This window comes from Struthio camelus, chromosome 11 (genome assembly GCF_040807025.1).
Source record: "Struthio camelus isolate bStrCam1 chromosome 11, bStrCam1.hap1, whole genome shotgun sequence".
Lineage (NCBI taxonomy): Eukaryota > Metazoa > Chordata > Aves > Struthioniformes > Struthionidae > Struthio > Struthio camelus.
In genome coordinates this window covers 13,447,749-13,508,696 of record NC_090952.1, presented here as the reverse complement: position 1 = coordinate 13,508,696, position 60,948 = coordinate 13,447,749, and the positions used below count along the sequence as shown (strand labels likewise).

General features: G+C 51.1%; 1 protein-coding gene across 1 annotated transcript; it reads right to left on the bottom strand.

Moving 5' to 3' along the window:
- Positions 1-450: 450 nt before the first annotated feature.
- CD99L2 (CD99 molecule like 2) lies at positions 451-43,674 on the bottom strand. Its single transcript, XM_068957577.1, has 11 exons — positions 43,557-43,674; positions 20,648-20,713; positions 17,657-17,695; positions 13,627-13,716; positions 12,791-12,871; positions 11,901-11,990; positions 9,067-9,129; positions 8,319-8,354; positions 8,089-8,208; positions 4,782-4,847; positions 451-4,343 (listed from the first exon to the last, which is right to left on the bottom strand). The coding sequence occupies exons 1-11, from the start codon at positions 43,618-43,620 to the stop codon at positions 4,279-4,281; spliced, it is 780 nt and encodes a 259-aa protein (XP_068813678.1). The 5' UTR covers positions 43,621-43,674; the 3' UTR covers positions 451-4,278.
- Positions 43,675-60,948: the final 17,274 nt, after the last annotated feature.

The following is a 60,948-nucleotide window of genomic DNA, read 5'->3' as shown; positions in this document are numbered from 1 at the left end:
GAGTCAGAACTAGGTAGTTTGAAATATAAAACACTTTGAGAGTGAGACTAAGCTCGGCAGGAGCTAAGGACAAAACCTGAGTTTGCATTGCGTGGGAAGTTCGTCCACTGGACATGAAAATACAAAGAAAACCTGCAGAAAACCTATGGCAGTGAAATGGACCAAAAACTAGCCATACTGAGTGTAGATGGGGACATAGTGTAATACATAGATTGTAGTTGTCGAGCGACTTGATTGTGTTTGTACTTCACTTTTACCATTAAATGAAAGTTTCCACAATGCTAGCTTTTTTTTTTTCTCACGAAGTCCACAGCTTGTTTTTTTTAATATGGTTTTTAGTGTATCTTAGAGGTTTTTAATGTATAAAGAGGACCTGCTCCACCCTTTCGTAATTTACTTCCAATGTGCAATACCCCCGCGCCCGCCAAAACAAACGAACCCAAAAATGTCTTACTAGTCAAGTCTGTTTTATTCGTTGTAGTCAAATTCTGATTTTTACCCCCATGATGCTTACATGCACATTAGCAAAACGAATCTATCTTTTCACAGCATAATATGAAACCTTTATTTGGCATAGGTCACTTCTGCATTAGTAAACAATATGTCTTGCTTTTAAATTAAGACTTCACTGTAAAGACGTGATTCTCTTAACTTCGCAGTACCATTGTTTCTGAGCTTCATTTGGTTTTGAACATCGTTTGTTCCTGAAGCTCATTTCTTATAGAAGCAAATTTTAAGGGCCAAGCCTGTCTACTCATTTTAATTTTTCAGACTTTGAAACGGTCTCACGGACTAACTCCATCTTTATGACAAAAATGAGTAGTTCGCACTGACAATATAGCAATTGTAAGGGTTCCTTAATGGGGTTGCATGAAAATGACTGAACTTGTAGGGCTCCAAAAAAATCTGAAATTAATGTCACAATATTCTGAAATGAAGACTCTAATGTCACAGTCTTCTAAAATGAAGAAACTACTACAGTATTGCTAAAGGAAAATGTGGGTAATTCATCTAATAACAGGAAAACAGCTGGTTAAGTGCTTATCAATTCTCTGTTTTCTATATGATAGAGAAAACTTGTTTCTGAATTTTTTTCATTAAAAATAGCTTTAGTTAATCTGAAGAAGTGAGGTGTGTTATGAGTAAGAGCCACAGAACAGGTGGTACATAAACTCTCAGGACAGCTGTATCTGCACTTTAGGACTAATGAAAAAAACCCTAGTTTTCCAGTGTTTTATTGCCTTCTTTATAAGGGATGAGAAAGTTCACACCATGTATACAGGATATAAGTGCAAGATTTTTTAAAATTCTGTATCCTAATTTAAAGATAATAATAATTAAATGAAGGTAATTAGAGAGGTGAATGCTGTATCGGTTGTTTCAGAACTTGTTTCGCCACTAGGAAAATACAAATAAACCCTCCAAGTTGCTATAATGGCTGAAATACAGGTGGTGTGAAGTATAAACTCCCCATTTTTCAGGGACTGAGCAGACGGTTCAGACAGAGGAGACGAACTGCAATAAAAAAGCAATTGAGCCTTAACTGACATTTAGCACATGAAGCCCAAGGTTTTTGCCCAGGTGTTTTGAAGAGAAGACTGCGTTTAATTTCTTTACTGCAGTATTTGTCAAAATTTTCCTGTTAGGAATCTTGGAGAAAGGGATCTTGAATTCTGTTACTGTAAACTTTGAAAAAGTGCTCCCTTTCACTAGGCGTTTCCGTTTTTTCTTACGCTACACCTAGAAATTACATTAAGGCATAAATATTCACCAAAGCCATAGAAAAGGCCTTGGGGAAAGGAGCAACTTCAATGCAGGCTACTTCTGAGTTCTAAAAACTGCTGTGTTTCTCAGTGAAACTTTTTTCCTCTTTCTCTCTTTTTCGAAAAACAGCAGTATTGTGAATTACATGCATGTTTCTCATATGTATAGTGTAACACTTTCCCTAAGGAGGGGTAAGTGCTGTAGACTTGAGCAATCCTGAACACTCCACTGCATTGTCCACTAGACAAACAGGGAGTGCACTGTGCAGTAACAGAAATGCAACAGCACTGATGATCTTCATCTACAAAAAAACATTCTCTCACCAGCAAAAAGATAAATGGATTTATGTTCACTCGATCTACCCGGGGAATATGACTGCTATCAGTGCCATGTTGTAACATTTTGTCTACAATTATTTTCTAAAAATGCTTCCATGCCACAGCTCTCAAACATGTTTGGCTAAGAGAGATGAACAGGCTACAGAGTTTGGAGATGTAGTTACCCAGACCTGGCTGCCTGGCTTCATTGGCATCTGAGCTCTTGTACACGATGATCAGAGTTCTACAAGCCCCATCTCTTCCTCCATAAAAATCCTACCCTAGGAGTAAGCAAACATCTATTCTGTATCCCTGTCTATTTCTCCTGCTTCCAGTCTCAGAGTAACCAGTAGTTAAATGTTTAGTTTTCTAATCCAAATCCATTCATAAAACAAAGTAGCAGTAATTAATAGCAGTATTGTTGTAGACCAAGTGCTCCAAATGTATGAGAGGCGCCATACAGCCTTAGAACTTGTCACCCTTATAAAATGCTGTAGTTGTTCTGTTAGAGCTAGTAGTAAGGCTTTAAAAATGCAAGTGTGAAAAACAACATAAAGAATTGTGCAGCTATTGCAAAATACTTACAGACAGTTTCCTTTCAAATTGAGCTGTTAGTCAGAAATGCTCCTAGGCTTATTCACCTATTGGCAAGGCCTTGTGTAAGCCATGTCTACATGAAAGCTGTGAATTTGTACATCAAACAGAAAACACTTTTTTTTATCCACATTCACACAATATGGGTTTTTGCAAAACATTACAAAATGCACACATTTCAGGTTTATATATAAACATAGAGTACCTTTTACACTAGGTAAGTGAATTTCCCTTTATAAAGCATTTTTTTAAGGATTTGCTGATTTGGGGAAATGTATTGGTAAGTGGCAGTGTCCACCTTCTAGCATCAATAAAAAAGAGATGGGGAGAGATTAAAAGTATAAACACAATTTTTTCAGCAAGGGTCAGGTCATTCTATTGGTACCGTTATGTTCAAAAAGAGCATAGGAACACCCCCACGGGAGCGGGGGGCTCTCCTGGCGACAGGGCAGTGTCCTGCTGACAACGCTCACAGACACATGCTTCCCAGGCTGCTGGAAGAACCCCGCAGAAGACAGAGATGGAAAATTCATCCTCTAAGGAAGTTCTGCCTTTTCTAAAGGTTCATTGGTGTCCCAAAGGACAAAGCTTTATATCCCTTTTCTGCCTAAGGTGACAATGAACGTTCTCAATAATTGTGTGAATGCTTGGAGAAGGAGGTGGGGGGAATAATGTATCTTGCTAAGCTTGACTTCTGTTGTGGCAGTGAGTGTTAAAGGTCTCAACTGATGTTCTTTATTTTCTTTTGGGTTAAATCTGTAATTTGTTCTGGTGTGAATGAGATCTGAATCTGTCCTTGGAACAGTTTTAATTTCATTTCATTGACAATATATAAATCTCACTGATGACAGACAAGCTGTATCACTTGGTAACTTTGACTCCCTTCTGACCTCTAGCACAGCCATGCATTCAAATATTTTTCAAGAATGAACACTTTGTACACTGCTACTACCTGTGTTCATGATTTGGGATGAAAGTCAGGCCTTTTTATTTGGTTAGAAGCCTAGTGCTGTGTGGTTGTGAGCATCCTCGACTCCCCGACTAAAGAGCAGGGTGTCACCTGTCTCAGCATGAGGCCCTACCTGAGGACCTACCCATAGGCACTTTATTTTCAGGTGTAGCTACTCTAAGGACCTCAATCTACCCTCAGTAAATGTGCAGTTTTCATCACTGCCATTGGAAGTTATGTGCCTGTAGCAGGTGGTTAAAGTCAGCTGGAAGTGATTTACAAAGGGTTTTGCGTGGTTTGCTTTGGATTGCTATTTACAGGCACTTCACTGTCCTCACACCTGTAAGCTCTTCTGCTCCTTGGAAAAGACCTTGTCCCTTAACTGATAGTTGAACGCTACTGAAGCACCTTCGGTTGTTTTGCATACAACTTGAAATCAAGCCTATAATATTACGTAAATGTAAACATAGAAGTCTTTACAAAAAAACACGTATTACCATTCTAACCCTAAAGCCTATAGCAGTAAGAAGCCAGTTCAAGCCTAAGTGCACATTAAATAGCTTTGGATTCAAATTAAATAAAAAGCTAAATTACAAGCATGTAAGATCTCCATGTCTGCTGCTGACTGGTTCTCTTCCAGCCCCAGGTCGTGCTTTAGAGCTTCGTGCTGTCTTGTTTGGGTGGTTCTGCTGGCTGTGTTTCCTGCACTGAATATTTAACTAGGGGAGGAAAAAAAGGATCGTGAATACAATAACATAAAATGGAGCTAAACTGCAAGTAGTGGTTGCCTAAAGCTGGGAGGTTATATGTGGCTTTAGAAAAGCCTTTACATCAGCCTTGACTATCTGGCACTGAAAGAAGGATGTTTTTCCTGTATAACACGCTTCTGATGGCCGAAAACATAACAGCTAAATACTAACTGCCACTGTTTGCAGAATTAGATCCTTGGTGTCTTAATGTAGAGCTTTTCTCTGTGTACAATAAAGGGGAGGGAACATTGTAGTGGAAGTTTCACAAAAAGCTGCAGCAAAACCTAAGCGGTGTCTCCATCAAAGAGACACTGCACCTCAGTAAAGCGTGAGTGAATTTAAGAAAGTCCTTCAGTAAAGCTGCTTTGGTGGCCAGAGGCCTAAGGGTTATAAAATGGTACTTCTCACCTTGAGGTTCTTCGCTCACAACCGCTTCCATGTTTTCTCCTTTCACATATTCTGCGTTAAGTCCCTCTGGGAAGTAACAATAAAGTGACATGGGAGAGCAGAAAGTAAAAATGATTTGCTTTGATGCCTGAAAAACTCTAGTAATGGCCCTATCTTCTATAAAAGCTACGATGCCGTTTTTTGCAAGCTCCTCTGTATTAGCAACAGTATAGAAACATCAGTAAGCCATATACAGTGCTTAGAAAGCATTGCTGGATTTTGAAGTGACCACAGAGGCTTGCTTAGAAGGCACAGCTTCTAGCAGCATCCCTTTTTTCTGATTCTCTTGCTTCATCTTTATCATGCGAGGCAGCGAGGCTAATTACTGTGTTAAGAAGGCTCAGCTAGTTGGAGCTGTGCAGAATAGGTGCGCCGTCTGGATGGGACTGCGACGCAGAGGGGCTGCTTCGAAGCATAGATCTATGGGATATTTCTCATTAAAAGCTAAATTATGCATAGCCGTAAGAAGCAGTTTAGAGCAGGGCTGTGCTGATGAAGCAGAATCCCAGTGGGGTGTCAAAGCCTGAGTAAGTCCGTTATTTAAATGCAAAGAAGTTTCCAATGTTTGCAACAAGTGCAATCAAGGCCAAGGGGGCAAGAATCAGCTCCTGCTTTTAGGTATGCAGCATGCCCGGCTGGAAGCGGAGGCAGCGAGGGCAGAGGGGGCGCTGCGCGGCCCAAGGGTGGGCAAACCCGCCGTGCCCACGGGCTCCTGACCCCGCTGCGGCTGCTGGCGCTCGCGCGGGCTCTCACCCCACGCTCGCGGGTGTCAGTAATCAGCACCAAGCGGAGCGGAGGAGGAGAGGGCATGCCATCGCGTCGCGGCTCTGCCACCAGGCACGGCCGCGCTCAGGGTTTGAGGGGGAAAGCCCCCGCGCCGGCGAGCCCGTGCCCAGGAGCCGCTGCGCGTGGGGAAGGGCTGGCGGGATGGCTCGTTCAGCCAGGGCAGCAGAGGTCACCACGAGATGCGAGGCGCCTTTACCTTGTCCCTCCGCAGCTTTGAAGGATAAGGGACAAGCGTCACTGGGGCACGGGCCCTCTGCAGCAGAGCGCACCTCGCCCGCAACGCCGGTGCCGACGCACCGCCCCGCCCTGCACCGCCCGCCGCCGAACCGGCCCCCGCGCGCGGCCTCCTGCGCGCGGCAGAGGCTCCCGCGGCCGCACCGCTCGGGCATGGGCGCCCAGCTCACACCAGCAGGAAACGCAACCCCGGTCCGGCCCTGCCGCCACCAGCGCCTTCGCGAGCCGGAGGATGGGAGCGGGAGGTGCGGGCGCCCGAGCGGGGACACTGAGGCCGAGGCTGCGGCAGAGAGGAGCAGACTGCAAAGGGGACAGACCTCAAAGTCCTCCAGCGACAACGAAAGGCTTGGAGAACGTCACTTCTTGGGCCAAACCCTGCGTTTGCCGAAGGATGGGAGGGATTGACCCGCTGCCCTGGTGGGGCAGCCCCGGCTGCAGCAGGACCCACCAGCCCTCACGGGCTCGGCACGCCGGCCCCGGGGGGGCCCCTGGCCCTCAAAACGCACAAGAGGTCTCTGGAACGGGCTAAAAAACACGACAGCAAAGACACGGCAGTCCTTGGGTGGCCAAACTGTCCCGGCCTGCGAGGTGCAGTGGGATCCCCCAGCTCGGGCTAGAGCATCGACCCATCAACCAAATTAAAGCTAGGGCGTGGGAGAAGTGGGTGCTAGGAAGGAGAGAGGGATGAAGAATATAAGGTAGCTTTGTCTGCAGCTTCTAGAAGAATCAGGGATTGCTCCAGTCAAAAGAGGATCAAAAATGGAAACGGGAGCCCACAAATTTGCCACTGCGGAAGGACGGCTTCGGGAAAACCAGCCCAGCCTGTTCCTCTGTGCGTCAAGCAAGTGGTCATTACACAGCACCGCTGCCTCCCCCAAGACGTGTTTTGCTGGGATAACACCAAATGCAATTTCTGATTTTCAATAAAAAGCCACTTTTGCAGTGGCTGACGGCTCTCCGATTTCTGTCATGCATTGCAATGCATCTAAGGCCTGACATTAGCCCAGCATGCCATGTCTGATGGCTTAAATTAATCCTCCTTTATAATTAACTTTAATTTCCTGCTGCCTTTCTGGGGCTTTGTGTCTCTCAGCTTCCCCCTCATCAAAGCCCTTACTCTTTTTTTTTTAATTATTTATTCTTGCCAAAATATCATTTAAGTGGGGGGATTTATACAAGGGTGTTTCATTCTATCACATTCATTTGACTTTTCCTGCTGATCTAATTTACCAAAATGCTCCTGTTTGTTTCAGGCGCAACTGGGAAAAATAACACCATTTCAGCAGAAGTTTCCAACCCCCGAACACCCTTCCCCCAGAGCAAAGGAGCCTCTCAAGAGATTACATTCGATTAATTTAAAAAGGCCTTTCCGCAGCGCCAGTGACTACCCCGTATAGGGCACCACTGCTGCAACGCCTCCCCTGCACCCCAGCTACGCCTCCGTGTCGTGGCAGGACAGGGCCCCGGCCTCGGCCCTTTGGGACAACCCGGGTCCCACCGACATGCCCAGGCCGTGCAGGAGCCGCTTCTCGGGCAGCTCCGGGCACCAAACCTTGCCCAAATCGGTTACCACGAACCCCTTCTCTCCCACTATATTTATCGTCCGTGTGTCTCTCTGCAGCGGTTACACTGAGCACGCAGCCTGCATAAAGGCTCCTTCCCAGGCAGCACCACCCTGGAGCTGCACTTAACGGCAGTGAGGGGCACCTGCCCGCAGCTGCAGCCGCTTCCCGGCTCCCCGCCGGCTCGGCTGGAGGACGCTGCTCCGGAGGTGTGTGCTGCGCTCCCCTCTGCTACCTGGTGAGTTTTTATCTCTTACTGAGATGTCTGGTTTTTCCATCCTTACCCTGTTCTGTGTTGGTTTTCAGCCACGACTTCTGTGCTTTAGCTTTTGTGCTACCGTGCAGGAACGGGGGGCGTTTGGCCTCTGGGAAGGCAGCAGGATCCCAGGGCCCTTATCGCTGATTAGCGAAGTAGCGTGTGGGGGGACTCGTGTGCTTAAAGCCTGAGGGGGAACCTTAACAAACCATAGTTACTCTTGCGGGTGAAGAAAGGGCTCTCCTTTGTCAGTACCGGATCAGGTTTCCCTGCTCTCGCCTTCCTCCCGGCAAGGGGCACGGCTGGACGGCGGCGGCCGGCCGAGGGGGTGATGGCTCAGCCCTCCCGGGGCTTTGCCGTGCGGCCGGGCCCCCGGGGAGGCTTCCTCCCCACAGCGGGGGTGGCAGGGACGGGGGTGGGGGCCGCTTACGTTGGATGCTGAAGCAGAACTTCTTCTGCTGGTAGGAGATGTAGCTGGAGACAGCACCGATGAGCGCCATGGCTAGGGCGCTGGCGATGCCGGCGATCGTCCCCGTCTCCGCCATGCTTCCTGCAAGGAAAAGAAAGAAACGTGGCTGTGCGTCCGCCCACCCGCCCCACGGGCGCGGGCGGGAGCCCCACGCCGGCCGGCAGAGCGAGCCCAGGCCTGCGGCCGCCTACCTGCGTCGTAGTCGCCCTCCGCGCCGCCGCCGGCCCCTGCAAGACAAACGCGCGTCAGGGCTGCGGCGAGGCCGGTCGCGCCGCTCCCCACCCCGGGCCGCGCGGCCCTCCGCGCCCTGGCACGCCGCCGTGGTCGGGGCGGCCCCGGCCTTTACTTCGTCCAAGGTGTAATTTAAAGCCACCTGCCCTGGAGAGACTGAGTTGGGAGGGGAAAAGTAGTTGCTGCTGAAAGCTGTGGTTCTCAACCAGTCACTGAAGTCCTGAATTCGTGCAAGGAGGGCAGCGTTATATTAACGTCTCCAGCGCGGTTCGTCCTCGCCACAGCGATTCATTAAGTGCTGGTTGGCCTTGCGGTGCTCATCTCTTTAACTTGACCGCTTTTAATAGTTGATGCTGTGGATCCTCACGAAAGCGTGGTCTTGTACCAGCGTTGCTCCCCGCCTCGCCTCTGGCCGCCGGCGGTCAGGTCACGCCAAGCAACCCAAGGCTGTTGATCCGTCCGTCAGGCGCGCGGGGGCAGCTGTCAGTCTCCGGGGCGGTAGGCGATGGCCGTGGCGCCAGGCGGGTCCCGCCGCCCTGCAGCCGGCCCGGCGCCGCTGCCACGCGCCGCAGCTGAACGTCCCGACCCGCTGGCACGAGCTGCGGCCGCCGGGCTCAGAAACCGTTGGTCCTCCCGGGCCCGCGGCAGCCGCCCCGCGGGTCGCTCGTGTCCCGCCTGCCCCCGAGCGGCACGCGAATCGGCACCTACCCTTCTTCTTGTCGGGGCTGTAGCCACCATCCACCACCCCGGCCAGGTCGTCGTCGGAAAATGCTGTTTTTATTTAAATTAAAAAAAAGAAAAGAAAAAGAGGCCAGGTTGGTACAGAGGTTTGTGGCCGGACGCGCCATGCATGAAGTCTCGTGTTGGCGCCTCTAAAACCTGCCGGCGGGGTGGCGAGGCGGCTGCCCGGGCGCACCCTGGCCCCCGTGCGCCGCCGAGCCCCGGGACCGCCTGCGGGACGAAACTGGCCGAATACGCAGGCGAGGAGGCCCGTGGCTCTTGCAGGCCCGCGGCCTGCCCTCGAGCGCGCCCGAGGCCGCCCGCCGCGCGCTCGGCCGAGCGAACCGGGGGCTGCGTCGCCCTGCCCGAGCCCAGCGGCCCCGCGCAAGGCAGGGGAGCGAGCATGGGGCACTGCCTTACTTGAGTGCGTTCGATGTTTTGTAGTAAGCTTCATTTTTTTTACCTTCCCCCCACCCCCATACCCTCTCTGTACTGGTAACCACAGAAGTATGAACAGGGGCGAGTGTGAAATGGGGAGGTGGAGGCATGTGCAAGTACAACCAGAGCAAGCTAGAAAACAACCAGCGTAACGGGAAGGAAAAGCTGGTGACTTGCTTGGGGTGAGAGGGGTCCTGAAAACTGTGTGCTGGTCACCCCCATGTCTTTGACCTCACGGGAGAGCAGGATCTCGCGGGGGTTCGGGACCGGCAGGGCGGCCGGTCGCCTCTAAGGACGCGCAGCCGGCACGGGGCAGCTCCCTGCACGCCGGCACCTCGGGAGGGACGCTTTCCCCCAGGAAGGCAGAGTCTGCTGCGCTCATCTGACTACTTCCTTCGACGCAGTCTGGCTGTTTTAAGGAGTCGTGGTAGGCTTTCGGGGCCAGGGGGACGGAGGCCGCCGCAGAGCTGCGCGGGGAGAGCTGAGGCTGAGGGCCGGGGGTCTCGCGCGCCCGCTTAAACCGCTAAGTCAGGCGGCTCCTCCGTCCTGCGTGGGGAACGGAGACCGGCTAATAACTGGCTCTGGCTCTCTTAACAATTACAAAAAGTTTACAAAATGTTTAACCCCAAATTATTTTCTTTTAACCTCATCGAAAAGGTAATAATTGACTTGAAGTCTAGCTCGAAAGAAACATTTTTTGAATCAAAGTACTGCTCTGTTTTTTAACGGACACGACCGACGTCTTCAGGAGCTCGGGAGCTGCGCCAGCCGCTCGGCCCCGTTTGCAGCGGAGGGGCGGGTGGAGCAGCGAGGGGGAAGGCGCGCACCGCGGGCACGGGGCGCTGGGATGGGGCCCCCTCGCCTGCCTCGCGCCAGCCGTCGCGGGGGAGCCTGGCGTGACATCTCCTGCCGAGAGGACGCTGCTTCTCTCTCGTGCTGGGATGGGAGAAGCATCCGTGGAAGACAGGAGTGAGCGCTCGCGCGTGACCCTGCGGTCCCAAGGCTGGAGCAAGTACCTCGGGCACGGTCACAGTGGGAGTGTTTTAATTCAGGCAAGGCAGGGTTAGAGAAACGAGGGTCTGGGAATTAACGGCAGAATTGGCGGAGCTATTAAACGCCTTAACTTCCGTCGGCGTTTCAGGGCGTAGCAACGTGCGCACCAAAAAGCGGAAACTGGACAGGAAAAGAGATGTAGGTAGGAGCCAGCAAAGACTCCTTATCTGTCCACTTTGGGAAGGGTAACCTTTGCCTTCTGAGCCCAAAACAACTTTCCTTACTTGCCAACTTAGCACAGAAAGCAGATTTATGGGTTTAGCAGTGAGAGAACAAAACAAAAAAACAACACACGCAACACCCCGGGACCTGTAGAGGTCCAAAAAATGCAAGGTGTGGTGACGCTGGGGAAACCGCCGTACGTTTACTGCAATGTTTGAGACGTTTGAGATTGGCGCCACCTTCCAACAATTCAACGCTTAAAACTTTCCTGCAGAAGTCCAAAACGTCAACAAGCCCAAAATATCAAAGTGCAGACAAGTCACTTAATTAGGACAATCTAATAAAATATCAGACTATTAATTACACGTGAGCAGGGTATACGGCCATCTCAACATCAATAAACTCGCTGTGCAAAGTCTGTTTGCTAGCTCCAGTACTCAAGGGAACGATCACTGTAGACAAATGATTCATTCACTCGAGTACTTTAAGGATGGAAAAAAACTTCCCAGCCCAGTCAGGTTCAGCCCGTAGCATACGTTATGCCAGGACTTAAGACTGCCCTAGATTTATGTCTTGGCAATGACTGCGAAGCCCAGTAGTGTACGCTCTCCGTTTAATAGCTACCAGGGAAGGGGGGACTTAGCAGAGTTGCCATGGTTTAATGGGACAGAAGAGACCCTGAGAAAGAAACCCGCAGCAGGCCGTTGGGCAAAGCCCTTGCCCCAGCGCGTTGCCTCCCTTCTCTGGCGGAGAGGCTTCTCCCGAGCCTGGCCCGGGAAGCGGGAATGCGCAGAAAGGTGGAAATTCTGAGAAATTTCCATGCAAAAGTGCAGAAATGCCCGGTGCGTGCAGGGAGGGGGCAGCGGCAGGGCTCCAAGGCTGATCTGGGCCGTGGATCGGGGCAGGCCGGCCGTGGGGACAGCGGGGCAGGGGTGGGCGAGGAGCTGCCGGCGGCAAGCAGGAGCTCTCTTGGGCACGGCATCGCCTTCGTTTCTTCTCGCCCCGTCGTTTTGTAGTGGTTTGTTGCTTAGCTGTAAGGAGCTGGCGTTGGCGCGTACGTGCAGGGACTGGGGAGGATCCTCCACGCGCCCCGAGGGAGGGAAAGAGCAGCCGGCATCAAACTTTGGTCTCGAGCAGGGAAGAAAGGGGCGAGGGGCAGGCTGACATACCTTCGCCCGGCCTTACGTTCGGCCTGTCCCCGCCTTTCCCGTCGTTCTTGTCAATGGCATCGGCCAAGTCGAAATCCATAGGATCCTTTGCTGTAAAATAACGCGCTGGTTAGTAGTTCTGGCCACAGGTCAGGAAGCTTCCTAATTCTGGCCAACTTACTTAATCAAGGAAATGCTCAACTTTGCCAGGGAAAAGTGTCAGTGAAAGAGATGAAGGCACTGATATAAATATTTCCTGGTTTCGCTACACGGTACCACGGGAGATGTTCCAAATTCATTCGGTTTCGTGCTCTCACGCTGCTGTTGTGATAAATGTCATGTTCTTCCTGCAGAAATTGTCTCACGTAGCGGATCAAACGCCAGGCAATCATATAAATCAAGCAGGATAGAAAAGGTCAGAGCGAAACAGGCAATTCTAAGGGCCCGGCGAGTGGCAGCGCCGGGGAGGATGCCTTAAAGGGGAAGGAAGTGTTTTCTGTAGCGCTCGTGCCCTGATCGGAATAGGCTGTTACTTGATTGCTTAGTGGTATTTTTCGCTGTGAAACGCACAGTTGGTATGCTGAGTTCGACTCTAGCAGAGCGGCTTTTTACTGCTCTCACTAAAGGGGAGCTAAAAAAATGGGAACTGGTCCAACCCAAATTTCTCAGCTCCCTCTAGCTTCTACATAAGTTTATTCTAGTACGAGATTTATTTTTTTTAAAGTCTGGGAGCAGAGACAGAACTAGTGCCCTTTCCCAAAACCCTGCGCCGCTCGGCGATTCCCGCCTGTGGGCGAGTGGGTGCCGCTCCGGGAGAGCCCAGCTCCGCGGGACGGGTGCTGGGGCCGCGTGCCCAGCAGTGGAGGAGCGGTCCGGGAGGCAAAGCAGCTCCTGAAGGCTGGGGCGCTCACCTGGGTTATGTCGAGGGGGGCTCCTCGTAGTTTTTGGTTTCTTGGTTGTGGTGGTGCGGACGACATCCCACAAGCTGTTGTCTGAAGAGGGGGAAAAGAGAACAAAATGAGTCAAATGTGCACTTGGGACTCAAGGAGAGCAGAGGGGGAGACTCCCTCCCCCAGGACCGGGCCGTGCCGCGGGCACCACTGGTGTGCCGCCTCTGCTGCCTCCCCTCTGGCCCACGGCAGAAATCAGCACGTGAAACGGTGCTTGGATTTTAGACTGGGACAACCCAGAACTAGCTCTGACCGAAATCCAGTGCGATGCCTGCTGGGCTGCCCCTTCCCCCCAGCAGCGTGCGGGAGCAGAACCGTGCACCGCTGGAAAGATATTCAAGGATTTGATGCTCTGCACAACTAAATATCCCGCCTGCTAACGTGGAACGACTCCGTTCTGGTTGGGAAACTTTTACAAATGCTGCTTGGCAAAGCTCTGCGACATCACTCGAGCATGCCGGCCCGAGGTGCAGAGAGGAAGATGCAGAGCATTGCTTTAAGCTAAGTGCCGGACTTCTCGCTGCAACAGAAGTGGCAGCCTCGAGCATCTCTTCTGCCAGCTCTTGTTAAGAAAGCAGAACAGCTGGAGGTGGTAACCTTTTAAATTGCTAAAGCAAAACTTGCCAGAGCTCATCTGTCAGTGCTGAATCTCAACCTCCTAGTTGCCAGGACTGCTGTCCCAGTCATGAGGCAAAGCTTCTCGTGGTTACCTTTGGGAGCGTTTTCCCCTTTTTCAGACCCAAAAAAGGACAGCATGCATGCATCCCTCCCAAGGACACCAGGGCAGAGCACAGTACCTGGCTTCTTAGGGAAGGGCTTAGCAGTTGGCTTGGCTGGTTTGGTTGTCGTCTCCAAGGGGGTGTCAAAGTAATCGGCCAAATCAAAGTCTATTACAGAAGAGGAGAAAACATTAAAACCAGCATCGTCTGTGTGACCAGCACAAGACATCCCGCCTGCGCCTCCAGCTCGGCAGCTCTGCGAGGACGCCGTGCGAGTGGCCTGCCCAGAGCTGCGTGCTGAGCGTGGCAGCGCGTTATCAGTGCCCGAGCCCGCGGGGGTCTGCTCCCGCCCAGCTCCCCGGATGGGCTCTCTGCTCGGCGTCCTGCTGCCCGAGGGCAGGCAGCAGCGCCTGCGGGAAACTGTGGCTCCCACGACTCGCGTGCAGCACCCGATCTGACCTGATCGCTCTGGTAGCGGGCAGGAGCTGAAAAGGGCATCCAGACAACGCCTCACTGGAGCACAACTGTATTACAGAGCTTTCAGATGAGACTGACTGTGATTTCATTTTCCCCATGTGGGCTGCGGCTCCCCTCTCCCCTGCCCTGCTAATGGCAGCCCGTGTGGCCCTATATCGCTCGGGGCTGGGCGAAACGTCTCAGCTGCCTGGGGCGATGCCGCCAGTGCAGAGCAAGGAATAACCTCATTGTGCTGCTTCCCAGCAAGACACATGCTCCAGCACGGAGCCATCGTGCTCAGTAGTCAGAAATGCTTTTTTCCCCTTCCTTTGTCGGGCTGAAGAAGTCCCCAGCACCCGGAGTGGAGAGACTTCTGCCCCCTCGCCTGATGTGAGGATGGAAAGGGATTCAGTCGTGGTCAGTGCGCGAGGGACTGCAGCACCCGCACAGAGAGCGGGGGGGGGGGGGGGAAATGACACCTTTTGAGGGGAGGAACGATGGCATCGCAGCAGGTTGCCTGCTGGAGCATCTTCCAGAAGGCTGTTAGCGGCTGCTAACAAGAGTGTGCTGCAGAGAGGGAGCCCGTCGGTGGGCTGCTGCTCTCTGCCCCTGGCTGCCGTATGTGAGCAACCCTGGGCCGAAAGGAACAGGCAGGAGGAACCGGGAGACCCTGGCACTGACAGAGCTGGACATGGGTACCAGAGAGCTGCAGCTCTGCAGCAGGAGGCCCCTCAGTGCTGTCAGTCATCAGAAAAATATGCTCCAGGGAAGAAGAAACTAGCTCAAATGAAGTCTCAGCCTTGGCACATTTAAACTTCCTGGGGAGAGTTTATTGAATCAAATGACCTCTCGTTTGGGACATGATCCAAGCGACAAAGCCCTGCGTGTACTTCTGGCCCTTAACTGCAGTGCTGATGTTGGGAGCGTGGTAGGCCAAGGCTGCTCGGGAGCTGGCGAGGGACAGGCATTGCCGTGGAGGGAGCCACCCCGACCCGCCGTGGCCGAGCAGCTCTGCTCCTGCAGGGGCACATGCTTCAGTGTTGAAATTGGGTGGCAAAAAGCCAGATCCAAACACCAAGGGCATGTTCAGTTGCACAGCCAAATTTCATCGGCTTTGCAGCTCCACGCACAGCACACCGACTTGCAGGAGCGTGCCACGCGTCTTGCCTGCCGAATGAAGTGTTGGCCTCTGTGTTCAGCAGCTGGGCTCCAGCCTCTGACAGAGAGTAACGTTTGTCTTCAAGATGCCGTTAGGCTCTCCTTGCTCCCCAGCCCAAAATGCAGAAATACATTTGCAGGTCTGTGCTGATGGGAGGGAATTTCCACTCCCCCTAAAAGCAGCTAGTTGTGGGCCTAGGTAAGACTGATTTTATAGTGTCTTCTCCTTTGGAAAAATCCACCAGAATTGCAGCTGATGCACAGCAGGGTCTTGGCTCTTTTTCAGGCCAATTCCTGTGCCAGGCTCATGGGTAGACAATGGAGCAAGGTATCTAGGGTCACCCTACAGCAACAGACACTGAATTTTCTTCCTCTCACTTTCTGTGTGAGCAGATCTGTCAGCTCTCTGGTATGGATGTGCTGCAAACTCTTTTCCCTTTTGCACAGCAGCTGGAGGACACGCTGGGCTCTGCTAGTACCTTAACTCTCCGCGATTCACTGGCCTGGCGATGACATGGTTTGGGTCTGTGGGCCTTGAACTTCCTGGTTTGATGGTTTGACCAGAGAAACATATGATGTTGCTGATGAAGAGATGGACGGAGGTGGAACAAGGAAGGCTCCTTTTGTAGCTACCTGATTGCTCAGTTCAGCTGGCCTGACCCCGGCTTAGCCTCCGGGAGAAAGGGTTTCAGAAACACCCTGTGCAGTTCAAAGGATGGACCAGTCATGCCTCTGCTGGGAACAAGAGAAAGATGCTGTAGGAGTTGGCTCTGCTGGCTCCTGCTGTTCCTGGGAATCTCGCTGGTTACATGGGCTCCCCAGTACCTGCAAGTACCTGGTGCTCTGCACCACCTTGGTGTGATGGTGACCTCTGGATCATGCCCCATCTCAGCGCTCCAAGAGCAGATACCATTATGGGCAGCAGCTTCTAGCTCTGTCTTTCCTTCTCCCTAGGTTTCCTTGTTCCTGACCAAGGAATTAGACAGTCGGATTTGCTTTCCCTCTATTAAATTCATGCTGAGATCTTAATGTACTAGCAAGCTGATTCACTTCTGAGTTCTCTCCTGTTGCAGTTTATTTCAGGTTCTTGGTTTTTGCAGGGTTGAGCAACCCACAGCTCTTGTGACTGCTCTATATTTAAGTAGGTATGTTTGGCCAGAACTGAGCTAGAGGAGTTGCCAGCAATGAAACTTTCACGTCAGCATGAGTTTAAGCACGTTTCCTCAAAGTGTCTGGGCAGATCTGTGGATCTAGCTAGCTGGGACAGGCACAGATAGTCGGGGAAACATTTTTCCCTAGACAGGAAAATTTCACCAAACTGGTGCATTCATTTAAAGTCAGGGACATCTTGGAGAAAAAGAAAGAACAAAAATAGCTTCCGAGCTCTTTCCTGGAAAGAAAGCTAGTAGGTGCCACACTGTGAGACATAAAAGCCTTCGTAGAGCTGAGCTGTGATTTGTGTCTCTTCCATTAAGATACTGCAAAGTGTGCGAAATTCAGTTTTGACCATAAATGCTCTAATACCACTTGCCTTCAGAATGGACAGAAATATCAATATTGCATTTACTTAAGCCTTATGGAAGGCGTGTGCAAAGCACTTCACAAATGCACGTTGGTACCAGCTTTCTTATACTGAAGAGAATGGGGAAACAGAAGAAGAGAGTAGCTCAGGCTCAAGAAGGTAAAGCAGCTGGTCTGAATTTGCTTACGGCCAAACCAGAAGCATCTCGGCCTCAAGCCTGCACTCTCAAGTACTGCTATGCTTTCCTTCCCCTTGCACCATCTGCCTACTCACTTATTCACGTGAACACAAGTGCAGGTGGTCAGCAAGCTCCCAGGCCGTACTCTGTAACGTCTTGTCCTTGCCCCTGCAATACTGGAGCTCTACTTGCTTCAGCAAAGCAAGTTTCCCTGCAATGTGCTAGTTTTGTTGGAAAGAGTGAGAGGAGATGCGTTTGGAGAGGTGGTGTGGACAGATGAAGCTAATGCAGCTCAACCAGCTGAAGCAGTCCAGCTGCACAGCAGTTCGCTGCTTGCGAACCAGCTTCCAGCATACTGGAAATGCAAGGGAAAGGTGCTTTAAGCCTCATTCCTGCAGCTTGTCTAGGGCATTCACATGGGCAAGCAAAGGTTTCCACCCCAGAGCCTGAGCTTCTGCAAGTGCCCATGCGCATGCTGGTTCAACAGCACACTGATATCTGGGGCAGAGCGCAGGACAGATCTCACCCCCTTTATCAGCCGTGCGCTGCTCGGTGCTACGCTGAGCGCCTGGCTCTGGGGCGTTGCTTCAAATCCGCAAAGAGGAGCCCCTGCGAGCCCAGGCGGCTCCCTGTGCTGGCGTGGCGAGGGTGAAGCTCCAGTCCTCGCTGTCCCTGCTCGTGCAGTAGCTCCCCGCTTCGTGGACGCAGCCAGCAGGGCAGCTCGCGCTGCTCCGACCCGTACGGGAAACGAACCCAGCATTTTGCTAAATGATAGGCAGCTAAGCATGTCTCACCTGTCCCGCCTGCCGGCTTCCGGGGCGCCTTGGGAGTCGCTGCGGTAGAACAGAGGAGGGAAAAACATTAGTCAGGGGTATCACCCGGGAATCTTGCTTCTGTTCGAAAATAAGTGGCAAAGACTCCTGGCCAACATGTCTATAAGCCTTAAAACATAGAGGATCCCCCAGCTAAAGGCCACAGCCCTTCAGCAGGAGCCAAGCAGCATGTAAGCCTGATCTGATGCTCTGAACTCTCCTGGTTCTGTGTTTGCAAACTCCTTGGAGCCCAAAGCTGTAAAAGCCACAGGTGTGCGACCCTGAGCACACCGCAGCCTCGGTGCAAGGGCTGGTCTCCCTGTGCGCGCCAAGGCAAGCGTCTGTGGGGGCAGAGTTGTAGTTGGGGGCGAATGCTGCCTCTGTGTGGGCCAGCGTTGAGCAGAAGGCAGAGGCCCGTGAGAAGCCACTTCAAATTAAGACTCCAGACAAGAGCTGTACACAGCACAGGACGGGTGCTGTGCAGAAGGGTGGATAAAATAACATTGCGCAGTCAATGTTTTGTTGTTCCCTGCCTAGTCCCTTATCTAAGTGTACAATGATTTCCTGCGCTGCATGACGTAAAGGGTGTTCCCCCTCAGGGGCAGGAATTTCGGTGACATCCTAATGCTCAGATCCCAGCTCCTGTGGCTGTTCCTGTGCTAAAGCAAGCTATGATCTGCCATTGGGGGGCCTCTTTTTTTTTTTTTTCCTCTCCCCTCCCCTGCAAACCACTATCTATTAATAGCAGATGGCATTACCAAGTATATGAATAAATTATGAGCAAGAGTTCTGGCTACTCTACTCTCATTAATTTCCACCGGTGTCTCTGAATGCTGGAGTGCTTCATTTCCAGTGCATTGCTATGATTTGACTGGTCTCCAGATCCTTCATTTGGTTTCATTCTGGTATTGGTATAATCAGCTCTGGAGATGGGTATAGCGTTCAAGCGAAGCTGTGAGGAAAGCATTGCCTTTCCCCCTCCTGTGCTGCCAGGACTCCAGCCTGGAGAAGCTCCAGCTTCTCTATGCTTAGAAGTGGTGGTTATGCACTTCAGACCAATCTCCCTGTGTACTATAAGCAAAGGACTTGCAATATGCAATCCTAGGTCAGCATCCGATCGAGCAGCGACCAAGTCTTAACACCTCATGATCTGTCACCCTCCTACTATGAGGATGTCTTTAACCCGCCATGTCATGGAAGGCCTGAAGTGAAAAACTTGATGTTTTATTCCATGTAAATTCCAATGTAACGTAGCACAATTATCTCTCTGTTGTTAGACTGTAAAGCAAGAGGTTTCAAAACCCTCTTATAGCTTTCGCTGAAGTGAATCTCTTTGCAGAGCTCTCTGCAGGGCTGGGCACTGCTTTTAGGACGAGGGTGCGGGGAGGGCTTGCTTGTGTCACCCTGCAGAGGCACGGGAGACAGGACGGGACGGTCGCTGGGGGCTGTGAGTGGGACTGCTGGGGCAGTGCAGGCGGTGGGACGTTTTCCAGGCTCGGTGCCCCGGGTGCTCACTCCTGGACACAGCTTTGGCCAGAGGCTGGCTGTAACCCGGTGTTTTTAGAAAGGGTCTGTGAAGCCTACTAGTGACAAAGGAGCCTACTCTGCAACCTGCTGGGCCAAATCCTCCACCAGGGTAAAGCTGCAGAGCCCTGGCAATGTCAGGGCACTTAGGCACATCGCCTGTAGCTTTGGCCTGGTGTTTTGAAGCACTAAGAAATGCACCTACCATACCACTGATAAAATGAACATGACATGCAACCCGCTCCACTGCAGTGTCTCTCCATGGCCACAACCAGAAATTTAAGCTGGTTAAATGACTAGATGCAGATGAGCTTTGAACTCAGTTTATGAAAGGAGACGTCAGAGTTCAGAGGAGAAATGCTGCAAGTGCTCTGAAGGGAGGGAGAGGCAAGTGTCTCCTCCCATCAGCTGCTCTGATGCGCTTATCCGCAGTAAAAAACTGTTAGTTGGATTATCTCACTTTTGGTGCTCCACCAAATTTAATGCAACCAGGGTGGTGTAAAACTGATAGGACCCCTGCCCTTAGACAGGCCCCGGGGCCAAGCTCTAACAGGCACCTTTACTCCCTCTGTGACACAGCCTGGCCTTGATTTACATACAACTGCATCTTTCAAAGCCAAATATTAAACATCAGAGTGCCAGAAATAAGGTATCTCCCTTGGAAATGAGTTTCCTTTAACTGGCAGGTTACAGTTGAAAATAAGCAAACGAAAGCAACAGCCAAGCATGCTGTTTGATTTTCCCCCGGTTGCAGTGGGCCTGACGGCTCAGCGCCTCTCCGGAGGGGATTTGGGAGCGTGAGAGAAACTTAATCTGCAAAAGGAAGGTGCTTTCCCTCTTCAGACTTCTTTCTGTGCCCAGTGGATCGCTGGCACTGGGAACGGGAGGCTGCTGGGCGAGTCAGAGCACTTGTTAAGGCTGCCAGACTGGGCGGCTCTGAGGACGCTCCTGGGAGGCAGGCACGTCCGGGGCTCTGCAAACGCGGGAGTCCTGCACCCTGGCAGTGAGGACAAGGCAGGCACGACTCGGTGCATGAATCTCATAAATAACCCCCAACCCGGCCCTCACCAGCTGAAAGAGAAAAGTGGTATGCATTAACTTCCACGCAAAATTGGGAATATTTGTTACTAGATGTTACTTACGCGTGCAAGCAGTCAAGAGCCCGCAGAGATGTGTTCAGTGCTGTGGTCATGTCAAAATAACACTATAACTCTGCAATTTGCTAACCAAAATCAAAAAACAAAGGAGCCCAATGCAAGCAACTTCTACAGGAATATTGCTAATTCCAGCAGGTGCCAAGTATGGAAACTGAGTCCATCCTGGTAGAGACGATGAGGTATCTGTAACCCTCCGCCACCCTCTATTTGCATACAATCTCAAAGAATAATTGTATCTCTTAATTACTACTGGTTTTTCTCCTCTTTAAAAGTATAAATATATTTGACTTACGTCGTTTGGTGGTGAGACCATACAGAGCATCTTCCAGGTTAAAGTCATTTAGGTCATCCCCATGACCTGGAGATAAAGAATCAGCATTGGTTTTACTTGCTTCACGCAAAGTAAGTTGCCCTTAAATACAGCATGGCTAGACTTGTTTGCTCAATTTGCTTTAGTTTTTAGAGGGTTTTTGCTTTTTTCTAAACCTGACCCATCATCAGTGCTGACGAAGACATCAGCTTTCTCAGAACGCTAAGACTGTTAAATTGCAGAGCAGTCATCTCTGGATTTTCCATTTGTCTGCCCTAATGGATGTGGTATAAAAACACATGCTACACTTAAATTTGTCAAGCAGAGCTACCAATTCATTTCTCTAGCTGCCACTCATCTGTGGCTGTGCTCACGATTATATGTTTGCTAAACACCATGAAAATATTGGAACAGCACAGACAAATTCAGTGAAAAAACAAAAAAACCCCACGCACCTCTTCTCTGAAAGTGCATTCCAACATCAAAGATTTCATATTAAAATTCTGAGGCTGGCTGCCAAACAGACAACTTAATTTTTCAGAGACCGCCTGAACCACTGTCTTGGTAACGTACACTAGGAACATACCCAGAGCCAAGGAATACACCTGACAAACAGACGGCAAATTTATTGTTAAAGATGCCTTACAACAACTCCAATCACTTTATGATATCCCAGGGATGACTCTAAACTAGATGGTGCTCTGATGCGATAGGACCATCTAATCCTTCCTTTCTCTGACTTTTTTTGCATCATGTTAATTACTGTTGACTTACCCTAGTTCTGAATGTATTTGTCTTGATAAATTCATGCTTTTACATCTCAGAGCATGCTGAGTAATTAATATCCTTTGGGTTTGCTAAGTACTGCAGCACTGCAAGAGAACATTAAAATGGCTTTCCTCTTATTCCTACTGCTAAACGGATTTAGCTCTTGCCACCTGAGCTCCAGCTTGCTTCATGAATAAATTTAAAGCTTTACTGACAGGGACAATAACAATGCAAAGGCACTAGTCCATCAGAAAGCAGGTATCAGCATTGCAGTGAAAAACTTCTACAGAGAGTGGCCACTGAGTATTACAAGACATTCAGCTCCAGTTTCAGGTATTTGCACATCACACCTTGTTTCATTTACCGTCTATTTGAATGTAAAGTCAGCAAACATGAGCTGGTTTAAGGGCAGGGTGCCCGGTGCGGAAGTTACTGGGTGCTCCCCTCTCGGGCGGCGCAGCGCTCAGCGTGGAGCTGCGGCGGGGTGTAAGAGGGATACCAGCCCTCAGCCGAATTTCTCATTGAGATGGAGCATTCAGATGCTTCCCTGTGTGAGCCTGGAGGAAGCAGTGGTGCAAGGCGAGCGTCCCGTTGCAGGTGGAGCCAGTCACCATGCTGAATCCATGAAGCAAGATGTACTGACGAACCCCTCGTTTAGAGACCTACTGCAAAGAGTAATGCTCAGCATCCCGAACCTCCCGCGCATGTGACTCCGCTCCCTCCCCTGCCTTCGCCAAAATATTCCCCTCTGGGGCCTTATTACTGTGAAATATCTGCACTGCGCGACAGGACCGGCTCTGTGGCGCTGGCAGCGCACGAGAAGCAGCAGGATTACGAGGTGCACCGCCGGAGCAGGCTGCCGGCTCGCGGAGAGGCGCCCGGCGCTGGCACCCCTTCCCAGCGGGGCTGCTTCTCCCCCAGCCTTTCTTCAACTTGCGGCAATCAGTGGGGCTCTGTCATTCTTGTTTTTCTATTTCAAACTGCATTTGGAAAAAAAAAAGGCAGAAGGGGAAAACCACTGCCTGTCTCTGGCGTGATGAGGGTCAGAAGGGAGAAGTGCTACAACTCCTCCTCAGTGACAACGCGGTGTCGCCACATCTCATTGCAGTTCCTTCTCACCCTGCGGTTTGCAGTAAGTGCAAAATTAACCGACAGGAGGAATACGGTGGTAATACCAGCACTCACATTTGTATGCCAAGAGCCTTCCCTTCCCTCTCCTCTCCCTCTTTCTGTTCTCAGTGATTACATAACGGTAAGGGCGCTGATTTGCTGTACCCCAAGGTTATGCAATTAGCAGATCCGCGCTGTGTTTTACTCCCTGCATAGGGCAACGCCACTGCTGAAACGCGCTGTCAGAGGGAGACGGGGGCTCGTCCGCCGCGCGGTTAGACTGGACCGCAGTAGCAGATGTGTGCAGTTTGCTTTCGAAAGCACGGTCGCGATCGTCCCTGGCACCGCCGGGCTCTTCTGGTCCGCCAGAAGCAGACTTGGACTGGCTGCAACCAGGCCTGTCTCGTAGGGGCAGAAAAGCCTGCTCGGAGCGCCCGGGAGCGCCGTCGCGATTGCGGTTGGTGACTGCACCTAGAAATCCCCGTGCGTGCGCCGAGGCTTGCTGAGCTGGGAAGGCCGCGAGTGCCCGGCGGGGTCCCGCGTCCCCCGCAGGCCGGCCCTCGTGCCCGCGGGTCCCGCGGTGCTCGCCGCGCGGGGCAAGCGTGGGGAGCGTCTGCAGCGACTGCCGACACCATCCTTGATGCAAGCAGAGCTCTCCCTTGAAAAATGACAGGATTTCGCGCCACGGCCCCTACTCCCACGCTAGGCTGTGCCGAACGGAGCTGTTCGGGATGACAGGAGCCACAGGGCACGTGCGGCCGGCGCGCGAGCCGTCACGGGACGCGTGCGCGGTGCGAAAGCGAGCGCTCCCGCCTCCCGGCTTTGCCCGTTTCTGTGGAGAGCGGGGACGCAGGCAGGTGCTGTGATTAACCAGAGCGAGCCACTGAACGACGCTCGCACCTACTCACGCAGAATGGCAGCTCCCCTTGGCAGCTCTTCCCAGGGCATTAATATGCTAGTAGTAACATAACCTGCCGTTACGCTGCCGCTCCCCGAGTCCTGCGCAGGAAAGAAGAAATCCCACGCTCGCAAGCCCCAGGCCTGAGCCTCCTCGTGCAACTACTCCTGCCAACGGAGGATGCGGCCGGAGAGGGAAGAGACTGCCTCTTCCAAACCCCCCCCTCCAAACCCACAGCTGCCTAAGAGCAGGGCCGGAGCTGGGAAGGTTTCAACGCGCTCCGCCCCTGTACTCACGGGAGCCCACGTAAAACAGCGTGTCCTGCATTGCGCGGGCACTCCTGGGGGGGAAATCCAGCACTGACCAGAAGCGCTGTGGCTCCTAGTGCCAGATTTCTACCAGGCTAACAAGAGGGGAGGGACCTCCCGGGTGAACTTTGTTTTGCAGACAGGAGAAATTTGGATAAGTGTAAACGGAGGCTAGTGAACAACGCAGCAGTATCTCAGCCTTGTCTTGCACTGAGGCTGCTCAATGCCAAACGTGAAGTCAAGCTGCTGTTTGGATTGGGTCGCCCTTTGTCCCAGGCCAGGTTTCCATGCAGATGAGGAAAAGTGTTGATACGTTTAATTTCCCACTAAAACCTTACCTACAAATTACAGTATTTGGCACAACCCATTTCACCGGGCTTTCTTACTGCTACCCAAGGCAAATCGCGAGAGATCAATTTCCAGGGCAATTTAAACCAAGGAATTCCCCAGGTGTTGGCAAGGATTAATAATAGATTGCTAGTTAATTGAAGCTGACAACATCTTTATTTCATGCAAATAGTGTTATAGAGATATTACCCCTTTTATGGATCAATAACCAAGTACCGCTATCAAAGACGTACAACTTGCACGCTCACTCTGACAGAGGAGAACTGAACACTCCTCTCCTCACTCTTGTATTAAGTTATGAAGCAGTAACGAACTTGGCGCTTCACAGCCAGATGCTTAAAATCCAAACAACATACTCGGTGGGCACGTTTACCTTGTAAGCACACTTGTAGAGGAGGCAGCTCTGTTGGGCATTTGTAGCAGGGAACTGATATTGAGCAGCCCCTGATCTATTCCCCGCTCTGTCTCACGGCAAATCGCTGCTTCCAGGTGCCGCAGCCCCTCTAGCTCGCCAGCCGCCACAGAGTTGGTCTTCCCAGGCTGGTAACACCCATCCTCTGATAAGAAGCCGTATATACCACACAGTATCTTTATAGTAAGGCTCGTTTATACTCTTTGAGCAAAGCTAAGGCTCGTTTCTGCATATTATAGATCACAACACAGCCTGTTGCTAAGTTTTAGAAATGTCTGTCTTTAATGCATGCTAAACATCCAAGTTAGTGCAGGCGCTCACATTTCATTTCCCCCTCAGGATATACCCAAGCTGCCTACAACCCGTTATAGGACTACAAAACCACAGATATATGAAAGGCTCAGGAAAACATTCTTCATTGATTATTCAATATTGGCGAGCAGTACTAGACCTTTATGGGGGTTTATTACTAGACGATGGTTTGGGTTTCCTTTCTACCTTTGTCCTTGTATCAAGTACTTGGAAGGATTCTTGTCTCTGGATGTTTGGACTGAAACCCCAGTGCTAAGGGCCAGCTGAAAAGTGAAGTAAGTCATCATTGCTGGCCAAGCACTACCTGTTCCTGCGGAAGGGTTTCACACGGCTCCTTCAGGGCTCCTGAATATGTGCCCAGTTATCTTCTTGCTTCATTTATCCGCAGTACAGGCCTTGCAATAGGAAAGAGAAGAACAGGGACTTGCCCTCTGGCCTCATGGCCTTTCTTCTGAAGCCTATAGCGAGGTAGCTATTATGTCCAGAGGAGGCTTTGGGGTTTCTGTACTCCTCTGCTGCACTGAAGACAAACCCAATGAGGAGTTTCCTTTACGAGTGCTGACTTCTCATTTATTTATTTATTTAAAAACCAAAAAAGAGACAAACTCCAATTGTCTAGTGTTAGGTGGAGACTATTGAAACCCTGTTTATCCATATTGTAGCTCCTACAGATCTGCCCTTCTTCCATCGGAGCCCTTCCACCAGGTAAGTGATAGATGCTAATGCCTGGACGTCGGCCTGACTGGACTGGGCCGCTTTTGTACCGTTCCTACCAAACTGGGCACGGAGGGGGTCTGACCAATGACTCGCGTAACGAAACAAGTACATAGCAGACTCTGTAGCCTGTGCATCTGAAGTACATCCAATGCTGGGGAGCTGGCAGGTGGCAGCGGTGGAGTCTCTTAGCTCCGCTCTTGGCCAAGAAGGGTGACTAGCAACCGCGGAGATGTGTGGTCGGTTGGGCCACCAGCTGGAGCTGGCAATCCAGTCCGGAGAGAATCGTACACGGGATGACACTTACACTTTACTCCACATAACGGTTCTCCATGCAGGATGAACCAGTGAGCTATGTGAAGCACTCCTGTGCTCTGCGGTCACTGCGTCAAGGTTGTTTTCCACATGCTGTACATTTGGCTGGCTCTGGAGCATCCAGGAGACCATACAGTTTATGGTGGGGAAGAAAAACAGACGAACAGGAGGCATTTTCCATATTTTTCTTGAAGCGGCAATCAAAAGAAACGGAGCCAGGACACCTAGTGGTATGTAACATTAATCCCCCAAATTCCACCGCTCTGAGAGTTGAGGGGGGAAAGCTGCAGCCAAGCCTGCAGCTGCCCTGACGGAGGCTATAAAACAGAAAGGTGAGAATTATGGCAGAGAGCATTGTAGGCTTCGAGGCTTCTCTCTGAATTCCCTTGCTTTGCTAGATATATTTTTAATCAGAGCTAACTGCTCTTTGAAGGTAGAGGATTTTTTTGTGCCTTAATGTATTCTTTCCTCATTATTTTCTGTAGCAGGCAGCTCAAATGTGCAATTGTACTCGTCAGCTTTTTAGTCTTCACAATTATATATATATTCTAATTAAGCCCCACTGTTTGACAAAGCTCGAATTATAGTATCATAATTCACACCTAGTACATTGTTAGGCCGCATGCAATATTAGGAGAGGTATTCCATTTCTAGTGCAAGCCTACATATCTCTCTGTGCAAGTATATATGTGTCTTGCTTCCTTGGGAATGTAGAGCTTGTGAAGGTACTAGACTGACAGCCCAGGATATTAAGGGAGAATGCAAAGCAGATACTAGGGCAGGCGAGAGTAATTCAAGTTGCCTGAGTTTATGCACCTAACTCAGGTGTAATGCGCCAGTCAGTGGATGGGAGGGAAGGAGGAAAGCTTGTGCCAAGCAGTGGTGAAAGCACCAGTATCTCCCCAGTGACCCACCTCTTAATTTAGGTACTGAGTCAGAGAGTGCAAAAGCCCTTGCCCTCCAGCTGTGGCACCCAGCAGAGGAAGGTGAGGATGGAGGGTTTTGAGCTGTGGCTCTGGGCAGAGCAGAGTGGGCTTGCACTGTCTGGGTGAAAACACTGCTGATTCAGCCACTGTCCAGGATGCTCAAGCGTGGTGGAGCTGGCATGGAGGTCTGCATTGTGCTAGCGTCACTGCCGTGCTACCTGCTGGACTCCGCTGTTAGGACAAATTTTCCCACTGTCTCAGCAAAGACAAAACTCCAAGGATCGGTGGGGAGAGTGCCCTCCCCGAGGCTGTTTTTTACCCATGCTGTGCACAGCGCACCAGATGCTGCGATTAAGTATCTCACACTTGTGAGGATGATGCTGTAGGGACCGGCACGGGCAGCGCCTTGCACCTGGGCTCCAACCCTTTGAAATTCTTTGTGCTCCTGCCACCCACGTCTTATCTAATACCTAGGATACCTCTGCATGACAGGTCGCAGTCCCCACTCCGCAACGCCCCGTCCTTCTGCGGGACCTGCGATATTCAGCATCCTGCGCTTGGCTTTGGGGGGTTTCTCTGGGTGTGCACCCCGGTCCATGTGGATTTTGCTTTAAAATTAATGGGAAGAGATCTCTTCTAAAAACATACCTCCCAGGCTCCGTGTGTTTCCTGGGCCCATTTGTTTTTACTGAGTAAGGTGTCTGACTTCACGGGCAGCTCTCCTGCCTGCAGCCCGGCTCGGACGGACACCAGCGTCCACGCTCGCACCCACTTGGGCCTGTCAGTTTGAAGTCTGAATGTAAAGACAAGGGTAAAGAAAAGGAGCAGCAGGCTGGCACTGGGCTGAGAAAGCAGGTTCATCCCTCCGCGGGGCCAGCGGGTCCTCACGCAGGGCTTGTGCCCGGCAGGAGAGCAGCTCCGTGTTTCTCTGATGCTTGCAGCGCCTGCGCACGGCGACTTTATCCTGCCGGGGTGCCCAGTGCTCGCTGGCTCCCGAGCCCGGAGCACAGCACTACCCATGCGAGGGGCACAGCAGATCTCCCCAGAGCTGGGGTGTCACGTTCGGTCCGTGAGGGCAGCTCCAAGAGCAGCGCTGCCAGAAACGACAACCTCAGAGGAGCTGAACTTCTCTCCAAAGAGCTGCCAAGGCTCTCTCTTCAACACAGCTTTCCCCCTGAAATTTCCTGCCTTGGAAAGGAAACTGTTAACTTCCCCTGGATGTTCACCTGCTGGGTTGTGCCAGAATCCGGATCCCGCTTTCCGCAAGCTGCCAGGGAATACAGACTCCCGGGGATATAAATGATGGGAGGATGCTGCCCCTTCGCGCAAGACGGCCACGCGGGGAGAGCAGGGTCCCAACCTCCTCCCACGCAAGGAAAGGTCTGCCTGGAAGCAAAGCAGGGAAGAAACGTATGACAGCGCCACTACCGCCAGTGCTCCTCCCGCGCTGTAGTGCGACTGACGGGCTTGCACCGCTGGGCACATCAGCACAGGCTGGTGCACAACGCGACTGAGAGCAGCAGGATGCAGCTGCCAGAGCTCGTGCTGGGATAGCTGCCCTTACTGGGATAGCCCCATCTTCTTGCTGGGGACTATGCAATGCTGCTGTCCTCGTTCTCCATTTTCAGTAAAGCATTTTGATTTCCAGAAGTACTAATCAAAATCACTCTTGATTATGGCAAAAACAACCTCTGCTGTATTTTTTTAATGCAATTAACAAGGGTATATGGTAATTCCAAGCAATCTTGCTCTTGAGATTAAAGGAAAGCTTGCCAGGAAGCACATGAATAAAGCGTTAAGATGAGAATTTGCATAATGAAGACTTTCTCTTTGCAGAAGGACTAATGGTGGTTATGTTTGAAACCTATTAACAGAAATGCTTAAAAGCCTCTGCTAGAGTCAGCAAACTGACAGCTCGTTGCGGTGACCTGCCCAGTTTCCCTGTCGTCCGACTCCCCTCCCACGCGCCGGCTGCGGGCCCGGCGGTGCTCTGCGCCGCAGAGACCCCGGCACGCCGGCTGCCGCGGGCGCAGCTCCGGAAGCCCTCACCTCCAGGGACCCCCGAGTTCTGCCGGGCTCCCGGAGCCCTCTTTCTCCTTGGGCTGCCAGAGCCGCGGAGCGAGCCGCTAGAGGGAGACCGGACCACGGCGTTCGCCCACCCCGCACCGCGACGGGAGGGCATCGGCGCTGGACGGACGGCCCTCGGCCAGCAACGTTTCTGCTGCTCAGCGCAAGGCACCTGTGCCCGTTTGGTTTTCAAGCCACAGAAAAGTTCCATATTTTTGTACGCTGGAGCACCTGGACAGCAAGAGGTCTGTTGCCATTTGATTTCAAGGCTTACTGGGAATAATTTTAACTTTTTTTTTTCTTTTGACTGTTTTTAGTCCCTAGCTCCAGGGAAGCTCAGTACCTAGTTGAAATGGCATCAGCCCTAGAGCACCGACATGGGATGAAAACTTCTTTTATGCATCCAGCAGCTAAGAGGTGTTTTATGCAGAGAAAATTACATCAAAGACTGCCCAGCAGGGCCCCAGGCTCCTCTCGGTGCTATCCATACTTGTGCACCCAGAGTCAGGTCCTCGCAGCGAGCAGGGACCCATGATGTCTTGTCATCTCCTGACCGTGCCATGTCCATCTTAACGTCCGAGCCTCGCACCTAGGGATCATGACGGGGCACTGAGGGGGAAATCTACCTGGACATTCCCAACGTGTGGCAGCCTCCTCTGCAGGCTGCAGGAGAAGGAGGCACTCTGGGCTCGGTGCTTCCCAACCCACACAAGGAGATTTTACGCTCCAGCATGTCAGAGCAGCCCAGCAGCTGCTCTAGGTGCTGCCCAGCTGCTCCCAGGGGCCTGGAGGTGCATGCAGAGTGCCGCACACTGCCTCGGTGCTGTTCCTTCTGCCCCACACCTCCCTGAGAGGCTCTGAGAGGCTGCATCGGGTCAGATTATTGCCTACAGTGCAGTAATTTCTATTCGGGCTTATCCTCTCTGCTGCTAATCACAGCATTGCAAGGGAAACTGTGCTTCAGCCCCTCATGCGGCCTATCTCCTACGGCCCTCGGCAGGACAGAGCCTCAACCAGAAGAGCAAGATGGGAACCACCTCCTCTCCAAAAAAGCACGCTGGCACACGGGCAAGGAACCTCACTGTTGAGAAACCTGCAGAGCACATTCCTGCATAAGACCCCCGAGAGCTAACCTGTCCTCCCCATATTGACTGACACAGCTACTGACACAACTGTCAAGCCATGGCAGTGCTTGATGCACTCAGCAACCAGCAATGGTAGGCGGGTGCTGACACAAGGAAAACAAGACCAACAAACTGAGCTTCATTTGGCGGACTTCAGGCTCTCTCTCAGCAGACATCATTAGCACCACTAATGCTAATGCTCCCAGTGAACAGGCGGAAAGCAAGTCCTCCTTATGAATTTTCCCATAATGCAGTGAATGCTCCAGGGATGCCTGTGGATGAGGCCTTGCAGCAGAGACCAGCATCCCTCTGCCTTGCACAATGCTGAACGGTTGCCCTAACAAGAAGTTCCTTTTTCTCACCATGGGCAGAAAGTAAAACCTTTAGATTGCCCACAAAGAGCCAGAACAAGCAATGTTGCTACTGCAGACCCCCTTGATGTCACACTGCCTTATCAAGGGACCCTCAGGTTCATCCTCTCAGCCACCAAGCCAACCCTGATCATGACCCTGAAGAAGGATCGTGCATTACTGGTCTAGAGGCACTCTCTCTTTGCTGCACCACAGCACCAGGAGAGCAATACAAGCTGTTGGCAGGTCACTCTCCAAAGAGCAGACAAAAAGCACCACGGGGAGGAGTTTCTCATCCACTGCCATCTAGCACTGTCTTTCTCGCTCATTCACATAAAGATTTAAAATCCCAGAGGACAGGCACTCGCTCCTCCTCCTCCTCTGTTCAGACCTGCGCCCAGCAGCTGCATCCAGTAACGGGCTCGCAGGAAAGCTGGCACAACTTTGTGTGGGGGCCTGCACGGATAGCACAAGGAAACTTCAAAAGTTGAGCGTGAAGGAAAGGCGCTGGCCTTGCTCTCCCAAATTTTCACATGCAACATCAACATGTGGAAAGAGCACAGGCTCTGAACTTGCCTGCTAGAAGATCAATTTTCCCATCAGGTTGCTGTTCCTCCAAACACTGCTGTTCAGGAAGTGATGACAGCTGAAATTTCCCAGCTGCCTTTACAGGAGTCAGAGCGATCTTACCAGCCTGCCGGAGCGAGACAACCTCGCATCCATCTCCAAAAAGCCCAAGTAACCAGGGAGCAGCCAAACGTTTCCTGAAGGGACAGAAAGCCCCCGCAAAGACAGAGGTGTTTAGCTGTGCTAAATTCTTGTCTCAACTTTCTCCTCCTTCCCAACATTTCTCTTTTTATCTGCTCTCAGACCTACTGATTAAAAAATGCAGAGATTACTGTATTCCACTTTTTATTAAAAAAATTAGAAGAGAGAGGAAATTAGCTGAATGGCTTGGTCCCTCTGGAGACTGAGCTTACCTGCCAACTCATTTTGCTTTTAAAACCAACATCTGTCTGCCAACTCAGAGGACATATAAGCACAGCAAATGGGTTTTTATCCTTAAGCTTTGGGACCAAAACTCTCAGACACACGTTTGCTCCTGGAGGGAAACGGTGCGTTTCTGTTCGTTTTGCCTCTCTGCCAGTGTCACTGTCAGCACGGCGACCTAGCAAGCCCCAGCACGGGAGGGGACTCGAAACGCCAGCTGGCTCCACAACACCGTGCCGCACTGCTGCCCTAATAAACGCGGCCTAATCCCGGAGGTGACGCAGCCAGCGCCCTCGGGCAGTCGCACAGCAGCTGTTTCTGGTGGGTACCCGACCCAGCGCCACTCGCGAGGAGGAAGGAGGGGAGAGAAAAGCCAGCTCCATGTGTCACATCACGTTGGCCTTGGCCGCTCGATGTGACAGCGCTCGGTGCAAACAGCGGCAACGTAGTGCAGGTCTCCGATGCCTCGGGGACCGTATTCTCCCACAGGCTGGCCGAGCCATACGACAGCCCCAGCGCTCATGGCGCTGCACAGGTCCCTCTGCACCGTCTGTTGTCTGACTGCTACCCTGCGCGGTGTTTTGGGCAAGGGGTGGCCCCGAAGACAAACGTGGACGCGCAGAGTCATGAGTCATGAATTAGACCATTGAGAGCTGCCAGCGTGGGGTGGCACCAGCCGAGGGTTTGATCCATGCAGAGATAGCTTGCCCCGGGCGGTGGGTGGACCGTCAGGCTGGACGGGACCACCTCAGCTGCTCAGGACACACCAGCCCTGGAGGTCCGCAGCTCTTCTCACCTCGGCCAGCCTAACAGCCCCGCTCTCCAGGCGAGCACAAATCGGCACGTGGCTTCCCCATCTCAGAAGGACAAACATCTCCAGGCAGAAAGGCTCTCTAGATGGTAGCAGCAACCCTCAACAGCTCAGAACAAAAAGCCAAACCCTGCCCAGGGCGATGTTCCCGGGAGCCAGGAAAGGGTTTGTCTTGGGGTTTCCCACTGGATGACTTGAAACCCTGATTTGTCTCTGCTTCTACTCCTACACCCCAGGTGTAATTCTCTTTGATTCAGTACAATCTTCTCTCTGAGACCCAAGTGAAACAGAAAGTTTCCTTAGGTCTGTTTGCACCCAGCCCCCACCCCAAACTGATCTGAAATTAAGTACCCCTGTTCAGACAAAACAAGATGCCAATCAAAATGACTTTCTTTTGTATCAACAGTCAAAGCTTTCACCATTTCTAAGGCTCTCTGACATCTCCACACTTAAAGTGGGTGACAAATTTTCTAAGCAACTGTAATAAGATAATTGTTCTTTGAGATTTATGTCAAAAAAAGAGGTCTCTGCTGCAGCTTTTCACCTGTTCTGAAAACTGCTTTCAATTAGTCTCTAGATGAATTGCGTTCGGAGCAAAAGGCTGGAAGTTTCTGAGCACAAATATTTAAGGTTCTTTGCTTTTTGAAAAGAGCCTGAGTCCAAGCCCAGACGTATCTGTGATCAAGACAGGGAAAGTGCACAGATTCCTGTGTCCCCGGATCGGATATAGGTATACTGTGCCAGACAGCTAACGAGGGCAGGGAGAGCTAAAGCCTGTTTAAGACTCCCTGGCCAATCTGACTCTGAACCTGGAAAGAAAGTCTCTGAGCCCCTCCGAGACACTAGGAAATGCCACAGGTAGCCCCCAATAATTCAGAATCACAACAGAAGGCAAAGAAAGTTGCATCTTATATTCACTCTTTTGCTGTTTTTTTTAAAAAAGAACAATTTATTATATCTAAAAGGTAGAGGGAAGTGTAGAAGGCATCACGTCTTATTCCCAGACCCTCAGCATTTTGTGAAGTGATGGAGGGGAAATTAACATCAGCCCCATCCAACAGGCTAGAGAGTGGTTAAAAGCGACTTTCTCAAGTCACTGAAGACCCAAGAACATCACCCACATCTCCAGGACGTGGGCTCGTCCCCTGCTCCTGTGCGTGCATGTTGCCTCTGGGTAAGGCGGACGGTCTCCCGAGGCTCTTCTAGGAGCCCCGGGCCAGGGGCGAAAGCTAGCCTGAGATGCCTCAGCAACATGGGGAAAATTCGGTTTGCGATCTTTAGCGAAGGCGAGAAAAATGAAAAGTTATTTTTCCTTCCTATGACTTTATGTGCAAAACTTGGGTGTTTTCACATCTTCCGTGTGCTGTCCAAGCAACGTAATTATACAGTCATTACCAGGTATGTTTAACATAGAGATTAGCCATTTGATTTGTGCTCACAGGTTAAGAAATGACTATGAAATCGCCTAGGGCCAAAGGCAACTGTTTTAAACTAGGTAACAAACTGTGGCATGAATGTGTTTTGTTCCTAACCCGGCACAGAGCGACTGATGGCAAAGCTAGTGATGCAGGAGTCCAAAGAAAACGGAAGTAGGAGATGAAATGCTTATCACCTGATTCCCAGTGGAAAGAGATTTCTCTCATCAGATAAAGATCAAGAGAAGATGCTGTAGTTAAAAGTAGGTAAATAGGGAATTGCAGGGTAAAAACGCTGGTTCATCACTTGGGACGTGCTGCTTCTGTTAGACTGTGCTATTTAAAATAGGAAGTAGAACTGCAGCGAAAATTAAGAGCTCGGTGATGTTGATAGATTGAGCGAGGCTCTCGGAGAGCAGGCGGGATTACAGCCTCCGCAGCTGGCTGGAGGCATTTGTCTGCCCCTCGTCACCGAAGCCTGCAATGCAGGGCTGCTCCCGTGCAGCCACGCGAACCCTGCGCTCCTTTTCACCCTATCTAGCCCACCGATGCTGGGTTGGTAGGGGGGAGGTTTGCTCCAAATTCAGCGGCTCCAGCTCATTTTGGCATCCCTCGTGCATTAGGAGCAGCTGGTGTGGGAGATGGATTAGGAAACTGGATGTCAGCTGGCCGCGATCAGTGCCGTTCGTTGCCCCGTGAGGGGAAGGGGCTGGCAGCCCTGGGCTGGGTGGCCTGGCAAGGAGAGGGGCTGCCACCACGCTCCCGAAAAGCAGCAGCAGAGATGTGCTGGAGGCAATTCTTCCTAGGCTGTTCAGGAGCTGGCTGTGATTTGTAACATCCTGTTCTGCCAAACAGGACCGAGCTGCCTCCATCCTGCACGGTCATCAGCAAAATTCGCTGCTGCTGGCTCAGCTCCGGCAGGCGCATCGCATCCCATCGCCCTCGGGGCTGGATCATGTTTAATAAGGTGGGTTTGGCTGTCCTGCTAAGGATATCCTGCTTATTTGTCACCTCTGAGTAAAACTCTGCCTGTGGACAACCATGTCCAAACCTCCTGTCGCAGAGCAGTTTTGGGAAGTTTTGAGGACAGCAGAGTCCAGGGCTTGCACCCGCTCCTGACCGCTTTGGCTGCACAGATAAGGCCACATATAAAACCAAAAAGAGTAATGTAAGCTTCACCTAAACGCGATTGGATCTACAGGCTGGATGATGACACTTTTGTGCATCACCAGCTGCCAGCGAGCAGGGCGGGCTCCCGGACCTGATGTCCTCCTCCACATGCACCGACTTCTCACGGGTTGTCTCCAAGCTACCGCGGGCTGTACTGGCTTTTTGTTGAGCTCTTGCAAGGTTTTCCATAAGAAGGCAAGATCTCTTGCCTTTTGACCATGTTCTTATCTTTGTGTCAAAACCTTTAAGCTGCTTGCAACTCGCTGAATTCGCTAGTCCCTCCCTTTTTCCCGGGTCTGAGCGAACGTACCAATGCCAACGTTGTGGCCAGGCCAGATCAGCTGCTCCCCCAAACCTGCTGAACACACCGTTACCGGCACAACAGCGTCTTTACACAGAAAACGCATTCACAAGGGGCAAAAGCAGAATCCTCTGTAAAGTGGGTGGGAAAGCTCTTCTGAAACAGTTTTGCCTAGAAAAAAGTGTCTCTATTAAGCCAACGACAATTTCTTTATCAGCAAAAATTCTGAAAGTTTTTGTTACTGAATTTCAGGTTTTTGAAACTTATTTCATGACTACAACTTAAAATGATATTTTTAACTCACAGAGGACAACAGTTTAGTCCTGATTTAAAACAAATCCGTCTAGATCAAGAAGGTGCACACCTTCTTGATTTTGTCTTGCACCAAAAAGGGAACAGCTTGCCTTATAGCCAGAGCGCTATTTACTACTGATACAGCCTGAAACGGTTTTAAAATATACAAATAGAAACTGAGTTCAAAGATAAGTCCACCAGCAGGTCCCTCGCTCTCTCTGACCTTACCCGCGGGCGACCTTACCCACATCTACAAAACCAACGGCCGACAAACTGTTTTTGGTGAATTCAGTCAGGTGCTAGTGCTGTGCGGTCTCCTCCGCGGAAGCGTCCGCTTCGTTCTCTCCGTTCCATCCTGCCACGGCGGCAGGGAGCAACGCAGCTCTCGTTACAACACGCGCCCTGGGAGCGCATCTCAAAACGCTCTGCTCTCCTTTCCTCGGCAGGTCACAGACAGGTATTTGGAGTTGTGCGCGCATTTTTTTTTTTTTTTTTTAATCCACCCGGGGCCCAAAACTCAGTTCTCCCCTTCCTGTAAATTTTGGAGGTGGCTGATTCCAGTTTCAAGACAAATAACTACACACAAAGCGCACGGCATCGGCTGAGCCTCTCTTGACAGTGTGTGAGACAGTCTGTCACCAGCAGCGCTCGCTGACGGCCCGCGCGCCGAGGCGGCGGGCAGGAAGGGCTAAAAAGCTTTCCCCTCCGCGTGGGGAGACGGGGTCTGACGCCGGCCTCCCTGCCCGCATCGTCTGGAAAAAGCCCTCGGTCCCGCGCTCGCCGCCGCGCTCCCAAGCAGCGCGCCTGCCCGAAACCCGCCGGCCCGGCGAAGCCGCGCTCGGCGCTGGGGCGTCCTGCTCTCCGCCGGGGCACCCTCCGCCCCCTCACCGGGGGCCGATCTCCCAAAACAACTGTTGGTATTTCTCCCAGGATTCCTTCTCCCCCGCCCCCTTCTAGGACGTCTCCCGTTTGCCACCGCTTCGCCTGCGCCGCGTGCGCAGTGCAGCGGCATCGTGGTACCGTGCTCGACGACGGCAGGTGCGGACGGCTGCTCTCGTGTTTGGTGCAAGTACGGCAACTCCAGAATACCGCGGCAGCGGAAACATGCCTACAGAAGAAACAGAACAGGCCAAAAAGTGAAAGCCAGAGATGGCCGGCACCTCTTCTGGCCGCAGAGACTATAGGAGAGTTTGTATTGCTGCAGAGCTGACTTATTCAAGAGCGGAGGCAGTGAAAACTCCCAGTTCTGTAAAATCTCTCCCTTTTTCTCTAAGGCAACGGATCCAGGGGATTTTCGATCAAGACCGTTCTTATTAAGAACGTGTTAAACAAGAGCGTTTGTTCAGACCTTGCTCGCTTGTCAGCTCGCGGAGCAGAAACGTCTGAAAGCTTCCACGGCTGGTTTGCGCGCGAGCGTTTCTCCCCGCTGCTCCGCGCAGCCATACCCTGGGGCAGGCGGCTCACTGTACAACACGAGCTCAGCAGGCTCGGCGCCGGCGAGGAACCGGCCGGCTCCTGTCGGCTCGGCCGCGGAAACCCGGGCCTCGATGCCGGCCGTAGCGTCCCACCGCTGCAAACGTACGTTTGTCAGCAGAGAGCGCTTCACCGCCACAGAGCCACGCTCAAAACCCAGCTGCCCTTTTGCAGCACAAGCGCCTCCTTTGCGGTCCAAGGCTTGGGCCAGAAACCATTTCTGCTCGTCTGCCTTCCGCTCCCCGCCCTCCCGCAGCCGGTGCTGCCATCCTCGCTGAACTCGCAGCCGCAAACGCGCCCTTCGGAAGCGGCTCTGCAGTGCGGTTTTTCCAACTTTGACAAGTTCTCTCTATGCCCGATTTCTCCATGCATAAGCAAAAAAGTGCATTTCAAAGAGCGTGCAAAACGCTGAGCAGCTCTTTTTTTTTTCCCAGCACCTTGCTCGCTGCAGACAATTCCCCGTTCCAGCTGCGCAGCCCGGCTCGCACCGAGACGCCCAGCGGCGGAACAACGTAATTCACAGCACCGTCCTCTACCCCCGCCCCAGCCATCACCTCCAAAATCTTGCAGGTGCCTCTGTTTTCCTTCCTTTGGATTTTCCACACAAAATCTGCCGTGCCGCCACTGAATCACTCCCGGCTGAGCGGGAGGGGGAGCGGCTGTGGTTTTCCGCCTGTGGCTGTGGATCCCCTGGACCCTGCCGAGGGCCCACAGAAAACGGCCGGCAGGAGCAAGTGCATTCGTTACTTTGCAGTCCCTGGAGTAACGTGTCCAAGGGGGCTCTGCTCGGCTGCAGGGAAATGCCTGGGGCAGGGACGGTGAGGACGGCAGATCAAAAAGGGCTCCAACTGCTCACTTGGTGCGGTATGTCCTATCCCACCTTCCCTGCGCCGGTCTTTCAAAAGATATCTTTTTCTCCACAAATCTCACCTTGCTAGTACTCGTGGACTGTCATGCCCCAATACGCCTACTGCAATACTCTTCTGTTTTGCAGACTGTCTTGGAAAGCAATGAAAAAGGATTTCAGAGTGGTTACAAGACAATTTTGTAAACGTGTTAGCATAAACTTTATCCATATAGCACCTGCAAGCTAAGCTTACAGAAGACCTAGGCCAAATCTGGCCCTATGCAGCTCCAGTGACCTCAATGCAAATGTTCACAAAGTTGCCGGCCTCTCCTTGGCAGTGGTTCACGTGCCTTTTGTACTGGACCTGTTTTCTTCTCGAGAGTGTTGGTCGCTTAGCAAACACAGTCTTGGGCTTGCATCCCAAATCGCAGCTAGTAAATCCAGCATCTGGATCCCCAACTTTGAAGTCGACTTTACAAAAAAAACATCCTTTCATGTTTTGCTTTTTGATACGCAACATTCATCTTCTCTGATTTTGTTCTATTCAAGTTCTTTCACCAGTTGTGAATTATATCAGTCAGTCAGGTTGTAAAGGAATTACTGCAAAGGTTTTCTCTCTGCCATCAGTGTCATGTAGTTTATTAAACATATGTTTTGTTATTAAAGTGGCTTCAGAAGCAGTGCCTAATAAAACCCAGTTTTTCCTTTAGTCAGCTGTAAAGTTAATGCCATAAACCTTCAGGAGATATTTTTCTAAGGAGAAACAAATTTATTTTTAGGATGAGCAGTCCTACAAGTTTATCCTAGTCAACACCGGACATCAATAGGCTGTTCTGTTTTATATGCTGTAGGGGCTGAAACAGCTGCAACAGATGCAGGAAAAAACCCTATATTTTTGTACTGAGCCTGCCTCCCACCCCAGTTAAATGGCATTTCCAAGCACAAGTATCACCAGGCTAGAGGAAGAGGAAGTTCTGAAATACAAGCATACCTATATATGGAAATTAATTATTTCCAAAGCTCTGTACATAAATATCCGGGCATGGCACATTTAATTAATAGATATTTTTTTCAAATATGAGAGATAATATGTAAGAAACCCAATTTAGCTTTTCCCACTTCATCATACGCACTAACGACACTATCAAAGTAAAAATTATTCTTTGAATGTATTACTTTGACTCGCTAGTGATACCTAGTAATTATAAATCTAATAATATAATAATGTACTATAACTAAGACTTTTACCAAATGTAAATGTTTTTAACAATGCTGCTATCTAGTTCCGTCTCGACAGAATAACGCTAAACTAAGGTTTTTACTTCTATTGCGAACAATTCCGCTCTGCAGCTCTCCCGACACCGGCGCGGGAAGCGAGCCGGGCAGGTCACCCGTGCGGATCTGCCACCACCCTCGTTGCCAGCTGCTTTCCCTGGCTGCCCGTGGCGGAGAGGAGCCCGGACACCTGCACAAACATCTGGAAAGGAGCTGGCTCCTTCCTTCCCTATCTGCTCTCTTGATTGGCCACTGCTGCATGAGAGCGTGTAGAGGAGCTGCCTGCAGTGACTGCAGCCATCTGTGCAACAGTTATAAATAGCTAATTATACTGCCTAATATTACTTTCACATTTAAGTAATTATTGTAATTGCTGGTGGGATATTGTAGTCACACTTGAGAGGAGAGGTGATCTGTGAGACGCTGTCTATTAAGATACAGCATGACGATACGAAAAGTTGCGTGTTACTGCTGACACTGCAACTTTGGAGGTATTTTCATTACTGGCTGGTAATCACGGAAGTTTTTCTTCAAGTTTTTCTTCCACAATCCAGAGGATAAAACGCCTGGTCCGTGAGAGAGACCCTTGCGTTGCCGCAGGAGCAAGGACGGTGCCCCTAGCCAGAACCGCCATGTTGCCATGAGCACCTGTGAGTACATTTCTCACTGTCCTTACGAGAGGGAGAGAGAGAAGGAGACACCGCACAGAGTGGAAAGCTCCTTGTTTGAACATTTTCCTTATCATTTTGGACAAACGCTTGGCTATCCCTGCATGACTCAAGCATAACTATTTACTTCTTTCTGAAAAAGCCACGAATCTGTGCGTTTAGAAGAAGCACTAGCTGCTCTTGGGCTCCAAGGCAAAGCTGGCATCCGGCCGCAGCTCCTTCCAGAACGGAAAGGCTTTGCAGAGCGTTCGTGTCTCCTGCAGAGCCTCCAGGTACTCTAGTTCTTCCACCCCCAGGCTGCAGGGTGGGGACACGCTGGATTTCAACAGCGCTGTGAAACCTCTTGGCACTCTGTGAGCAATTACAATTTCTAGCACTTTTAACGAATGCAGGCAGCCTGGCGAGCGAGGAGGGAGCACGGCAGGTCTGCAAGCAGGCGCGGCGCGCGGTGATCCCAGGTGGGGCAGGCACGAAAGGCGCGTGCAGCGTTCAGAGACCCAAATCACTGCAAATGCTTTAACAAAGCGAGGGCATGAATCCAAGTGCTGTGTTTCCTACCGCCTGCTCCTCAGCTGTGAGAGCTTTCTGCCCCTCTCTACACGCGTGCCTGCGCTTCAGAAAAAGCGCAGCTAGGAAGGCAAGGGCAGGCCAGTCTGCCTTGCATTTTGAACCTCCCCCTGATGACAACACACTGCACAGTCCCCTGTGAAGAGAAATGCATGGAAGAGAAACTTAAGAGAAACCTAAAACCTACCATATTTTTTCAATTACGACTTTTTTTTCTGTTTTACTGGACGGCCACAGCTGCGATCCGTGCTATTCACGTGTTCAGGGCTGATCATGCTCAACAGTGCTTCTGTAGCCTAGTTTGCCCTCCTCTGTTCTTGGTAAACTTTTGAGCCTGTAAAAGACTGACCCACCATCAGCAAGCGCCGGAAGAAGTATTTGAGAGCAAGAAGGAAAAAGCTGGAGGAATACAGGCACTGAAGACATTTGGTCTTTATTACTTTGAAAATGCCAGTTTTTAAAGCTAATCTCCTTCGAGGCCTTGTTCATCGTATCTGAACGACTGTGACAGTACTAAAAGACCAAAATTGGTCGCAAGTTATTCAGCGGGAGTCGCAGCTCAGACCAGGGCACCTGGTAGCGCAGAGCAACGCCTGCCCGTCCTCCACGAGGTGCCCGCGCGCCGTGGCGGCTGTCGCTGCTGTGACCGGCGCCGCTCCGGTTTCCTTCCTCCCTTTGGAGCTTGCCCGCCCGCCCGCGCCTGACTGAACCGCGCCGACGGGCACCCCCACCCCAGGCGGGAGCGCTGCCCGGCGGCAGCGGGCGCCGGCAGGGCTCGCAGCCCCAGCGCGGGCAGCAGAAGGGCCGGGCAACTCCTCAGGGCGAAGCCCCCTGCCAGCAGCAGCCCTCTGGGCGCCCGGCGCTGGCACGGCTCCACGCAGGAGAGGTTGCAAGTGCAGGGCCCACTTACCTTTACGCAGTCATTTCCACGGAGAGGCAATTTAAAGCAGCTCAGACAGGTGCTGAACTTAATGTTGTGCAATTACCTGTGAAGCCTCGCGCTGGCAGCAATGATTTATGATCATTTCAGTGACATTTCTTTTGATGCAAGTATAGCAAAGAATGTTTAAAATCTGGCCCCTGCAGTCTGGTGTTTAAGCAACGAAAGAGAACGGCATTCCTCTTTGCCCAGGCTAAAACCGGCACAGAATGCAAACAGCTTTACTGCTGACTAGTCAGGTTTTTTTTTTCATTTTAATCTAAAACCAGGACTTTATACCCAATCTCTTAGCTCAGTCTGCAACACTTAACGTCCATCCATTTAAAACGCAGAGACTAAAACAGTGAGCATAAGCAACTTGTATCATATTATTACTCTTCCGTATGTACAAGCAGGTAAGTACCTAATGCGAATGGAGATTAATTCCAGGCTGATTCATGGTAAGCCTCATCTCTTCCAACGGCAAAAGCTTCTTTTAGCCCAGTTTAGTCTGCATGTTGATGCTCAAATTCTCAACCATATCTGTGTTTGGTAAGTGCTTCCTACCTAACAATGGAGGTTTGTTTAGCAAATTTCTCCATGGCCTTTTACATAACTGTCATCGATTTTCTCTGTACAGCCTTTCAGAGTACCTTTCTTTTCCTTAAAAAAAAAGGAAACGGATTTTTCAGAGCACTTTTTTAAAAAAGGAAACAAATGCAAGAGTTGTGATAAGCTTTGCATTGATATTAAATCAAAAAAAAAAAAAAGAAACAAAAGCTTGGCTTTTTTCCATCCTATTAGTTACTGTGCAGCTGGGACAGATTTCTGGGTTAGGCCGTTCTGATTTGCAGACATAGCAGCAAGACTAAAACGGAGCACGGCAAAAACTAGCAGCCTTATATATTTGGGTCGTACGGAGAGACTCCACTAATCCTACAGCCCAGTAAGCAAAGCAACAAAATCAAAACCAGACCCCTTTTATGACAATTCTCCTATCCCTCTGTTTCGGATTATGTTAGACACATGCTGCGATGAAGCCTTATACCTTCAGTGTCGCTCGCTTTGATTTCAGCGTCACCGTGCATTCTCTCAGAGAGGCATATGCTGCGCTACGAGGTGCTAAACCGTCACGTATTGCCACCTAATGACACGTTCAGAGCCCTCACCTCTGGCAGATACCTGTGCGGGAGCGTGGCCAGCCCCGGGTGGGCGGCAGAAGGGACGGTGCCAATGGCCGGGGGGCAGCAGGAGGCGCGGCGCGGGGGGCCCGCACCCCAGCCCACCTCCGGCCCACGGCCCGGGCCAGGGAAGAGGGATGATGACGAGGGAACGGCTTCAGGCAGGCCGTGCCCTGGCAAGCGTCCGGGTGCCTGCGGTGTTCAGCACCAGGTGGGACCGTGGTGTGACCCCTCGCGGGTGCATCCCCCTGGGGTGACACGTTGGGAGTGCATCCTGGGGGGGGGAGGTCCCAGCTGGGGAGCCCCTCAGGGGCTACATCCTCCCCTGGAGCCCCCTCGGGGGTGCATCCTCCCTGAGGGGAATCCCTCCCGGGGACCCCATCAGGGAGATGCATCTCCTCGGTCCCTCCTCCCACGGAGCCCCCTCGGGGTGCATCCCCCCCGATCTCCTCCCAGGGAGCCCCTTTTTGGGAGGTGCACCCCCCCGGATCTCCTCCCGGGGAGTTCCCTCGGGGGGGGTGCATCCCCCCCGGATCTCCTCCCGGGGAGTTCCCTCGGGGGGGCGGTGCATCCCCCCCAATCTCCTCCTGGGGAGTCCCCTCGGGGGGGGGTGCATCCCCCCCGGATCTCCTCCCGGGGAGTCCCCTCGGGGGGGCGGTGCACCCCCCCGGATCTCCTCCTGGGGAGTCCCCTCGGGGGGGGGTGCACCCCCCCGGATCTCCTCCCGGGGAGTCCCCTCGGAGTGCATCCCTGGGTGCCTCCTCCTGGGGAGCCCTTTTGGGGGGGGTGCATCCCCTCCGATCTTCTCCTAGGGAGCCCCTTTTTGAGGGGTGCATCCCCCCCGATCTCCTCCCGGGGAGCCCCCTCGGGGGGGGGGTGCATCCCCCTCGATCTCCTCCCGGGGAGTCCCCTCGGGGTGCATCCCCCCCGGATCTCCTCCCGGGGAGCCCCCTCGGGGGGGGGTGCACCCCCCCGATCTCCTCCCGGGGAGCCCCCTCGGGGGGGGTGCACCCCCCCGGTTCTCCTCCCGGGGAGTCTCCTCGGGGGGGGGTGCATCCCCTCCGACCTCCTCCCGGGGACCCCCCCGGGTACCCCCGCCGGGCCCGCGGGGGGCGGTGCCGCGGCGCGGGCGGCGGGGGGAGCCGGGGGCAGGAGCAGGCCAGGGGCGCTGCGCCGCCGCCGCTCGCCCCTTCCCCGCCGCCGCCGGGCCCGGACAGCGGCGGCGGCCGGGCCCATGCGCAGAGCCGCGGCCGCGGCCCCCTCCCCTCCACCCCCACCTCGGGGCCGCCCCAACCCGCCGGTGCCGCCGCCGGCCGGTGCCGCCTTACCTGCGCCCAGCAGCGCGGCGACGGCCAGGAGCCCCAGGAGGCGGCGGCGGCGGCGGGCGGCCATGGCGCGGCGGGGCTGCGCGTCTGCCGCGGGCGCGGCCGCCTGCCTGCGCCGGGGCGGGCCGGGGCGGGGACGCGCCGCCGCCGCCGCCGCCGCCCGCCTCCCCCCGCCCCGCTGCGGCCGGGGGGCGCGCCGGGGCCCTGGGGCCGGTGGGAGGTCGCCCGAGCTGCTTCCCAAGCTTGCTTATTCATGCTGCGGGCGCCCCGGGGCCGGTTGCGTTGCCAGCGTTGCAGTTGTTGCCCCGAACGTGACTTGTGGCATCGTTGCAGGCTGGTCCAAGGGGCCTGGTCTCACCCCAGCGCCGGCGGGAGCCGCTACGCTCGGTGCAGGCCTGGCGCGAGCGTTGGCCCAGGTGCGGAGGCCGGTTGCTTTACGTTATGCTTAGCCTCTGTTAGGGTTCGCTAACGGGAGCGCTAAGCGCTTGCCCTGCAGAATGAGCCACCACCAAGTACTGAGAGCAAGGTGCAAAGAAAGTCCCCGAGGCTACGCTGGTTCGCCGGCAGAGCCCCTCTCTGGGCCGAGCGTGGGCGCGTAGAGGCGGGAGCGCGGCGCACCTCGAGGCCTGGGTGCCTGGGCGCAAGGAGCAGCCCGCTTCCAGGGCCCGGCTCTGCAGCAGGGCAAAGGAGGGAGCGTTTAACCCTTCAAAGCCAGCTTTTTAGTACAGAGATTAGAGAGCCATAGAAATGTTGGCTGGAAGCGACCCCTGGAGGTCTCTAGACCAAACGCCCCTTGGAGCGGGGCCCACCGGCACCGGGTCACATCAGCCATGGCTTTGTCTAGCAGAGGGTTGAAACCCTCCAGGGACGGGGCTCCGCCACCCCTCCCGGTGACCTGCTGCAGTGCTGCGCTACCTCCTCGTGAAGGAGATGTTGCGGTGTCCAGCCTGACCCTCCCAAACCGTTTCTTTATCCCGCCCTGTTGCGTTGGCTGCGACTACCAAGAAGAGTTTGGCTCTGCCCTCGGAGCGACCGCACTTCAAGTAGACAGAGGCTGCTTTAGATCACCCCTCAGCCTCTTCTGCCCCAAACCAAAGGAGCTGCCCCTTCTCGGTCCCGCGTGCCAGGCGCTGGACCCTCTCCTTCACATCTCCGTTGAACCGGGTAGGAGGGGCATAAATTATTAATAATACAGCAAATATCTTCCTTGCTGATATTTACAGGTAGTTTCAGTAAAGAGAAGGGGATGAAAACGCAGCCTGTATTTAACAGGAATTCCTGAAGTCTTAGTAGGGAATGAAAGCCAGGAGGACTGTCTGGCTCGTCCTGGTACCACCCCACCTCAGAGCGGCCAAAAGGCGGCTGCTGCAGCCAGTGGTGGAGCGGAGGCCAGGACCTCCTCAGCCCCTCACCACGCGCTTTGTCCTTGCTGTGGACGCCACCTCCCTGGTGAGCAGCCTCGCTTGGAAAGATGGGGAGCAAACGGGCCATGGAGAGGGAGCCACCGTCCTCTTTAAAAGCGTCAGGGCTGACAGATGTGGTGGGATGAGGGGGGGCTCTGCTGCTGATTTTCTTTGTGGCTAAGCAGAAGACTGCAGGCTGGGCAGCTCGCAGCGCCTCGCCTGGCGCAAGCCTTCCTGGAGGGAAGGCCTTCAAAACCTGCGCTGACAGGGCTTCAAGAGGTTGCGTAGCCCAGGGCTCGCGGGCCGTCAGAGGTGCAAACTCCTCGGTCGTGCGCCGCTGCAACTCTTCCCACGGCTGCTGCAGCCGCTAACGGGAGCGGCAAGGATCCCAGAGGCGCTAACGTGGGGAAGAGGCTGTTCAGCTGCTATGTGAGGCCATCTGGGCATTCGCGGCGTTGCCTCTCTTCCTATTTATACAAAGAAAAACTCAGGATTACAATCCCACTTGAGTCAAACTCCAGGAAACTTGCAGGGCAGCATTTTGTGCCGTCCCAGTCTGGTTCCCCAATAACCTCTCCACGAGCTATTTACATTTCAATAGCTTTCCAAGCCTCTGGTAATTGCTGGGGGAGGAGGAGGGTAAAAAGGCCATTATATTAGAGTTAGATCAGCTTTAGCAAGCCTGAAGGCATGAGAGCGGCATGGCAGCAGCTGATGCAACCCATGACAGCGTATTGTTTGCGGTTCTGTATGAGCCTGGGGTTTGCACCAGTGTTTGTGAGTCGATTCATAATTACAACAAAGTGCATGAATATAGCATTTAATTGGCAGGAACGCCGGGCAAAGCCGCGCTCCGAAGCTGGAGCAGAGCAGCACAGGATGAGCCGGGAACATGTTGCAACCACTGAATTGGCTGAAAATCCCAAACCAGATAGTGCATTACCTGACCGCTCACTTCAAAACAGGCCTGGGGCTGTGCCCGGAGGACGCTGGTGATGTCTGTAAAGGAGGCTGATCCCCAGCCAGCTGGAGGCCTGGGGACCGGCCAGCCGGTGACTCAGCATCGCCTGACCGCTGCCGGGGAGCCCTGGCTATTCTTAGCTGGGGCTGTGCTTAAGGCAGGCAGCTGAGCTTAAATGCTTCCAGTTGTTCCACGCAGCACAGGACGGGCGGCACCGGAGCCGGGAAGCGCTGCGCTGCAGCCCCCTCAGGTTGTCCGGCAGTACCGTGGTCTGCCCCTGCCGCTTGGTTCTCCGTGGAGGAGGGGGCTAGGCCCCTTTTTTGCTTCTCTGGAGATAGGCTGCGATAGATTAAAGCTGTTAAACAGTGGAATAAACAGCAGTTGGAGAGAAACTTTCCGTGGAAAAATATACTTGCTTCCCATTGCGTTTTAACAGGTATTACGCTTAACTCTTCTCGCTGCCTTTGACGCCGTGTGCTTAGCGTGCTTTTGTCTTTCTGAGGAAAAAATGTGTAAAGGAAGGGGGAAACACTGATCAAGGAAGATAACGTTGGGTCAAACAGAAATCTGATTTAGAATCCTTTTCTTCCTAAATCTGTTCAAATAATTTAGCAGTCTCAGAACATTTAATCCGTTAGATCTCAGAGCTCCTTGCAGCCACTAATCAATTATCCTTGGTAAGTGATGGATACATAAAAAGCATCAATTTACCTGCTACTGAAGTGCTGCTGTTTTAAAAGCAGAATGAGCTGTCATGTAGCAATGCATAGCCTTGCTGCACAGTTATCTGTAATGGAAAATGAAAATACGCTACACACTTTGAAATGAGTGATTTCAGAGGCTGAATCACTTTCCATTTGTGCCCATCTCCAGCCTGAGGTACTGTTGTTTTGCGACCCTATTTCCAAATACAACTATTTTTTTAATATAAATTTGCTAATTTGGGGTTTTTTTTTTAACTCCCTTACGAAGCTGGAGTGCATCTGTTCAGATTTTCTAAAAACTTTCTTTTTTAAAGTCTAGATTCTTGCAGTCATGATTCAAGTGGTTCCTTTTTAAAAAAGAAAAAGGCAGTGCTGTGAGAGGGCAAGGCTACAAATAGCCCTTGCTCTGTCCTGCCCGGGAACCCGGTGGTCACAGGTGCTCCTCGCCTCGCTGTCACCGCTGCGTCGCAGGCCAGGCGGCCGGGGTAAGTCCGCAGCGATGGGCTGGCGGGTCCCCATCCTGCCTGCACTGCTCTTGCGCCTGAGCTGCGATTGCAAGACCGCCTCGCCCGGCTTCTGGCTTGCAAGTGTAGTAGCTGTCCCGCGGAAGGAGACGGGGGTCTTGGCTTTCCGCGGGCCGTGAGGCCCGGTTTGGCGCAGCTCCCCGCGGCTCGCCAAGCGCTGTCGCTGCCTGCAGTGGCTCGGCTGGCCGAGGACGCAGCCAAGCAGGGCTGCCCGTAGTAGACAGGCTTACGCCGCTTCTTGCCATTCGCCAGACGCCCGCTGCTGCTTCCCGTAACGGCGTTCCCGGAGATTGCTCGCTGCCTCCGTTCAGTCCATTTCCGAACTGATGGATTGGGGGATGTTTGCACCATCTAATTTTAAGTATGTAATTTCTCTCCTAAATTACATGTCTAGACTCCTGCTATAATCAATGGCGAGAGGCAGGTTCCTAATTACAGTGCGCTGAATCACACCCTAAAAGATCCCTTGTCCGTATGGGGAGCGTGGGCACGTTAAGCAGGTGCTTAAAATTAGTATGAATATTCCCTGTTGTATGCTCAGTCTGGTACTGCTTCTGCAAACAAATAAAGAACCTCCTCACCTTGCATAAATCAAACGCTTTAGCTGTGCTCTTAAAGGAGAAATGTTAGTAGTACTAGGCTGGAAATTAACTGGAGAGTGCATTTATTTTTGGCCAGTCTCCTGGGAGCACCTGCCAAGCATTACCTCTCATTTCAAGCCTGACTGTTCCTGCTGAGAAAGTCTGATGAAGCTTCGAGTCTGGGTCAAGGTGAGTGCGGGGCTCTTCATCAGCTGTCTGCGCCGTTTCAGGGGGAAAGAGGAATGAAACCTAAGCAACAGCTTTGGTGTGAGGAATGGCGTGCTCATGCTAGAGAGAGCAGGACTGCGCAGGGACAGGACTGATGGGGTATGGTTTATGTACTGATTAAGTGCACCTGCTGGTCCCCGAGCATCAGCGTGCAGTTTTAGAATAAAAATGTGGAATCATAAATTAAGTAGAGAAAATTAATTCGGGCCTTGTCTGCTCTGGGACGTTAGCCAATTGCTTCAAACAGGTCTTACATGCACCTGTTGGAAAGCGGAGTAGCTGACACAGTCCAAGGTGTCTACGCAGAAGGTTTCTGGGAGCCGTGAGAGCGGGCGGGTGGACGCGCCCGGGTGTCCGCAGCGGGTCTGATGGGCCAGGCGGTCCTCGGCGGCGGGAGCAGGCTGTGTGAGGACCCCCGTGCCGAGCGGGGAGCGGGCGTCCCCAGCCGGCCGCCGGGAGCGTGCCGGCTCAGCGCGGGGTGCCTCGCCGCCGCTCTGCTGACGGATGTGTGGACAGGGCAGCGGAGGACCTTAGTTTCTCAAAATAACTGAGATCTCAAATGGAAGGACACTGGGGCATGGGGGTGAATTCACATCTTTTGCAAATGCATTAGAAACTTGTTTGTTCTCTAGATTCCTGAAAAGCAGGAAAAAACCTGGTGTTTTCATTTTTTTTTAATTTTCCACTAGGGACAGAAATTGCTGGCTGAGAAGCTGAGGTCTGAACCCAAAGAAAACATGTCTAAAGAAGCAGTGTAACTGCTTTGGCCAAGGTTTCTATTTTTTCTCAGACTACTCCAGAAGTGTGCCGAATCCAAAAGGGGCTAAGGAGTGTAAGGTGACTTTCACTGCATCAATGAGCAGCTGTGAAAGAACTTTCCTGCCTCTCCCAGCAGTTAATAACTTCATTGCACACAACTTAGTTTTTCAAAAAGACCTAATGTGGTTTTTGGCTGCCTGAGGACTGGAGAGGAATGTTCATAGTTAGTAACAGGGGGAATTATTTTTAAGGATGAAACAAAAAAAACCCCTCTCAACAAATAAACTTGCTTTCACCATAACCTTTGTTGCTGTTGCTGAGAGCGTGCAGTATTACTTGCAGTAATAAACTAGTGCATAATGAGGCCTTATTCAGGGTGAGAAGCACGGAAATTTGAGGAGCTGGCAGTGTCAGGCAATCAAGGCGTCTGCTTGTTTTCTCCCTTGCGCGGGACAGGAGTGATCTATGTGGCTGCTTTAGTATGATGGCAGGGAGGGCACTGGTGACGAGCCGGTATGACTCAGGGTTGACACTGCTTGGGAGGAAAGGGCTTTTGTTGCCAAAACCTGGACGCTGGCCCTTAGAGAAAAGAGATGACTGTATCTTCTTGGCTCCTGAATCTAAAGGAGACTTTTAACACAGCTCAATTGTACATGTCCCTTGGGATGGGTTTTGAGGCCAAAATCAGTAACAAAAAAAAAAAAATCAACAATAACAGACTCTTTCATCTAAATACAGTCCTAGGAAATTACCGTGGTCTCAATCTAATATGAACTCTTGCATAATGTTATCCCTCTTCTGTAAATCAACTTTTGCTTGTTTACTAATCGTTCTACCTGTAATGGCAAAGTCCCATGAAATGTAGTTGAAAGTATATATCTACAGAAAAGGAAAACTAACACTTATATATTCCAAAAGAGTCTGAGAGTCTTCTCAAATCACTTTTTTAAAACCTGCCATAAAATTTTGTAACTGGGCAGTGATTTTATATTAAATTTTGTAACAGGCTTGAAACCCTATGGAAAAGTGATCGTGTGTCTGGTACTTTCTCTTTGACTCTCCTGTAAAGGTGAGAGAGTTCAAAAGTAAGTAATGGAGATGGACAGACTCTTCTCCGGCAGCACACAGTTGTTGCCTGCCGGGGACCATTCAAGCTCACTGCAGGCTCATAACACATACCGTGTTAGATAGATAGAGAGGAATTTGATGTTTTTAACTTAGTTCTATGGGAGTAAATTTTCTTTTTTTATCAAACTCTGGGAACATATATTAACTGCTGTTATGTATGACTTAAAAATAGGGGACTCTATAAAATTCAGGCCATTTTCCCGTGGTTTTGGTTTTACTGTGGTGCTGGCTATTGTCCTGCAATCCACAATGTGGAGTATGTAACCTGACCCCTACTGGTGGAACTAATGATAACAGTAGTCAGTGTTCAAGGGTTCGCTCCCAAGTGCTTCATTTGCCTAGAAACCCGGTTGCTCCTCAGGTGGCACTATAGGGTGGATCTCCAGGAGCAGCAAAACTCCAGGGCCAGGAAAACAAGGAGCTGGTGGGTGTTTAAGTGCTCACTTAATGAACAGAAAAAGATCTGACACTATTTTGACATATGCTTGAAGTGATTCTGTTTTATGCTTGTAATGCTTTGAATTTTTTCCTGTCTTAATTTTAACTCTTTTCCCTTCCCTGTTACTGTTGTTGTGATCGTAATGCTTTTATCCCCCCTCCTCTGTGTTTTTTTAGCATCTTAGAGATTTTTAAGGGGAATTTAACAGACTTGTTATATGGGGCGCTGCTCTGCAGAAGAGCAGCGCGGGTGCATTAGTAACGCACACGCGGGTGAGCAGAGCTAACGCTGCCCAGCAGAGCCGTCTGACGCGCGTGGACAGACCTTCGGCTGCCGTAAGGAGGTTGCAGCGTATAGACTGCACGGCCAGTGAAGGCAGAACAGCCCCTACGGCAGCCCGGGCATCGGCGGTAAACACCTACGTGCACAAACGTATCCAGGCCTCGCGCAGCCCGACCTGCGTGGTGTTATCTGCGCGTTGTCAGCTCCTGCGGACCTCGCGTGCAAGCAGAAGCCTGCGGCGTCAGGTGCTACAGGCAGACGCAGGGAGGCATGATCTTTGCACTAAAGACATGACCGTCGTCAAAATAGAGTCTTATGGCTAGGCAGTAGTATAACAACCAAATTCCATGCCCAGGCAGAACTGCCCTTGATGTCAAAGGTTTTATTTCCACTGAGAAATTAGTTAGCGCTGCAGATTTTGGAATATTATCCACATTAAAACAACAGTCTGGACTATGTTTTCTCTACTGTTGTCATGCGAAACACTTAGGGGTGACTATAAGTGTAAGTGTCTATTACTCTTTTATTTTGTTCATTTGATGGCAGAATCGCTGTCTGCTCAGTTAATTAATTTCTCCTGCTGGGCTTCCGTCTTTCACATAACAGCAGAAAAAAAAAAAGACCTCCTAGAGAGTGAGACAATGTAGCGTGAACCCACAAAAGTTGTCAGAGGGACCCAGGGGAGGCGAGAGGTTCTGAAAGTTGATTTTTACTGTTTAAAAAATGGTCTTCATGTAGAACGTAAGGGTGTGTAATGCTGCAGAGCTGGTGTTGCATCATAGCAGACAAATAGGAAGGAGGTTGGTTTGCCCACTTGGAAATTGAATATGAAATTCTGTGAGAATTCACGGCAGGCAAGTTCCTAAGTGATTGGGAGGCTCTTTCTTTCCCATTCAAAGCTGTCAGGCCTTTTTACCGTTGGGGTGAAGTATGTTGCTATCTCCTGCAGCTCCACTGTGAGAACTTAGCTGTTTTTTGGACTCAGTTAATGTTTCTGCCATGGCCAGGCCATGAGGTGTTCCTCGGGGAATAACACTGATGATAATTAGGTTTCATTCCCCAGTCTTGAGGCAACAGCAGAAGTGTAAATATTGTTACTGCTGTTCTGCAAGTTAAGGGAAGACGGGTGGGAAGAAATGTGTTTTGCCCAGAGAATTTAGACTTGTGGCAGCTCCAGGAGCTGACCAGCTTGCAGTGATGGGACAACGTGGGAGAGGCTGGAGAAAACACCCCATGCGATGTCTCTGCTCTGAGAGAGGATGGCGGACTCCAAAGTGCCACCTGTTTGACTGCACGCAGGACAACCCAGGCTTTCATTCATGTATCTTTAGGCTGTTGCATTGCTCGTGGCACAAGAAGATGTAGTTTGTGTTGAACTCAGACATATGGCTTGCATGTTTGTCGAGCCCTGGCTTGCTGGACTCTCACGTTGCTGCTGTCAGGTGTCCGAGCCACTGCTCACTACAGCTCTTTGTCTCTTAGCATCTCTGTGCAGCCTGGGACACTGCTTGGTGCCTTGCTCTTGTTGCAGAAAGACTATGAAATGGTGCGTCTCATCTGGCGTGTTTTCGTGTGTTGTGACTCCTTAGGAAAGCTCAGTGCTGTGAGCCTATTGCCTTCCAGATGCAATGTCTACCATGCCTACTACTCCCATCGGAGCCAGCGCTATCCCTGGTGGGAGTGTTTGCTACATCAAAGCACTGGTTTGTACTGCAAGCGGATGATTTCTCTGGTATATTTACACTTGTAAGGAAAGATTTTTTTTTTTCCCCCTTGTAAATATCACGGCACTTCTGTTGCTTCTGTGCTGGCCCATCTGTGCACCGTTTTCACTTGTACTGACTCATGTTCACAGAGTAGTAAGAACTGTTTCTAACTGTTTTAATTTTTGCATTAGAGTGGGCCCATTTTGCTTTTCAGATTAGTTCCTAGGCAGTTGAGTGTTGAGCTTTCTTGTTTTTTAATGACAATTCTGAACTGTACGGGATTGGTATTTATTTTCATAAAGTAGTTTGTGATTTTTATTTCAAATTTGTCAAGACTTCCATTCCCTGTTTCTGGAGTTCATTCTCCTCTATACTGACACCTCCGTTTTGTGCATGCCTCCAAGTCACTTGGTGCATGCTCACTCCAAAATGTTGTAACCAAAATCTTTAGTCTGCCATAAGGTTGCAAGGTCAAATATTCAAAAAAAAAAAAAAAAAAGAATTGTTAGATTGCGGTTGCTCATGCACTCAGACCCTTTTGTGTTGCGCTATGCTCTTTTTAGGATGCGGTCACATATTCGTTTTCTCTACCTTGGCCTCATTGAGGAACCAGAATAGACAGCAGCTATTTACTGAACAGCTCTTGAATATTTTGCCTCGTCGTTATTGTTCCACGCGTGCCCAGGGTCAGCCCCATTGCCTGCAATTCAAACCTCTTGCTCTGGAGGCAGAATTTGATCACAGGCTTTTTCTGTGGCTACTTCTCCAGTGGCCCCTGAGTCGGCGTGTCGGTATCCTCACTTTCCGGGGGGAGAGATGCAGAGGGAGAGCAAGACTCCGGGGGGCTCTACCGCTAGCCTTCCCAGAGCCTCTAGCAGGATGTTTGATGCCGCAGTTCAAAGCTCAGCTGTCAGTGACTTTGGTACTTAGCAGCTGCTCACATGAGACTCTTGCATACGAAGGGGGATGTTCAGAAGAAGGGAATGTGCATTAGTGAAAGTCTAGGGCTAAGTGGCCCATACATCATAGAGGAGTGCAGGGAAGGGACAGACAGAGTTCAGTTAAGTGCGGCATTCATGTGCCTTAATGAAGAGACTTTCCCTTCTCTTTATATTCTCTCTGCAAGTGTTGCTGTTACCATCTCACTGCCCCAGCTTCCTCCATGCCTTGTCCTCCTTATGTGAAAGTTCAGCCAGCTTTCTCTCTTGCTTTTTTCAAGAAGGATACATGCTGAGAGCTCAGCTTCAATCATTTCCTAGTCCTCTTCTGACCGGGTAGCGCGGAGGCCCCGCAACTGGAGGGAGCATTTACAGCGGAAGCCCTACCAAACTCTGCAGCCACAGGAGCATCCTTGGACACTCACAGCTGGCATATGTGTTGTCCCAGCAGGGTGCCTGGCGCTGTGGGGCTCGGAGCTTGCTCAGCACCCAGGACAGTCGGACAAAGTAGCTTTGCCTATCAAATCTCTGCTGCATTGTGTCACCAGCAGATCCATATCCAAACAAACAAACAAACAAGTCTGAGGATTAAAATAGCCAAATTCAGATAGTTTTTTTCCTGGGAATGTGAAAAGATGTATAACTGACAGTGGTGGGGTTCTGCCAGTATTTCAAGGTACTGTCTTAAAAAGTATGGAGATGTAAGAGCATTTTAATAAGTGACAAGAAGGATCCTTTTAGCAGGGGCAAGAGAAATTTTTTCCTTAAGCATATTTTTGGGAAAGATTTGAGCCTTTTCAGCTGAAATGAACATGTTTAGCCTGAGGCCAGACCCAGCTGGAGAAACTTTCAGCCCAAGCAATTAATTATAGAAGTTATGGGCAACCAAAACCAGAGTTTTACAATAGTCAACTGTAATTATAGTGGTGTTTGCAGCTCTGCCTATAACATAGGCATAAGTGTCAATGTGAATTCTTGGGTCACTCTCTCAGGTAAAGGCTTCTCGTGGAGCTGTTTATAAGCCCCAGCTTGTCGATTTGATGGGAGCAAGCATTTTGCATCAGAAACGATCTGCTTTTGAAAGCCTAATTAATCGGTGACTTCAGAGCTGTGTCTTGTCTGTGTTCACTGTTTACCCAGGGTCAGGCTGAGCTGGGCTGTTATATGTCTGTTCCGTGTGGGAGGAAGGGTGTAATGAGGAGGGAGCCTTCTATGACAGAGAATAGCTCAGGCATGAGGAAACTGGGACAGCAAAGATTAATGGGGTTGCATCCCGTCTGTAATATGACCATTTAAGCAAGCCTTTCCTGGGAAACCAGTACGTAACTTTCTGATGAAGCAGGTTGTCTGTCTTAAAAGCAAATCCTTGCTTAACAGGGAGAACGCACCAAGACTGGAAGTTATGTCCTGAATTAAGAGTTCCTAGTGGAGCTCTTCACGCCACGCACACTCGCAGGAGAGCATTTTAAAGCTTGCATGTGGGGGAATATTCTTGCCTGTGCTGGCTGCTAAATTGAGCTGCATGTGAATTCTCTCAGTGGTAGAGGTACTACTGACAAACAGTCATCTTTGGTGATGAAAGGAGTGCAGGTGAGAGGAAATTTTGTGGGAGGAGATTCTGCTCTGAATTTCTTGTGGAAACCGTAATTATGTGATTCAGTGTGGAGAGGTATGAGGGTTTCCAATGTGAGCTATAAAAAATGCTTAGAGAAGCAGCTTACGGATGAGGCTGCTCGTTCAGACCTTATCTACTCATGTGGCAGCCTGGAAATCTCTGCGTTCCACCTTATCTCTTCTCCCCTGGGAGATCAGTGTTGAAAATGCCTGATCTCTCACTTAAACCGTTTCAAATCAAACCCAGTGTAATAGTGGCTGAAGGCTTTGGCTGCGCAATGCCTCAATGACTTACTGAAATAATCTTGCTCCCTGGCCTCGTGGGTGGAAACATGTCCTACCAAAATACCCTCTGAAGTTACACCTGGAGGAAGTCCTAGTGGAGTAGAGTTATGTCAGAAATACCCTCCCTTCTTTGAGGTATAAGCTGGGGGTGTTTGAGGTAATGGATGTTTGTACCCCTGCTTTGGGGCAGCTCCTGTTTTGTATAGAAAGAGGATCCCTCTTTCTCTGCTCATTCCTTGGCTTTTGCAGTTCCCTGGAGGTTTAAATGAAGTTTAAATCAACGTTAATTCAAAGTGCTCAGCACAAGTTGATCCCAGATTTGGAGTGGACGTTCTCCAAAAGCAATGGAGCCTTAGTGCCAGCACAGGTGTACGTGTACAAAGAGCTCTCAGCCAGAGCAGGCCCATAATCTGTTTTGCTTTCTCACACTTGGAGCTGGTATATTTTAAAGGATATCAAGCGGCAAATGTGGCAAAGGGGAAAAATTGTTACAGACTGTATTTGGCAGAAAACCAGCAAAGATAAAATACCATACGTTCTGTGCAATGAGCTCCTACATAAATGATTCATTCACTAGAATACAGCTGGGGTCAAACACCTTCGATCTGAAAAAGCCCAAAGTTATGCAAATATTTTAATGCGGATTTTTTTCAAAAAAGGATAATATATTCTATTCCAGTGGAAAAAAGCTGTTTCTCTTTGTAACTTTTAAAAATTAAAATCCCTCAAGAACAGTGTCACCATGTTATAGGCCTATATACAGCAAGCAGCTGAATAGCTAGGAAATGACAAGATATGCCCCAGAGATGCAAACTCTGAAAAGATTGCTTGTTTTCCTCTGTATTGCCAGCCAAGTCTGTTCTACAAATTGTGCGTGGTGGAGATCGCACTACTTCAAAATATCAAATTGCTAATTAGAGAAACTGCTCAAGAAAACTTTCTGGTGGAACAATATATGCAGTGGGATAATAGTAGTCACTATTTCTTTAATGAGTTTCTTTCCTAACCAGAATTTCTTACAATACATTCAGTGCAGCCATTCAGTTAGATTATTATGAATCACATGTGTATTATTTCTGATTTGGTATTAACGTAAAAACTTCTGATGAACCATAGTATTACGAAAACAGGCCTAGTGTATAGAATGGCAATATCATTGCTGCAGATAAAAGCCTGGAAATAAAGGTCCTTATATAGCAAAACAATTTAGTGTGCTAGTTTCCAGGCTTAATTTCCACAGGTGCCGAGAAAATACAGGTCCAACTGAAGCCAATGAGAGCAGGGTGTCTCTGGACAGTCCAGTGCGTTGATTCACAGCATAAGCATTGCTCTGCAATGCAGCATTGCATTCTGTAGGACCCAAATCAGCAAAAGGTAATGGGAGGGAGAAACCCTTCTTGGTGGTTGTTCTCATAATACAGCTGGTTGAGTTGGAGATTTTCTTAAAATGCTAACATTTTGCTATAGCAAAGTGATTTAGCAGTGTCAGCCAAGAGACAGCGTGTACAAGCCCTCATGAAATGATGTGGGTAGATCAAGGCAAGCAAAAAGTTGTTAAGTTGTGTAGCAGAGAGAGAGGAACAGAGAGCCTCAGAGATCTCTTTTAAATCTCCTCTTCCCAGTTCTGCGAGTGGATGGCCGCTAAAATATTCCCTTCAGGTTCTAAATAGAAGTTGACATAATGAGATGTATTTCCAAAAATACTCCAAGGAGCTGGACAGCCATTTTCAATAGCTTGTCAGCGGTAAAACCAGGTGCCTCATTGGGTACTCTTGAAAATCCTTCATTCCCACTTAAGAGATTCTCTAGCGTCTATTGCATTTTCTCTAGTGAACAAGAATGACTTCTTGATGTTGGGTTTTGCATTCCTAAATAGCCTTTCTTCGTATTCCCCTTAAGGAAAGAGAGCAAACAACCAGCTAAATCAAAGCATGCAATAGCCTCCTAAGTATAAAGGTAAGGTGTTTCCTCCTCGTATGTCTGAACTGGTTCCTGGGCATTAGGTAAGTAGTCCTTGAGATGAGTCTTTCCATTTGAACTGTATTATCTCACCCCGTAGTTAGCCAGAGACCTGTGGAACGTCTGGTTTTCAGCTGCTTTGAGAATGTCCCTCAGAGCCATTTCTGTTCTCAAAGATTTGGCCTCTGCTTTATCATTGGGCTAGATGATGATAGCAGCATTTGGATAATGGCTGTAGATGGTTCTTCCAAAACCAGTCCTCATGCCAGTGCTGGTTACCATGCAGGTAACCATGATTCTTGTTCAATTTCCTTGCTCAGATTGACTCCTATTCCTTTCTGAAAAAGAACTGATGCCAAAACCACAGGAATAAATCTCTTAGGGGAGGACAGCAGCTTGGTTTGGCCATTGTCTGGCTGACAGCGGAGCCAAAGCCTTCAGGTGAGTGATCAGCACTTCGTTGTACTACGTGATATACTAACTCCTAACAGAAAGATTACAGAAGCTAAATATGTGAGTTAATATGGTTCTCTATCGATCTTGGTCAGCAGAACTGTACCAGGGTGTTGTTACTCTGTGCTGGTTGCAGCTAGGCCAGTCTGTTAGGAAATTTATTTGCTGCTGAACACCAGTGGGGCAAGACTCTAGGCAGCCTACATGTGCTGTTGTTTTCATGGCACCTAAGCTTCACTTGGACATTTGCCACCAGAGTTAGTGACCTGGTGAGCTACTTGTAAACATGACCTAAGGCATATGTTTGAGGTCAGGGAACATGGATCAGCTTTGCTCCCATGTGTCCAAAGCACCCTGCCAACTAGTGAGAAAAATATTGGAGACTAACAGGTCAGACTTCACTCATCAAGTCCGGACTTGGCCCTTTTGTCTCTAACGTCTACCTGACTCTAATGGGCAACCTAAATTTCAGTCGGACCACTACTGTCATCAGCATCTCCAAAACGTAGGTGCAGTGTGGGCACAGGTTCCGTGCACTGGGCAAATCGTTGATGGATATTTTAAGAGGCAAACAGATATTCAGGGTGAGACTCCTTCCTTCCAGAAAGAAGGAAGTGAAGAAGTAAGGAGAGACAGACAGGCAGGATCAAAGCCAGGTATGCTTGTCTGCCCTCCTCAGAGCTGTCTTCGGGCAGCTTCTCTCTGGGAGGAAGGTGTCCTGTCTGGTTTGGGAATTACCAGTGTGAGAACCTGTTGACATCTGCAAGGGGGAAAGCGTAGAGAGAAAGGAAAAGTTAGCGAAGGGCAACGAACGACCGCAGAGTCCCTAGCGGTAACCGCGGGCCCGCTTTGTTTCATTTTGTTTGATGGCCGGTATTACCTCACCGGCTAAAACGCTCTCTCCCCTCTCATGCCTTGCAGAGTGTTACTCTTTGCATCGCCGTGGATTTATTCTCCTCCTTATCTAGCTTTAATTAAAGTGCCTTTCTCCCCTCCCCTCCCCCAACATAATCAACTGAAGAAAAATGAGCTGGTAAGTCATTGTTTTTACCACTTTGGCAGCAAACGAATGTTATGTCTGGCACGCTCGGCACCAAGTCAGAAAATGAATCAGCAGCTGTTGTGACAGAAGCTTTTTCCTGAATGGAGAAACAGAGACAAAAAGAAAACGGGCGAAAGAGAGGTTTCTTGGCTACGGTGTCGCCGCTAGAGCAGCCCCGCACCGCCCTGGATTGGCTCCTCCGCGCTCGGATCGGAGACGCAAAGCCGACGCGCTGCGCTCGCTCCCGCGCGCTGCCGGCGAAGCCGCGCGCGCTGCCCGGCGGCGGCGGAGACCATCTGGCCGGCGGAGGGGGCCCCTGCCCACCCGCCGGCGCGGGGCAGAGAGGCCGCGTGGGGCGGCGAGGCGCTCGCGCCGTCCCGTGGCTGGTGTGGAAGCAAAACCAGCGGTTGGTGGAAGGGTGCGAGTCGCTAACGGGTCGCCCCGCGGCTCGCGGACGGGGAGGCGCCGGTGCGGGGCCGGCCCGGCGGGGGCCCGCGTGCTCGGCAGGGCGACGGCGCAGAGAAAGCCTCCCGCCGCGGCCCGCGGCCTCCAGCAGGCTCCGGAGCGGGCGCCGGGGACGCGCGGCGGGGAGGCGCCACCACGTGCGAGGCGTGCTTGGACATCACTTTCTTAAAGGAAACCAGAGCGATAAAGCTCCTGGCGGGTCTTTCTGAAAGTCACGTTTCGCTGTGGTTAGCTATGTGGCTAACGCTCCCCTGCCGCCAGGGATAAAAAAAACCTCAATTACCTAAGAGACCGGTTCAAAAGTTTGCTCGGTTGTTCTGGCATAACAGACTTGCCGCTCGGTGCCTGTTTGCCTGACAGGAGAAAAATTGATCTGCTGACGTGACGTCAGCACGGTGGCTTGTGCCGTGACACTTGGGCAGGCGCTCTGGGAACTGCAGTCCTCGTGGGCTCCCACCAGGGTCTGAAATCCACCAAGTGTTTGAGGAAACCATGAAAATAATGCCTGCCGTTTCATTTACGCAGGGGCATAGACCGGAAACCTCTTCTGGCCTTGGACAGCGCTGTGGTAGAGTTTGCTTTGTGCCAGTCTGTAGCTCATCACCGGGTCCTGGATGAAAGGTTTATGACACCCCAACATCATCCCCATTCTGCTTCATTATGTAACGATTAACTTCTAAGGACTCCGTTTACTTTGTGACCTTTGGCGTCTGATACTTCTCGTATGCCAAACATTTGAGGGCACATGAGGAATACTTTTAACCAATATTATGGTTTTGTTAATGTATTGCAAACTATTTCTACAAGAGCAGCATCAAAGTTTTATCTGCTAAATAAATATTACAGGGCTAAGCTAGTACACAGAGTAGATCTGGAGGAATTTCCGCGCTGGAGCAGACCCAAAGTCCATCTAGAGAACAGCTCTGTACAATTGGCATACGGTGATGAGTGAAACTGGAGCTTCAGCAAGTTTGTCCGAGACGGAGAACCAGTCTCAATGTCTTCCTGAAAAGGACTGCTTTTGCTCAGGTATTTTTAATGGCAGCAACAAACAATTGAGCCAGCTGCAATGACTTGCAACCTGAATAGCTTCAGTAAAGTCCAAAGGGACAATTTGGGCTGTGCGTCAGGGCAGAGGTGGTCCCGAGTTTTTGGAGACAAGTATCACATAATATTTATAACTCCTTTCATGCTGTAAAGGGACAAGCAGTGTGTTTGTCCTTTCCCCCACCCCTATAAGTTCCCTCCTGGCCTCTGCAAAACAGGGTGTCTCTAACGGCCGCCCCGTCACACGTTACCTGTGACACAGGTCGCAGCAGGGGGTGTTTCTTTGCACAGCTGCAGGGCCTTTCTCTACCCCTGTTTTTCTCTTGCTGAGTGTTCACAGTCAGGCCCATGGCTTCGTGCTGCCAGAAATCCCTCCTGGTTTTGATTGGGTTTTATATGGTGGAATGGGGGCGGGATGGGTTGTTTTATGTTAGGACAGAGCACAGCAATTGCTGGAAGACTAAAGTTAGGGGTCAGATCCGTTTGATGTTTTGGATATTTACTGACAAGGTTTTCAGTGAAATTGCGTGCTCTCTATTTCCCTTTCAGCTCCCTTTGCTGCAGCGCCACCTCCCTTGTTCTGATCCGATAAAAGTCTTCTGTCTGTACCATAAAAACCTGGAATCCTGCGGAAATGCTGAACGCAAAGCACTTAAAACTGCGCACGTGTACCCAAGTCGGAGGAGTAGAACATGGTTACTAACAGCCAGCCACGCTACAGTCATTGAAAGGTGTTTTGACAAGAGGTTTGCTATATCACTGATATGATAAACAATGAGGAACTGAGCTTCCCAGCCTCAGACACGCCAATCCCCAGAATCCTAAACTGTTGGTAGCACCACCAACAATACAGGGGAAAACAAAGATTGTTCCAATA

Excerpts from the sequence above, each read along its gene's own strand:
- CD99L2 (XM_068957577.1), bottom strand. The coding sequence starts at position 43,620 with ATGGCCGCCCGCCGCCGCCGCCGCCTCCTGGGGCTCCTGGCCGTCGCC. Across the intron at positions 17,696-20,647 it reads TGGTCTCACCACCAAACGAC|CGACTCCCAAGGCGCCCCGG; the intron begins GTAAGTCAAATA and ends GTTCTACCGCAG. Across the intron at positions 4,848-8,088 it reads GTTCTGCTTCAGCATCCAAC|AGGGACTTAACGCAGAATAT; the intron begins GTAAGCGGCCCC and ends GTTACTTCCCAG.